Here is a 61767-nt window from a genome sequence, read left to right as displayed (position 1 = left end):
AGTGTTGAGTCACTCATGTGTCAAGTCACTCAAATGACAAGAAGATAGACCATGTTGAGTGACTCAAGTGTCGAGTGAATAGTAGATGCTGAGCAGTTCAGGTGCCACTTGCCAGAAGCATAATTATAGTGTATGTCAAGCATTGGTAACTACATATGCCAAGTAATACATATTGGACATATCTGTTTTTTATGGCACTAAAAACCATGTAAACCATTTTTCAGCCAACATAGGGTAAGATTTTGATTCTTTAGAGATAAGGATGAATCTACATGTAGATTCCATATGTAATTGCATGCAACCAATCAGAAAAAGGGAAGGTTTAAGTGGAAAAATGGATGAATCTCAGGCATAGATTCATACCTAACCCTAAGCCACCTAAGTCTTCTTAAGGAGGATGAAGTCCTAAACTTTTTATAAGAGATAAGAGAGTTGAGAGCATTGTGAAAGTGTGGATGATTGAATTAAAGTTGTGAACAAGATAGTTTACAGATCATTCAAGGTGACTTAGCAGTGAGAGTGAGTTGTAGAATCAATGAAGTGAAGAACATAGGATAGAGGATATAGCATTGTTACATTAGACCATGAAAGGATTCATTAGAGATTGGATAGAGGTGATATGTTATTAGGCAAGCAAGTGCCAACTACAAGATTTATCTTGAGACATTTTGACAGGTGATTTCAGTTAAATCTCTTAAGTGGAGTGGTCCTAACAGGCCTTATCAAATCCTTTAATAGGGTGACATTCCAAGTGAGCAATCAAAAGTCATTTAACCAGGCACACTTCTAACAGGGTGTTAAAATCCTCTAACAAGGTGGGACTTAATAGTCTTTGTAAGCCTTTAACAAGGCCGATCTTTCATAGGGTAGATCATGTTTCATGGTCGAACCACTATAACCTTAATTGGCTACACTTTATTGCTGTAGTAATGAAGATTTGTGGGTGTCATCCCCAGTCCATGTTTTACCTTCTCATTTGGAGGGCTTCTAGGTAATCATATTTGGTGTCAAGTGTGTGTATGTTTAATTGCTTACATGTTTTAAATGCATTTACTTTATATGTCATTTTAGTATGTTAATGCATGTGATGTATGAATGGTGAAAGTTTTATGGGTCTAAGATTAAAATCCTAATTCACCACTGCCCCTCTTCTCAGAAGTTTTCCTTTCCCACTTGTAAATTCCAACAATTGGTATCAGAGCCAAGTTCTCAAAAGGAGAAGCTTTGCAGCTTAGAGGAAAGATCTTAAAATGAAAGTCTACAAATTGGGAAAGACCATTGAGAACTACGAGATCAAGATACATCTTATACTACATCAAATGAATGAACCTAGAGATGCCTTGAAGAGTTCCTTGAATAGAAAGAAAGATTGCTATAGTAGAAAATGACACACAATACAAAGAGATCAACACCAAAAAGCTATTTGTAGATGGTAACTCCATTGACTTTGATGTAGCAATTATAGATCTAATGGAAAAGAATAAAGCACAAGCTGAAGAAATTAGAAATCTGAAGTTTGATAAAGAATCATAAGCTATATTGCTATGTGAGGTGACTGAACAAAAGAAGAAAACCATGGAAGACAAGGCCATGATTGAAGAAGACAAAAGAATGCTAAGAAACAGATTGGAAGAGAAGTCAACAGAGCTATCCAAGATCTCAAACATGCAATTGGATACCTTGAGCCAAATGATGAATGGTCATCATGAGTTGAATGTCAAGGACATTGAGATAACTACATTGATGTTGTAGAATAACCTGAAAAGACAAAAGGAATCTGTTGAAAGTTTCAACAAGCCAAATGAAGCCATCAAGTACTTTGAACAATTATTAAAATCTCCTAGATCCAATAGAGATACATCAGGATTGAGCTACACAAGCATTGAAGAAGGAGAATCATCCAAAGCTACTAAGGAAAGGAACAACAAAGGTAAGAATTCAAAACCTACTTGTCATAATTGTGGAAATAAAGGGAATAATACTAATGTGTGTAGAGGCAAGAATACAAATTAGAATGCTAAGCCTAAGAACATGGTCCACTGTCATAAGTTTAATAAACAAGGTCATCAAGCACATGAATGCAAAACCAGAACCATGCATGCACCAAAATTTGAAGGATATTACTACAACTATCAGAAGTATGGAGATAGAACCTTTCAATGTAGATCGAAGTTCACATGGTCATCAAGCAAGCCAATAAAGGTAAGAAGCTGTGGAAACTCTTATAATTGGGATTACAGTACAAGATATAGCTATCACTATATTGTATGGACATGTTCCTAAGAATTGCATTAGGACTCACTTCAGTGGTAATTACAAAAGGTAGTTGAGTCAAACTACATGTTTTAGCTATTTGAAGATTGGTCATATTAGCAAGCATTGTCCAACTAGGCCCAAGCCAACAAGTTGTGAATTTGATAAAGGAAAAGGCAAGCTAGAAGTTGAACAGATTAGGAATGAAATGAATAAGACATGGAATAAGAAAAAAGGTTTTAGTACATCAAATGGAGAAGGGATCACTTCACCCAATGGGTCAAGCAGTCACACCTCATCAAACTAATCTAATGAGAGGTATGTGGGACTGATACTTAAAGTGTTACATCATACATCAGTTCCAAAAGAAGCTAAAACTAAAAGGCCTACATTAGCATGAATGAAGATGTAAGAAGTTGTAGAAAAATCAAAGTTAAACCTTTAAGTTTTCATGTTGTTTCCAAGCATGAAAAGTTTTCAATGGATGCCAAGTGGAATACTAGTTAGTGTCAAGTTGCCATGCTAGCTAGTTGATGCTGAGTCTGTAATAGCTGCCAAGTGATGTTAATACCTATGGATGTTGAGTGAATCTAAAATTGTGTTGGTGTTGAGCTTACAACTATACAAGTTCTAAGCATTATTACAAGGCTTTTAAAGGGTATATGGTCATTTTTCTCTCACTTCTCATCATTTCAAAATTGAGCAAGAGTTAAAGGTGTAGAAGGTGATTCAAAAGTTTGTTTGAAGCAACTACAAAGATCTCAATGAAAATCTCACTCACATTCTTCAAATCTTAAAGGTATTTATTCACAAATCGAGCTACATTTTTTACATTGATACAAACCCTAGTTTTTCATAATGGCCTCAAGCTCAAGAAATATAGAAGGAAAAGAACTGTTAAATGTGAAATTAGACAATAATGAGGTAAAATAGCCAAATTTTAGAGAAATTCTATATGTTGCATATAAAAAAGACCCATTAGGCATGTTATCCATGATTCCCCTAAAAGTTATTATGGTTTAGGATGTTTGAAAATGTTATATTTGGAAGATAGGTGGAATTGGTGATATGGAGATAAGGGAAGAATATGACAGATTATGTGTAACGAACATCTTAAAGGAAGAATTCATAATTGTAGAAAGGAAGGATTTGACACGTGCCCTAGAATTTCCCACTATTTTCAAAACTGACTGGATAAGAATAGTTTTGAGCTAAATTCATGATGGATCCCTATGGGTAGAAGGAGGGCCAATAAAGATTTAAAAAAGAATAATTCATAGGGTGACTGGTTTTTGAACCCTAGATCAGCCAAAGACTCTGCAACGTGACTCTAAAGAGGCAATAGAAAATAATACAGGTGGAAAGTGGAATAAGGATGGAATGACAATAGATAGCATCATGGATCCACCAATAAACTTTCTAGTTAGGGTCATTTCACACAAATTTTATCAATCAAGCATATTGAATAGCATACCTTGTATTGCAACCAATGTGGGATATAAAATTGTGAAGAAAGATCTTACCTATGATGTAGTTCAACTTAATTTGCAACAAATAATCAAGAACCTAGGAGCAGTCAAGAAAACTAAAAGTGCATAGTGCAAATTTGGATCAATCCTAATTTGCATATTTTTCTATGTACAGAACACATTCCCATCTTTTGGTAAAATAGGATGGAAAAAATATAGGAAAGTTATACTCAGATAAATCAATACATTGAGCAACTGGGTGAGAAATTTGAAACTATCATGACAAACTATTTTGAAGACTTTAAGAAGTCTATGAAGTAGAAGATGAGAATACTTATTTCTTTGGTTGAACAACACTACAATGACATATGTTTTCTTGTTGATATTGATTATACTTATGTACATGTTGCCATACTTAGGCTAAGATGGGTAAGAACCTTAGGATATGAGATTAATGTTGATGAAGCCTTAGCTGCCATCACTGCACTTCTTGCTAAATAAGTTGATAAAACAACCAAAATCTTTGGTAATTATGATGTCATGAAGTCCAAAGTAGAGATGCAGTTGAAGACCACCTCCACACTAAAGAAGAAAGACAAATTGGTGAAGAAATTAAAAGAAAAATTTGGTGAAGGTGCTGAAGAAGAAGAGCAAGAAGGTGATGAAGAGGATGAAGAGGAAGAATGGGAACAAACTAAAGAAACTTTTTCATTAACCCAAGGCATGGGTGAGGATAAAGAAGAAGAAGTGGGTGTTGAGGAAGAGGAAGCCGAGGAAGCACCAATACATGTTGAGCCCAAAAAGAGAAAGGCCAAGGCACAACCTATGGTCAAAGCTAAGAAGGTTGCAAAACCTAGTCCAGCAAAGCCAACAACACCAACCACCCGAGCTACCACAAGAGTTACTTCTCAAAAGGCCAAGGAGAAAACAAAAAAAATAGAACAAGGAGGCTAGGAGCAGAAGAAATAGACAAGAAAATATATTGCTCAACCAAATTTAGATAAAGAAAGAACAGAGTAGGATGATCAAGGCCAATTCAAAGTGGTAAGTCATACACCACTTTCTAATCTCAAAATTATATGTGAAAATATCATAAATAATGTTGATTTGTCTAGATATAGAATGTAAATTTTGATAATTTTGAAAAAGAGGAGAAAAAGATAGTAGAAGAACCCCTATACACAATGATGTCCAAATTTAAGAATATGTCGTTAGAATTTTCCAATTCAATACCCAAGGCATTGTATAATTTAGTTGAGCAAAAATGGCACTATTATTTAAATTTGGAAATGCAAAAAAGGGAGACTACCTTAGCCCAAGTAATGCTCTAACTAACCAAAGTGAAAATTGCTAAGGGAAATAAGAAATATGGTGGAAGATTTACACCAAAATATAGAGCCTTTAGCATTGTTCAAAATGACATTGAAGATGTTGTGAAGAAATCCATTCGAATGTGGAATTTAATTTATGGATTAACAACTATGAAGCAAGGAGAAAATGACCCCTTTGAGGTTAAATATGATGATAAAGAAGAGGATGACAAGGAGCATGGCAAAGAAGGGAAAAATACAAAGGAGGAGACTGAGAACATGGACACTAACATGGCAATAGCTGACCAATAGCAAAAGGAACATAGTATGCAAGACACACAAATGTTGAGTGTCAATCCTCCTCATGATACAAGCACACCTGCAGAAACTATAATTGTTAAGGATGTCTCTAATGCATGAGCTTGGAACATCAATCCATTGATTGTAGAAGATTTGAAAAAGATCTAGGACCACTCTACACTACAAGCTCAAGTTTGTACAAATCCAATTTTGATTAGTGTAGAAGAACTTCAGAAGGCAGTAACAAAAGTTACAAGGGATAAGGTGAAAACACAAGAACCATCTTTTTCCATCCCTACTGTTACTAGTAATCAAACTTTGATTCCAAAAATAGATACATTAGTTAAGGTTGACACTGTTGTGCAAGGACAAACTTCCATAGGAGAAGAAAAGGAGACAACAATAGAGAAAACAAAATAGATAGATACATCTATAGCTATAGCACAAACATAAGGTTCAACTCAAGTCATTGTCATAGATCAAGAAAAGAATGAAGAAGGTGAACAAACGCCAAAGGTAAAGGAGAAGAAGGCCATTCAAAAATTGGTAATCTTACCAACATTAGGCTCCTCAGCTACCAAGCTTCTTTAGAAGCTGAACACAAAAGCAATACCTCTGCAAATCTTAGTGCCAAGATCAAGCTCTTCTAAAGTTGAAAAGGTAATTCACTATGGTGATATCACTTTAGATGAAGAGATAGTGATTCCAAAATTTGATTATGACACAATGGCTATTTGATCAAATAAGCATTTTTCAACAAACATTAGAGAGAAAGAAACACCAAGAAATGCTTAGAAACGAGTATAAAAAAAAGAAAGCTTTACAATAAATTAAAGACATCTTCTTAGATGCATTCAGTTTACCTACTCCTGAAGAAACCAAGCCACTATTGGAACAATTGTCAGATATTATGTAGAAGGTGAATAATGAAGACCTAGATACAAATGCCAAACTTTTATAATGGTTTGAAAGAAAGTTCCAAGGAAAAGTGAATGAGAAGATATCTAGTGATATAGCACTAACACAAGTTGCTTTGGAAAATAAGGTTGAGGATGTGAAGAAGATACTTGAAAATATTATCTCACTATACACCAAACTATGCGATCCCACACTCTTCATCCAAGACCCCAAACATAGAATACTGAGTCTAGAGAGGAATTTAAGCATATCAGGTACATAGCTACCTAAGAACCCAACAGAGAGTGAGAAGAATTTCCATACATTTCTTCAATCACAAAGTCAACTAGTTGTGTTAATACTAGAAGAGGTTAATATAAGAGCCAAATTGACACAAATTCAAGCCTCTCTCGCCCTACACATGGAAATCCTCCACAAAGAATTAGGTTCTACAAAAACTTTGTTGAAGAAAGATCTCAATATTTCTACACTAGATGGCCTAGTACACCTTGCAACCAAGCTTTCCATCCATGCGAGGTCATTAGATGTTGCATGTGACAATTGGGATGCAGCTCAGAAAATAATCATGGAAGTTCATAAGTCATTTTTGGACAAATACACTATAAGTGTATAGACCCTTTGACATAAGTGTCAAAAAGGGGTAGATAAAAAGGGAAAAAGGGGGAGATAAACAAGGTCAAGGGGGAGATAGATTAAAAGGAGGAGTAAATAATGAAAGGGGGAGAGATGAATAAATAAAGTTTGAACAAAGGGGGAGCAATCAAGAGATATCATATTTTGACACCAGTGATGTTTTTTTTTTTTTTTTTTGAGAAATACAATGTAGAGATAGAAATAGAACAAAGCATATATTAGCTAAGGCAGAGCATAAAGAGCGTAAATTCATTCAAGACAAAGAGTATCAGTTAGCAGAGAAAAATCTACTCAGAATGAAGAACAAATTTTGGATACAGAATTTACACATTAACTCAAGGGGAGTTATACATTTTGAGGTATATAGGTTATTGCAAAATTTTGAAGTTCTCTATATAAGCCAAGTCATGGTTATGTTATACTCGAGAAGATCAAATTGTTTGTATATATTCAAGTGTTTTTGACACTCATGTCAAAGGGGGAGATTGTTGATCTCAGATTGCTTTTGATAATTGAGGGTCAACACACTTAAGTCATTTACTTAGTTTATGTCAAAATAGTAATGCAAGCTGAGTATAATATGTAAATACAAGACCATGTCGAGTTGCAATGAGTGTCGAGTCACTCATGTGCCAAGTCACTTAAGTGCCAAGCAGATAGACCATGCTGAGGGACTCAAGTGCTGAGTGAATAGTACATGTCGAGCAGTTTAGGTGTCAAGCTAGAAGTAGAATTGTAGTGTAGGTCAAGCATCAGTAACTACATATGTCGAGTAATATAGATTGGACATATTTGTTTGTTATGGCACAAACAACTATGTAAACCATTTTTCAATTGACATAAGGTCAAATTTCAACTCTTTATAGATAAGGACGAATCTAAATGCAGATTCCCTATGCAATTACATGTAATCCATAAGAAAAAGTGAAGGTTTAAGAAAAAAAATGGATGAATCTCAGTCATAGATTCATACCTAACCCTAAGAAACCTAAGTCTTCTTAAGGAGGATGAAGCCCTAACATTTTTATGAGAGATAATAGAGTTGAGAGCATTGTGAAGGAGTGAATGATCAAATTGAAGGTGCAAAAAAGATAGTTTGTAGAACATTCAAGGTGGCTTAGCAGTGAGTTTGATTTGCAGAATTAGTTAAGTGAAGAATAGAGGATAGAGGATACAAAATTGTTACATCAGATCATGAAAGGATTTATTAGACATTGGATAGAGGTGATCTATTATTAGGCAAGCAAGTGCCAACAACAAGATCTCTGCTAAGACATTTTGATAGATGATTTCAATTAAATCTCCTAGGTAGAGTGGTCCTAATAGGCCTTATCAAATCCTTTAATAGGGTGACATTCCAAGTGAGTGATTAGAATTCCTTTAACTAGGCACACTTCTAACAAGGTGTTGAAATCCTCTAACAAGGTGAGACTTAACAGTTTTTGTAAACCTTTAATAGGGTAGGCCTTTCATAGGGAAGATCATGTTTCATGGTCAAACCATTGTAACCTTAGTTGGCTACACTTTCTTGTTGTAGTAGTCAAGATTTGTGGGCATCATGCTTACCCAAATTTTACCTTCTCATTTGAAGGGTTTTTGGGTAATCATATCTGGTGTCAAGTGTGTGTATGTTTAATTGCTTACATGTTTTAGATGCATTTACTTTACATGTTATTTCAGTATGTTAATGCATGTGATGTATGAATGGTGAATGTTTTATGGGTCCAAGTTTAAGCTCTAGATTCAAAACACCCCCCCCCCCCCCCTCTCTTAAAAGTTTACCTTTCCCACTTGTAAATTCCAACAAGGGCTTCTATTATAAGTAAAATAGATTAGGGCTAATTTTCCTTGTTGAGGAGTTTGTTTCAACATTACACCTATAAAATCACAGGATTGATTTTCATTCAATTGATAATACCAAAATTGTATAACAAGGAAATTAAATAAAGAGAAAAATAGATTTGGCCATTAGTACTAATGTTATGAGATACAACAACATATTTGTTGCAAAAAATATTTGTGTTGTGTAAAATGCAGTTGGCTACAACAATATCCTTAAACAAGTGCTAAATCTTAAATGGTAAGGATCATTGTTGGTGTAAATAAGTATTTACTTATTACACTTTACTTAGGTTTACTTAGGTTAATGTATTATTTTATTATTCATTAGTTTGACACCTAAGAGTATGCATACTGATATGAGTTATCTTGTTGACAAGATAGGAGTTAACAACTCTTTAATGCACATGGTGTCTACAACACATGAGTTAGCATCTAATTTAAGAAAATGGTGTCTACAACATCTCTATACAAGATACACCTTGTCATACTTATTCTCTCATTGATTCCCATACATTCATGCACAATGGAGGATAATTCACTTCTGGTGGATGTATGCTTAGTTGTAATTCTTATCTCCTAGCTCATTCTAGAGACATTCTAGATGCATCTTAGAGGCCTTTATATGCAGGAACTCCAAGTGTGTATGAACATATAATACATCAATTCATTTTGATATTGTTATTTTGATCATACTTTATTGGTCCATTTTGTGCTTGTGCTTGAGTTCCTTGATCTTGTATGATTTTTCCCTAAGACAAATTCTTAAAATCATAATAGCTGGTTTAAAAAAGTAGTGCAAGGAATTGAATTATAGTGCAAAGTAGCTAAAGAGTGAAGCCTGTGGAAATATTTATAAAAAAGATGAAAATGAAAATGAAATTCAATGAATACAAAGGGAATGAAGAGCATTTTCTAGTACACCAACTGGGTTGCATGCAGAACACTACATAAACCTCTCACAAATGACATACTTACTACTTGGCAAAGTGCCATGCTTGGGTCTTTATAACCCTAGTTTTCCTCAAAAATTAAGCATTTCTTACTACCCCTTTCCAATGCTCATTAAGATATTTTTTTTATCAATTTTAAAATTAAAAAATAACTAAAAAGATCGCCAAGAAAAAGAATTGCAAGCAATGAAAGAATAATAATTTTGGAGTAGAAAATTCATTTTAATACACATTAATCAATAGGCCATAGTTTATAGAATTTTTTTGCAATTTGCATAGTTTTCAAGGCTTGAACTAAAGGAAAAAAGGGACATGCAAACTTTAGTCCCCGCATTAGGGGTAGGGACTAAAAAGGTTAAATTGGAAAGATTAATTTTGGAGATAGTTTTAAGATTTTGTTTTGAGCTCAATAATGATAATTATCTTGTGAGCTAATTAGATAGTGATAAAAATTTATACCCTTTCATGATCATAAGATGACATACCTTTCTCATATATTGTAGGGATTATTTAAAAATAATTCAAGAATCAATAGTTTTGGTTGTGAAATTTGAAGACCAAAAATCAAGTATACATATTTACAATATTGAACAACCAACTTGATGGATTCCCTCTTAGTTCATGATTTTCTTCTCTAGGTGAATATTCTCTCAAAAATATGTATTTATATTGTGTAATCAACATTTTGTCATTTACGGCCTAATAGGGGGATCATTGGTAAGGTAAATTCAATGATTTAGGAATAATGTATAAAGGGGATAACTTAATCATAATTATAAATTATTTTGTGTTTGTTGTTATATTTTATTGGTGAATCTCAAGAATGTAGCATCTTCTCCTACTATTTGTATATATGTACTTGCACTAATTGAATAATAACAAAATTATTCTATTATCATTAAAAAAATATTTTTCAAAAGTATTTTTACATCAAATAGACATTTCTTAAATATTTTATTATAGAAAATATTTCTCACTTAATTGATACTGTAATAGACAATATTACATAAGTCAACATGTAAGAATGAAATAAAAATTAGCTAACTTATGTAATATTCAAATATACAATATTACATAATTCAACATGTAAGAAGGAAATGAAAATTATAATATTTCTAATGATTTTTGTTATAGATTTTAGAATTACGTAATACTTACCAAAAAGCTAGTAAGAGAAACAATTAGTAGAATGTTACAAGTTTTTACAAAAGTGACAATATAATCATACTACTTCAATATCTAAAACTTGTATGTAGAATTTTGATCTAAATATTTTCTAAAACTATAGTGATCTCCTAGAACTAGATATTGGATAGTCTGTTTGATAGTGTGCCCCACTAATTTGTAAAAGACATTTTGATCTAATTTTTTAATTTTTAAAAATTTTTAATACATTTTGAACTTATTATACAACTAAATTACTAAGAACTTGAAGATAATGCCAACTAATTCATTGTAATTCATAATATGTATAATAAAATATACATTATCAAATATATTTAAAAAAATTTCTTAAACACTTTTAAACAATTGTCTCTACTTTTTTTAATCACATTAACAATATTTTTAAAAATAGAGCCTTATTAAAAGGTCTCTTTACAAATAAATAGAAATTATAAATATTTAAAATGCCTTTCAAGAGACACCATGGACGAAACAAATCTATTCCACAATGCAAAACACACTTCTCTCATCTTCAATAGTAAAGATACATAATAAATTATTTATCACTTTTAAATAGAGTAAAATAAAAAAGGAGTCTAGCATTGACAGTGACAATTTCAATGTGATATTCCAAATTAAGTGGTATTGAACTATTCAACGACAAATATTTACATTGCGCATTCCATATTTGTCTAATTAGTTAGTCTACCTTGATTTGCAGGCTTATGGTCAAGCCCTGCGTATGATTTGGCATCACCTTAAACATCACAAACCAATGTTTTTTAAATCGGAGTTGGGGAGTTCCACGAAAGGGCTGAAGCTGCTGCACAGGCAATAGCAGCGGCCAGTGTAGAGAGTAGAGTGATGAAAGTAGGCATCCTTCCCTTGTCTTTCCTCACAAACATACCCTCATAAATCGGATAGCTATTTATTACTATGAAGCTCGACATCATCACCTGTACAAACATATCCCCCATTCCTGAACAACCTTGTCTCATCACTCCTGTAATTGCACATACTAACGCCATGAGATTTATCAGTGCTATGCTAGTAGTCGGTAGAAACAACGCAGAACATACCCCAAACTCAAAAATCTCTGCCTCGAATCGTTTCGCAGCTTCGCTATCAAATACTTTGCTTGTCACCTCGAAACCCACTTTGGATATTCGAAGTAATTTACAGACTACTTGAATGAGCGCAAACAGATACGACGACACGCCTTTTATCATCCACATCCTCTGTTCGTTCCACCAAGCTTTTAAAGAGCCTCCTCCAACATATGTAAACTCTAAAGCGCCGTATGTATATGAACATATTGGCAAAAATAGAAAGAGAAGAATCCATGGATCTGAAACCTGCAAGATCATTATGATGATGGATTAGAGATATGATTCAGAAGTTATTTCTAATTTACACATTGATCTATATAGAATTATAGGAAATCATTTGCGGAGACTGTACAAACAAGGTGTTTACAGAAACAGAGAGCTATTTATTATTATATAAAATAAAATAATCAAATCAGGAGAACTTGTATCGATATCATGGATGATAGAATGACCTTGTTTATTCCTATTGATAAGAAAGTTGTCAATCAATATAGAAAACTCAAAATTCTAAATTTGCCGGTGCTACTTTGGGAAATACTGATAGCCCGGTCACTGTGGGTAAGGCGGGTACTAAGCCATAGCAGACTAGAGGTAAGGAAGATGGAGCCCAGAAAAAGTAGAAGCCGTAACACATGCACTGAGCTAGTTTCATATGCCGAATACCATATGTGACCGGACAAAATCTGCTGGCAAAGATCTCCAGTAAACCTGTCGCCCATCTTTTATTTTGAATGAGAGTGTCATTCAGATTAACAGGCACGCAACCCACAAAAGCGTGTCTTTTGGGAGACCAGAAAACAGATCTCCATCCTCTGCAGTGTATAGAATACTCTGTCATTACATCTTCAACTGCACAATCGTACAGCATGCCAACCTGTAAAAGAACATGCAATATCAGAAATTATTTGGGAAAAAAATGGTCCAGATGTCAAACATTGTCAAGATTTTAGCTTGTATTTGCCTTTTTCCTCCATTGGGCGTTTTTCTCATAGCCGCACTTGGAAACATCTTTTGCTTCCTTCACTCTCTTTGATGGAGTTGCTTTCTCCAAGCTTAAAATTGATGAACTGATAAATTCTTTCATTAACTCTGAAGAGCTCTCTTGCGGTTCTCTTCCACATAAGACATCCCTGCGGAGAACGCAACCCGTACCCACATATGGACTGCCTTGAATTCCATCAATACCGTAATAAAGTATCTGCATACAATAGTTTATGGAAATAAAGGTCAGTTGATCGCATATGTTTGAGGTCACAAGTTGGGTTACTAATACCACATCAAATAGCTTCCTGAGGTAATTGGCATACAGATCATTTTTAGTAATGCCATAAAACCTTTGAGGAAACTGGACAAAGGCAAACTGGTGCCCAGTTCGAGGGTCCATGAAAAAGCACATGGCTTCTCGAAGGGCTTCACAGTTGTTGGCATACATATCACAGTCCAATGTGAGAATGAATGGAGCATTGCTCATTAGAGAAGAGACCCTAATCTGCAGACAAGAAATAAACAAATCAAATAAGTCATAAAGTCAGTGTGTAGACAATCTAGGCAGGAAAATGAGACCTTCATAGTTACCAGAACATTGAGTGCACCAACCTTGAAATTATGGGGGTGTCCAGGTCGCTTTTCTCGGGATACATATACAAGGCTGGGCAAATCATGGCCGTCATTGTTGATGCCCCTTTGTAGTAAAACCTCACTACAACATGGAGGGGGTATAAAGACATTTGTTAAGACAATTCCTTAATCAATTGTCTCTATCTGAGACAAAACAAAAGTTATGTATCATCTCCCATCTTGTCTTTAACTAAGTGTCTTAGAAATTGTCGTAAAGTATTGTCTCTATAAGACAAAACAAAAGTAATTTTGTCTCTACAAAGACAATTTACTTCAATCCCAACTATTGTCTCCAGAGGGACAATACATATTTACATCCGACTATTGTCTCTAAGAGACATTATTAAACAAATCTATTAAAAATATTTTTTTCTTACAATCTCTACATCTATTGTTTAATAATACAAATATTAACTATAATTATTTTCAATAGTTCTTACAAGATACTCAACAATGTAGCATAAAAAATTTAATTCACAAGAAAAATTCATATTAATTAATTTATTTCCAATGCTTTTCTTACAAAATGATGTGGGAGTTGCTCCACCACAATCAATAAAGTACATCTTGGATATTAGATATCCACTGCAATGACTTCCCTTAACTCTATAGCCTCATAGTGAAGTGCCTAAACTAACCCAAACACCTTCATATTGCATGACCAACAAGTTTAATGGTGTAGTACAAAAGATCCTTGCTTTAAATACACATTTTTATGAAGAAAATGATAAGGAGATTTCTTCTGTATATTTTTGGAGTGATATGTTACTCTTTTTATAAGCTCATGAGATCTAAAAATTCCTGCACTTTTACTGCAATCTAATTGGAACTGTCCCTAATGACATGAATGTCCATCTCAGTGAAGTCTACAGCCTGCAACTCATAGTGAACACCATCAAGCTCCCTTCTAAGTTTGTCTTTGGAGTTGGTATAAATCATCTTTTCCCAAATATAGGATGCAGCTAGAGACCTGATGATATCATTAAAACATTCATCACATTTAGATGTTGGAAGATAGACATTAATGTGCAATGTGTATAGTTTAATTGATAATAGCATTCATCACATTTAGGTGTTGGAAGATAGACATTAATGTGCAATGTGTATAGTTTAATTGATAACAACAAACAAAGTAGATATACAATAGAGTAAAAAACTATGATTAAAGCCATGGTGCAATCTCAAATGTTTTTGAACTTAATGAAATTTGATTGGAGGGGAAAATATTCCCATCCATTTGAGCAAAATTTTTAACACCATATACTTCAATACTCAACTTAATTTGGATCTTGAAACTTATTGTTTCAAAGACCAATTGGTGCGCCATATTTATGTATGAATCACATAGACATAAGCAAAATGAATGAAATGCAACAAAACTGACCCAGCAATGAAGAATATCTTGCTCTTCTAGAAGTTGTGGTAATGTGCCCCATGGTTATTATTCCATACTATCCTTATGTAGGTAAAACAAAGGGCAAATCATGTAGCTTTAAATTGTTCATCTTCACAACAGATGCTCCAACTTTTATTATAACATACCCATCCAATTTCAAGTATGTAGATGCACACTACCTGCCATTCCAAAATTAAAAAATGCACTAATATTCAGAGCCAATAGTATGTCAATGAGTGGGATGAATATACATTGTTTTTTACTTACCTTGCAAGCAATAGTTTCCTAACTTTGATGCTTGCTTATGCATTCCATTAGACCTGAAACACTATGGAATAGATTTATGGTTTCAAAATAAGAAATTCTTAAGAATATATTATTTTGGTTGAATAAGAAGCTCAATTTGTCTAATTTGATTAACACATAGAAAAGCATAAACAGAATCTATCTAATGGCTATTAAGTCTATAAAATCTATTCATTGAAATGAAGAGTTTATCTATAGGAAAAAACAACTATAAAAGAAACTCATCAGATTGTAATCACTTACAATATTCATCCTTCTAGAACAACAATATACAAACAATTATAGAATGCATTAGTTGATTTAACACCAATGGAGGGAGATTTTTCATCAAAAACAGAGGCTTGTGGAATTCTTGCATTTTCATAATCTTCAAAGGCACTCCTGATCATATCTGGGATTTCAGAAAATAAATCCAAAATGTTTACTTTATTATGCAATTAGCATACTTAAACCATGTGAGTTTAACTCCTGCATGACTTATGAGATGTGAAATGATTAGAAGTTTAATAGGATTGTGCATATCATATGTGGAATCAGGATGTTGTTTGTAAGACAACAGACAGGCATATTTAAAACAGACAACTTTAATATGTGCATGTTTCCATATTTAACCATATATAATGATTAAAAAGACTATGTTGATCTTATTGGTCTCCTTGAACTTAACTGAATATTTTGTGCATCTGGTGTTATTTTGAATAATTTATTGTGCTCCATTCTTAAATTTAACTAACCTTCATATCTGAGCATTATCAACAGTATAGCTCCATATATAGATGATTGTACAAATCATAGCAAAGATGGATTATTATGGTGATTTACACTTAGTTCAAGATGTACAGTTTAGATTAGTGGGTAGTTACCTAATCAGAATCAAAATTAAAAACATAGTGAGGAACCCAAATATGGGCTCTGTACACACCAGCTGTCCACAATGTTGATCTGGATGCTGATAACTCCGAGGTGCCAATGAACATTAAGTAGTAGAGCTCTGATATTACCTAGGGTCTGCACAAACATCTTACCAAGAGGCCCAAGGAAACTAGAGCTTGTGACTAGGGTCACATGTTTGGCTATGCAACTGATGAGATGCCCAAGCTCATGCCTCTCACTGATATCTTGGCTACCAAGTTGGGTGCCAAGCTGACAGAGGTCAGACAATATGGTACTTACCCTTGGTTGACGCATGATGGTAAGACCCAGGTCACCATTGAGTACATAAAGAAAGGAGGTGTCATGGTTCTTGAATGTTGAGCACACCGTTCTTATCTCCACTCAGCATGACAAAACTGTCACCAATGACTAGATTGTGACAGATCTCAAGGAGCATGTCATTAAATCGATGATCCCAGATAAGTACCTGGATGAGAATGATATCTTTCACTTGAATCCATCAGGAAAGTTTCTGATAGAACCCCATTCATTGATAGATATGGAAGTTGGGGAGCTCATGGAGGAGGGGCATTCTCTGGAAATGATCTAACCAAGGTGGATAGTAGTGGAGCATATATAATTAGACAAGCTGCCAAAAGTTTTGTGGCCATTAGGCTTGCAAGATGATGTAGCATTGTGGTGCCAGAGACTCTATATTTGTGGACACATAGAGAATGGGAAGGATCCATAACAAGGGAATCCTCATCATACTTAAGGAGACCATTGATTTTAGGCTTGACGTGATTGCAATCAACTTCGATTTGAAGAGGGGAAGAAATCAGAGGTTCCAAAAGACTTCTGCCTATGGCCAATTTGGAAGAGATGACCAAGATTTCAATTGGGAAATTGTAATGGCCCTCAAGGTGATGGAGCCCAAATTTTTTGCCTCTATTTGAGAGATAATATTGGAGACTTGATGAAGTATTAAGGATGTCAAGGGCATTCATGATATTTTTGATCTTCATCATCGATGTCAATAGTAAGACGACAAAGCATATTGATGAATTTATATGAAAAAAAAATGATTGTGTACTTAATGTATTACATAGATACCAATAACTTCATGATCACATCCTAGTCAGTTGTATCTCAAGATTGAGGGAGTAATATAATCTACATGCATATAAGAGAATGAAAATGGAAACTCATAAATAGGAAAGTTTATATGCTTTACCTCATACTCTGCCCTCATACTCTATTGTGACTGGACATGGAGTTTCGTGACTACTTTGTTCTCTGTAAGTACATGAAAATAAGAGGCTTCAACAGATAATAGGTATATGATTATCAGGCATCATGTGGAACAGTGATCTAAAAGATTTGAATAAAAACTAAGGAACACTGGTTGAAAATATAGACAATATCAGAAAAACATAAATAGAAATTAATGATAAGTAATAGTTTGTTTAAAGATTTAATACAGAGGCCCATCTGTTGTGACTTGTGAGCAATCATCTAAGTAATGATATGCAGTGATGATGAATAGATGCTATAAAGTTTAATTAATGACAGAAAAAAGAATGTAGTAATGACAAATCCTATGATATGGAGGCATCAAAGATAATAATACTCATGAGGAACAATTCTAGCAGAATACATGTGAGTATTTTGTCACTAAACTAAAATAAAATTTTAATTGAACATTGGAAAGATGTGTATCAAAATGCCACAAAGTGGATCTTTCAACATACAAGAATGAAAAGCAATCAATTCTATGGTTTTCGCAGACAATATGTTTACATCTAAGAAGGAGGCATGGTGTAAGTTGGTTACATTTGGGCAGATTTCATTTCATTACAAAGCAATACTAGAGCTCCATTTTTTGGGTCTTCAAGTTGGTTAGGCTCTAGAAGTATTTCCCTTACAGCTATTACCGCCTCCATTACTAACCTATCCAATTTGCTCGATGAGTCATAGAGATAGGGATTTTAGTTATGGATATATGACATGTAAAATACAAAGAAATCTATTCATAATGAATTCTATATCTATATAGGTGCTAGAAGACTCCAAAGGAATAATCAAAGACCATCATTATAGACACACTACATTGGAGCCTGATGTCATTTTTTTTCTCTCCAACATTAAGATCACAATGCATGCTCTACAAATGAATCTAAATTATATATAGAAGTTGGGTGTATTTCTATTGAAGATGGTGAATGGGATATCTCAGAGCATCTGATTCAATGATTTAAGATACTCTAACCATTTGCACCTCTCTGTCATATTCCAAATTCAAACATAAGACATGATCATATAATATGAGATTGCAAGGAAGAAATTTTGATAGAGAAGGTATGATATCAATCAGGAACAAGGATGGGAGATTATGTGTGAAGTGGTTAATTAAAGATATGTGCAAAAGGTTCACAAGCCATGTTATATAAATTGAGTACCAGGATAAATCAAATGTGGCATCTATATGTAGGGAATGGGTGGTCATTGGTTGATAGACTTGAATTTGATACATGAACACTTCATGCATTAATAGTGTCACTACAGGAAAAAAAATTGGGCTTCTTCAAGAAGTTTGAACAAATCTGATTATTGTCTTCCTATACAATATAAGACCACACAGCTGGCACCAATATGATATTTTCATGATTTTTCTGTAAGAAAACAAAATTTTATAGTTGGCAGATAGTACTGTCATCCAGATTAGGTGGCCTCAACTTTATGGGTTCATCAAAATCCTCCCATCACCTAATTGGTTGAACTCAGTCAATTTCAGGTTAGGGTGTTTGAAGATTTCAACTCCTTCCCAGATTGCATCTTCTAGTGGTAGTCCCTTACACTTGATTAAGTATTCAAGAATAGCTTTACTATGCTTTCTCTTTACCCTTACATCCAAAACGGGTTCAAGTATCAATTTTCCTTTAGAAACTAGTAAAGGGAATTCCTTGGATAGGTTGATCTATTGTCAGAGAGCTTTTTTCAAGTGTGATACATGGAAAATATAGTGAATGTTGTTGTTGGGAGGTAATTCTAATTCATAAGCAACTTGTCCCACTTTTTTAATCACTTGGTAAGTTCCATAGAAATATGGTGTAAGCCTCCCTTTTGCACTTCCCTGCATAGATAATTGTCTAAAAGCTGCAACTTTAGAAGCACCAAATTGTCCTCTTAAATGCTTTCTCTATCCGATGTCCATCTGCATAAAACTTCTGCCCACTTTGGGCTTGTTGGAAGTTCTCTTAATTGGCTTCCTAAATATCTTTCATTTGTTGAGTCAAATCTTGAGCACTAAGTACTCTACTATCAATGAGATCTTATCTACAAAAGAAGTTGCATCATAGCCATACAATGCTTAAAGTGGAAGATTCTAATTGATGGATGGTAAGTTGTACTGCAGTAGTACTCCCCAAAAATGGCTTGTCCTCAAGCCATTACACATGTCAACTCTATAGTGACTCCAAATATAGTAGCCAATACCCAGATTCCAAATTAATCTATAATCTCAGAATGTCTTCCCTTGTAAGTCGCTTTTAAAATTTCATTTTTGTACTCTAATTTAAACATCACCATATATAGAATTGTGAAACAATGCATCATGATCCCAATGAAACATCCTACCAAACATATTTATGCCAAGATCTCAAACTATTCCAGCTCCAAGGCCAAAATTGAGAAGATAGATGTATCTCACCATACCACCAATGCCAAATGTTATCTACACTTTTATTCTGGTCTAAATACCAAGTCCCCATTTCAATCTTAGTAATATGTTTCCCCCAATTTGTTGCACCAATCTGGTATAACTATCATCAATCTGCAGCAACTAGAGAAGATCTTCATCCATAATGTGAATCCCAGGGTCCCAAGTCATTGCACAGTCACACTCCCTCAAATGGAAGAGAGTTTTTTCTGATCATTTGATTGATGTCGACTATCCATGTAAGTGAATCCTCAACACTGTAAGAGATGCATCTAATATCATCTGTTGTAGGGCCCTTCTCACCATGCCAATATCCAAAGTTGGTGTAATGATCCCAATCATTCTAATCAATCCCAACTACTGATGTCATCAAATTACAATCTAAAACTTTCATAACCAGCGATGCAGTATGGCCTCCTAATACAATGATTGAATTGGAACCCAACAAGTTTTGGCTGGAATAATTCCACTCTCATGACATCTTCATAAATTGGAAAATAGATCTAAACACACCATTTTCAAGCATATACCAATCCAAAGCAAGTGACTCCATGGCATGCATCTCAAAATCCTAATATTAGGACTGCTTCATACTCTAGAAGGGAATCATCAAAATGATGGGGTTGTGTCTCAACATCATTGATCTCCTTAAGCTCTTCAAGTTCATAAATAGCTAAAGGTCTAAACAAATGTGAGTCGCCCATTTCTTTGTTGCAAAGCTTGGATTTAAGCCCATGTGATAACATAAAACTACTGATTTTATACTGAAGATCATAAATTGTAGCCCAGTCTGAGATTAGAACAACATCATGTCTAGTGTAGTGAAGCAACTTATTAAACAGTTCAAAGAGACTTGGATCTCCCATCAAGACAGATTCATCCTTGACTTCTTCTATCTGTGCTTGCAATCCATTACTACCTAATACAAAATATGTAGGCACAATTTTTCCTTGATCCATCATGGTTTGAGTCTTCATTAAACGAATTTGGAGGATTCTTGATTTGGACAGAGGAGCCTAGCATGAATTTGAGGTGAATTTGATTGAAAATGTCATTTTTATTGACTTTCATTACGATTTTTTGCCAACTCGGGTGTATTCGAGCCTCCAACCCTGAAAGTGACCAATAAAAAGACCAAAAGAGGTGTTTTAAAACCTCTTACCTCTATTTGTATATGAACTTATTTGTTGCTGCATATATATAGAGAGAGAAATAAAATCTTGTACCTGAATGAACCCAAAACGGGTCTGGACCCAACCCAAAAAAAGAAAAAGAAAAAAATGTATAATGTTCTATTATAAATTATAAATATACCATTTTAACAAATAATTTAAAATTTTTATGATTTATCTCTGAATAAAATGAACTATAATATTTAAATAAAGAAATATAAATAGCATAAATTTAAATAAGCTAACCTAAAAAACAAAATGAAAATCATATAAACTATTGAAAGTTTAAAACAAAACCTACATGGAGACCATTAGCCATGAGAGGCAAGAGTAATGGATATTGAGTGAGAGGTAATGGCTGTTGAGAGTGATATCAGAGACCATAGCAAGCTAGCAGGGAGAAACAAGGTATGATAGAGAGCAGAGATGAGTGTACCACCTGAATAGATGGACGATGACTATTTTCAAAAGATAGTTGCAGTCTTTCACCATTGACTTGGACAATGGGAAGCACAAGGTTTGTAGAGAATCATTTTAAATAAAGTTATTATTGATCCCAAACCATGCAAAATTACACAGACCCTTGTATACAGACATGTTGGTTCTTATATGATATTCAAGCCAGTAAAAGGAAATAATTATTTTATGACTATCACGATGTTAATATAAAAGATCTATTCACACTTTGCCTTATTGATCAAATGGCATATAGGTGTGGAGTCTTCATGTAAGACAGAATATCCTAAAAAAGATATAACACATAGTTCATATCAGTAAACATTAAAACAAAATGGTGAATCTAACATATGATTGAATGGGTCTATGTGATATACCACCCAGTCAACTCTCCTATTATAGCATATCTAGAGCTTGTATGGGTGATTTATAATTCTTATATAAAGCTTAGGCTATACGATCTTAAAATTGAAAAGTTGATCATAAACGTTGATATGAACATCACTTTTGCAGGAATCTGATGGCTCAGTTCAAACACGGTCATCGTTGGGACCCTCAGATCAGACCCACTCAAAAGGGGGGTAAAGGGGTTGGAGTAGACTAGAGTAGTTCTAGGAAATGTTATAGTTCGAGAGGGAGAAGTAGGGGTTGGAGCGGGAATGGATTCATTGAGCCGATCAGGAGGGATAGAAATCGTTGGGGTCCAATCTGCAACAAGCAATATCCAAACAGGGTTTTCTCTGCCAAGCACAGACCTTCAAGTGAAGAAAATCAAATTTAGAATCAGCAAAACTATATATCATAGATCTCTAAAATAATATAATGTTAGTAGTAAGAAATATGATTACGAAATTGCCTAACAATAGTGATGTACTCCAACGAGTAATGATGTGGTTTTGAGTTACAACATCTTCTCCATTGATATCTTGCACACCACCAGTCACTGTGGACTTCATATCCAAGTCCAACACACCTGGTCCACCTCATCTCTTCAAATAACTGTATTAAATAAGAATAGTTCAATATTACATTTATAACTCATATATATCATAGTTGAGGAATCTAAAATAACATATAACTACCTAAAATGGTTTGTTGCAGTCTGTATCAATCTGAATGTGTTGCCTAATTCACATAACCCATTTGCATTTTACCCATCATCTCCCAGGGAATCCTCCAGTAAATACAAGTCAGAATTCATCCATTTGAGATCAAACAATGATAAGGGAAAGGGTTATAGACCCACTTGTCATTACAAAAATAGAATATGTTTATCGAATGCCCTAATTAGAATGCATAATGGCTTACCTGTTTGAACTTTTCCAAAAATTCCTTACCTATTTATTGCAACCCAATCACACAACTTATATCTTGGTTAGTCTCTACAGTTCTCAGCCTTGTATGAGTGTCTCCAATATGTTCTCTAAAATTGAGAAGTATGGAAGTGTTTTCACTAGAGAGGTAGATAATGGATAGAATCTAGTGCCTCATATAGTTAGAATTTCATGTTTCTTATGAATGTACAGTCAACACAAACTCATTTGAGAGCTTAACCAAATGATCTATAACAAAAATAAAAATGTGTCAAAGCAAAATAAAATTACAACAACTCTTTTCAAATTACCTCCCATACTAAAAACTGCAAGTGGTACCCAACACTACATTACAAATCGAATTTTAACCTTGGAATCATTGTCTAGGGGTAGAAAACCAAGTTTAAAATGCTGGTTGGCTTGTAACCCACATTTCTCATAGCCATAAAAAAGTACATACAACATGGTCAAAAAAACAATGCCAAAATGATACCAATTACTCACCTTCAGAAACCTTGCCTTGAATAGAACCCAAAAACCTGAAAAGCCAAAAGCTCACAAAGAACTATTCTTTTGCAAGGAGAGATTAAAATAAGCACAAGGGGGGAAAATACATGAAAAATTCATACACATCTAAACCCAAGGGATCAGTGCCTTGAATATGAATTGTTTAATGAAATATAGCTCCCTAATAAAAGAATAACACTGGTCATAATGTACCCATCCAGACAAAAATAGAAAATAGATATAAGTGTCTCTATAAACCACATTAAAAGATATGACAGCATTTCATGCCAGATCTGATCCTTTAAAACCTCAAAAAGTAGAAAGCAAAACACAGGAATGAGTAAAACACTATAAAAGAAAAGTATGTATATGATAAATGCTGACCGGAAACAGCAGGAAAGTTTCTAGTCAGAAATATAGCAGCACAATTATCATAGTAGACCTTGCCTGTACCAGAAAAGTTATCAAAGGTACAAGCCACGGCCAATGAAACTAACAGGTAGATAATTTTTTTTGTGCCCATATTTTCTATTTGCAACCTTACTTGATCCCTCTTTCTCTATTCCTTGAGAAATTTGTGGACATTTACAAACCCAATGAAGAAGAAATGCCAATGGGGTATATTAGCCGTCATATTTATTTGCCTAAGTGGGATGCCCATAGAATTTTAGGCCACGATGCTCATTTCTCCAATTATGAAGTATGGCACCATTTATCACACTCACCATTTACTCAGACAATGGCCTTTTTATGATCTAATTTCAAAAATTCAAAGGCTGATAACTTGAAATCTTTGGCTTGATTAAAAAGATATTCTATTATCAAATTCTTATTTGTGTGAATATCCATATAGATATTCCCTTCAATGGAGTCTTTATTTATCTCACGTCCTCCCCTTCCATGGCCATCTTTGTCCATGCATTCGTATTGCTTCAAATGAATGAATGCGACCTTTCATCATATCTTATATGGTTAAGTAAAATATACTCTATACAAATATATAAAGATAATGAATGCACATATATATAATATGTCAAATGATATTTATTTAATCAAAAGTTATATTCAATATTTTTTATTATTATAATCTTTTAATGGCATATATATATATAATTAAAATTTCTATTTAGTATAACTATTTCATGTATCCAATATAAAGTTATCATTTTATGTTGATATTTGATTAAAATTATATTTTTCTAATCTATATGTTGTATCTAAATTCTAATTATATTATTATTCATTTATTTAACTATACATTTTAATGTTATATTTATTATTGTATATTTATTTGTTGAATTCAACCTCTTATATAGGAGACATCAAAGCTGCTCTTAGTGCAATGGCAATGTTTGTTTATCTACAACATAGCATTTGAATCTTGATGCACATGAACCTCAAAATTTCAAGAGAGAAATGGAGAATAGCTGCAAGCGCACTTTGATACCATGGTAGGGAAACCATAATCTACTTACAAACTCAAAACAATCCACAAATGAGAAATATGCAAATATAATAATTACACTCCTATAAATTGTACAAATTCGCTTTGCTTGTGAAGGCAAGGATGAAGAGGTGAGAAGGTAGAAGTCAAACTCTGTCTACCCCTACTATAAAATGAGTACTCTTTGGACAAGTGCCGGGACACTTGTTGGATCTATATGAGGTGAGATGAAAGTCTAAATATTCTTTAATTGATATTAAAGTTTAGTGTGAATAGGACTCTACTAATTAAGCTAAAAGCTAACTTGTTTGATAATGCCTTTTTAATAGTAACAACAAGGATAGAAACTTCTGGACATGTTGTATAGAGACTGGACAAAAACCCTTGGCCTTCTAGTTGGTGGTTCTAGTTTTGAGAATTATACAGTTAAAATATTTTTGAATAGTCCAGTTTAACAATTTCAGTTTTGTCATAGTTTACAGATCAGCATCAACACTTACCTAGTCCCAGCATAACAAATACATTTAGCTATTAACTTTAACTATACTTTATTTCAGTATAGCAGTTCAGTTACTGTTAGTTTCAGAACCTCAGCATAGTAGTTTGGATACAGTTAGTTTCAGCACCTTCTAGATAACAATAAACCAAAAATGACTTCTTGGATTTGAAGGTGAGGCTGCAATCTATGACACCAAAAAAAATATTTTCAAGCTGCAGAATCCTTGTCAACGAAAGACCTTCATTAGGTTGTAGCAGCAAGACTGTCCTAAAATTCAAGCCAACTTCATATCAGTAGTTCATTCATTTGTAGGACCCTCTGTAAAATTCAAGATTGAAGTTTCATAATTAATTATTTTCTAACCTCATATTGCTTCTAGACTTGAAGCAAAGCTTCCAGTTTGTAAAGAGAAGTAACAATTCCAATATAAAGTGGTGTTTTCTGTTATATTTATTATAACTAAATTATTCAAAAAAATATTTTTCTACATTAAGATGGCATGACATGATGAGTGCACACAAGTACTGTAAGGTTACTAAATAAAACCAATAAATTAAGATTATGGAGAAGCAAACACTATCAACATTGTGATTGAATAAGTGATAAGATGCCAGAGTAGAAAGGATGATTTGATTGTGGTTAGGAATAAATGAGGGCACATAATAAGAATCTAATGTTGGTATGATCATCACGAAGAAATATCTCCAAATTGGATTCTATGTCACTGCAAATACTAACAAAAACCAAGATAGGGGCTTAATCAAGATCAAGGCTTTGAAAAAATTGATTACTTTAATTCCTCCATAGAAGCAATGGATGAAGGTTATGTTGCTAAACTTCTTTCATAGATTGACCATGTAATGAAGATAATTGTCCAACTTACAATTCTCTGCAGACCAGTAATCACACTCAAAGAAAAACCTTACATTACAAGATTTTCACATCCAAAGCCCAAAGCCAAATCAAGCCTAGAAATTGTTTCTGCCAATCCTACTTTGTTATTGGAATTGTGGTCCAAGAAGAAAGAGCTCCTTGAATGAGATTGACATGTGTTACTCTGAGGAACTACCTTGCCTTCAACCTCACTAGGGTTCCTTCTAGCAGTGGAAATGAAATTTTGTTTTAGGAAGTGTTCAAGACGAGGCTTCCAAACGACCTTCTCATTTCTACCAAGTTTATCACTTTTCTATTAATTTCTTTGATCTCTACTGGTTCCTTAAGTTACCCTGTAAATTGCTTTATTCTACATAATGCAGTTAACAATTTACTTCATGAGTCTCTAGATTAAGGATATATTCTGCATAATGCAGTTAATAATTTACTTCATGAGTCCCTAGATTAAGGATTTATCATATATCTGAAGACTGTCCTCTAAACATTGCAGGTGCAACCATTTGAGTGTATTTGTATTCTCAATATTGTAAAAGGAGAAGAAAGTACAGTCAATACAGAGTTTTGAAATAAATGCATACTAGAATGGAATTCTATCCTTAGCTTCTATTATACCATATCTCTTGAAACTAAAGATTACAATGCCCAATTTGATCTCCATCTTTAGCTCTTTTGTCAAATTTTAAGATCAATTTTTATTTGGCATGATTTATATATTCTTTTTTAAATTCCATTTCTTTCATATGCCTTACCTTACCCTTTTGTTTTGTGCGCTAATTTGTGTTATGTCTTCTTGTAGCTTACAAGTTTACAAAAATACTACCCTCTTAGTAAACATGCAAGATAGAGCTTCTTCTCCTAGAGGAGGATTGGCAGCACCAGTATACTGCAAGGATCAAGAACTCAAACTAATTGAGGATGAATTTTGCAGGGGGCAAATAGCTAGCGCCATACAGGAGAATAATATAATATACTATGAATCATTCTCTTTTGGAGGTATAGAATATTCTTGCTACGACTTTATATACCTTTACAAAGAAGGAGAACCAGAACCATATATTGGGAAGATATTAGAAGTCTAGGAGGATCGAGTGGAGAATAGAAACAAAATGAAGGTCCTATGGTTCTTTCGTCCAATTGAAATGCCAAAATGGCTAGAAGATGAAAGAAAGCCTACATATAAGGAAATATTCCTAGCATTTGGGAAAGGAAAAGGTGTCACCAATGTAATAAATACACTAGTAAGCTAAAAATAACTGAATAATTCCATTTTGGTATGAAGTGTATAGAAGTTTGACAAAACAATTCTCTTCTTTTGTGCATTATTCTTGTGGTTTTCTGAGGTTCATTTATTTGTTAATTCTCAAAGATTTAAGCAACTCATCTTGATGTCATGTGTTTTCCGATGTGTTGTAAATTTTATAGCTTCTCTGTCATACACAAAACAATCAATTTTTACAAGACTAGTATATGAACAGTTATTAAACTTCTTATTTTTAACAACAACAATTTAGTTATGAGAAAAACCTAAAATATTATATACTCTATGAGAAAATAGAATCTTCATAAAGGTTGTCTGACCAAAATAAACAAGTATAACAAAACTATTAATAGTATACTTTAAAAAAACTCACTGTAATCAATCATAGATATTGATGACCTCACCCTATAAGTTCCTAAGTACTCAACAATGCTCTACACTTTTAAAGACAGTAGCTCTCAAATATTCAAGAATTAACCATCCTGCAAGTGATTGTTTTGAATTTCACCCCAATATTGCTTTACCATTTCATTAAAGTCACTTGATTTGAGCTAAATTTTCCTCATTCACACATGGAATATTATTTAATGTTTGTAAACATCACATCACAGCATGAGAACATGATAGAGAGGACAAAGTTGTTAATGTTGTTAGGTTTAGGAGCTATCATTCATACCTTTCTAGTTGAATTTACTGATGGTCAACTATGCTTTCAATTCTACATTATTTGAAATGTTTATGCTGCTATGTTTGTCATCTATCAAGCCTCTGCAATTCTATATCCTCGTATATGTTGAGGTCATTGATGATGATCATTTCCTTCTATTATTTATGTTAACAGAAGCTCTATTATTTGTGGCAGTTATTCTCATGCCATGGGATTGCTGCCTTGGGTTGATGTGACTCCTTACTACTGTTGGGGGTGTTCCTTTTCCTCCCAACCCTCTTCCTTCATTTGGTTGATTCAACTCTTCCTTGTAATGTTCACAGCTGCGGTGATATTAATATGGATTATTTAATTGACCCATTCTTCCTAGTCATTGATGATGAGTGTGATGGGGATAGTGTGGCGTTTGTATCTTTTGGAATTCTAAGTTGCATGTTGCATAACTATCGTAGGGTGTTTGGTGTTCCCCGAGTGGTGACCTCTTGTCTTCTAACGGTTTCAAGCTCAGATGGAGCAGACTATGTTTCCATGTTCATTTAAAGAAAAATCAACGAAATCATTATTGTGTAGGGAAGAGAACAGTAATTGGGTCTTTGGAAAGTTTTCATGGTAGTAGCTCTTGGCATCACGGTGTCTAATGTGGACAGTATGATCTTTTCTTATTACTATACTAAATTTAGATTGTGATTGATGATATATATTGTGTGTAGTAGAAAGCATGTGTGACATTATCGTAGCTGAGCAAGCTATTACAGTGTCAACTTCAAGCTTTAGGCTTCATAGTATCTACAATATTGTTTTATCTCTTCAGGCATTCCGTGTACGATCAGTTTATGATCATTTTTGTGTGTCTATTATCTCATCCAAAAATTGGCATTGGTTGATCGATACTGTGGGTTGGTAAAGCATCACATGGTTATGATTCTAGAGTATCATGTGAGACATCAGTGTTTAAGGAAGTTGTAATTTCTGTAACTAGAGGAATGTCTTATATCTGTATAGTGAGCACTGCATACGTGACAAATTTGTTCTCTATATGATCCGAGCTTGATCAACTTTTATCTGTGAGATACTTAAAGTAGTGTATGTTTTGTATATGTTGGAGGTGTGTTTGAACTGTGAATAAGGAACATATCTTGAATGTTAAAGAGTTAACAATTTTTGATTACTGTATCTCCTAGGAAAAAATCTTTAGAAAACATTCAGGTAATTATTATGAGCGGATTCTCAATGAAGGCATTGCTTGTGTGAATGCCCACAAACATAAGCTAGAATACAATCTTTTAAAAAGGTACCCATAAATCTTTCTGTAATTATTATGAAGATTTTAAAAATGAAGGCTTTGTTTGTGTGAATACCCAAATATATAAACTAGACTAAAGTCATTTGTAAAACTGATTTTTAGGTACCCAGTGTAAAATATTGTGTTTGGATAGCAGTTATCATGTATTGGAACTTGTCCACAATGAGGATACAAAACATATTCAAAGAAGTACAGACCTTAACAAATCAGAGTTTTTAAAATACAAAAGGAAGAAAACACTTCGACATCCTATACATGATTTGATCAAAGGAAAGTCTATGTCTAACATCTAGCAAAAGGATACAGAACATGATTTTTAGGTACCCATTGTAAAATATTGTGTTTGGATAGCAATTATCATGTATTGAAACTTGTTCACAATGAGGATACAAAACATATTCAAAGAAGTACAGACCTTAACAAATCAGAGTTTTTGAAATACAAAAGGAAGAAAACATTTTGACATCCAATACATGATTTGATCAAAGGAAAGTCTATGTCTAACATCTACCAAACATCTTCAAAGGGAAAAAAAAATATCAATCATCAGAGAGAGTTTACTGATTATGCTTCTGACCTGTGCTTGATGTTGACGTTTAATCGCTCTTTGCCAATCCAAGGTAACTATTACACGTCTTCTAGTGAAATCAACTTTCCCAGCAATTTCCAAATGCCAGTATCAAGGCAAACCTATAGATTCCCAAACTGGTGATCACTAGCGTGCGACCTATAGATAGATGGTAGTTGGATCCCACAAAGTAGACTTCCCGACACTCTTGAAAAATTTCCTTTCCACGATATCATGCGTGGCCAGTGGTGAATAGCTCCACTGTTGTGACTAACCTACCATAAAATGAATATAAAGGGTTTCACCCAGATAAAGAATTTAATTTATGTACAATACCAACATTACAAATAGAAAAACACACGAGATCTAGTATAGGTCCATAAGCAAATTTATTACCTATATCAAGTGCAGATCTAGGTATCAAAACAATAGGAATAGCCAGCTTCTTCCTGAGAATCTTAACCCTAACAAACAAAGTTTCAAATGGTCCAAGGCTGTGAGGAGTCGACAATTTCCAGCGCAAGCAGTCTTTTTCTAGCGGATTGAAAACCAAAAATCCCCAAGACCAAATTAATCACAAACCACAAATCTCTAAGGAAAATACGGAACAAACTGACTTGAAATAGCCTATCATCTAGAGGGTTTTTACCTGTTTATTGTACAGATCTGAATTGTTCCCATTCAAAACGACAATGGCTAGGGCATGAATACAGATCAAAATAAAAAAAGAAGAGCTTCTTGCATACAACCCGATTAAAATAGAAAATCTTTAACTCAATACTTTCATTCATCCTTCCCGCCCCTATTGATAACTTTTGATCAATACTTCCAATCATCCTTCCTGCCTCAGTTGATAACTTGTGATTATGCTCACAACTTCCAGTCAACCTTCCTGCCTGTGTTGATAACTTGTGATTATGCTCAATACTTCTAGTCATCCTTCATGCCTCTATTGATAACTTGTGATTATGCCCTATTCAGAATGGGAGCAGTAGTCCATGAACTGTGTTGTGCGCTGCAAGTTTGGAAAATATCACGGGAAATATCACAATCAGTCTTATATTATTAAAAGTCATGATTTCCACAATTTTCTTTATTTAAAACAATTATAAAATTATAAAATAATTTAAATATAAAAATATGTTAAAGACAAAATATAAAATTATAAAATAATCAATTTTGTCTTTAACTACTGTCTTTAATACCGCTAGCGTGTAGTAGTGCCTGTACGAAGCTAACAACAATATTAAACATCAATATGTAATTATCCCAAAACAGTATAGAAGTGAATTCATAAGAGCATTCCATCTTTTGTGGAGTATTGTATTATTCTTTCAAACAGTCAAAACAATACAAGTGACTTTTGTAACCTGGACTATACTTCGGTGGTCTCGTGAAGTCATCTCAGGTTTCCATTCACTGAAGCCACTGTGTTCTTTGCATTTCTCTTCTGCAACAGTGCCTCTCTCCATAGTGCTACTGATACGATATTTCATGGCCTATTTGGAAAAGTGGGAAGATAATAATATAACTTATGGTGAAGAGTATTGATATTCTTCTAAGCTTATATTTAAGCTATACACACCTTGACTTTTTCGCACTCTTTACTAAAGGACAAGCCGTGACTTTCATGGTCATAACATTGAGAAAAATACGCTTCTGGGCACCTCTGCTGAATGGAATACTTGTGGCAGAAAGGAACCCAACTCTTTGCAAAACGTGAAGCTTCAACCAGAGCATAAAAGGTGAGTGGGGATCCTCTATCATCCGACACATAGCATATCAATTTATTGGCTGGGTAATTGAAAGCCAGAGTAGACAAAACAGTGTTCGAAACATCCAGTGGAGGCTATTTAAAAGGGTCAGCCGTGCATATAAATATCAATGGGAGATAGTTCCTTCTCAAACCTGCTTAATAACAAACATAGTCAATATATTTCTCATTTCTCTCACGATGGATCATAAAATATGGAAGGAGTTTATCCCGTACAAAGAGAAACTTATCGTGAAACTTTAATATATATCTTCAATTACTTACCTCCTAGAAAGTCTTTCTCGGAAGATAAATCGATTCACTGGCCAACATTTGAAGGCTATTTCTAATACCAGCAAAATACCAGCAACCATGGTGTAAATCCTTCACTCGGCATATACTGAATGCGATAATATATAAGCCTCAGAATTGCGCAAAAATATACGCATCCGTATGCTCTATTTATCTTTGCTACTCGCTTTGGTAATGTTGTGTGAACTGGGGAATCTGTGGATTCCATCTTGTTGTTGGTTGAATTCAAGTAGTGAAGCAATTTGAAACAATTTATAATAGCTGGGCATTTCAATCCAACTTAGAGACAATAATGTTACTTAGTAATGATTTTAGTTACCTTAATTTTAGTTTGAAATGGTTATTGCATCCATCCCAATGGAAACCATGATTTGAGTGGTAGAAATGCTCGTTAGTTTCCACACCAGCTCGTCTCACGGGATTTGACTACTTTTCCCGTTATATGTGGCGTGGAGTTCTCCCGTGTCGGATTACTCCACGAGACTGGATATCCTTGTCGAAGCCTGGCCACACAGAGAGCATTTCAGTAGGATAACAAAAGATACAGCTGCTAGAAACGTCACGACGTATTTTATTCCAACATAAAGACAATTTTGTGTATCGTATAATTTGGAATAAGTTGAAATGTTTTAAGTTTTATTAAAGTGTACTACAAATGAGGCATATAATCTACACTTGAGTGGGATTTGAACAATCATTTGAGGAGACTCGTCTTTAGTCTTGTTTTATGCTTGGATTTTTAGTCTAACATTTCTATTTTATTAGGTTGAAAGGGATTGATGAAATTTTTTAAAAACTATTTATCATATTATGTAATACTAATCTTCTAAATCATGTGATACAAATCAAATTTTGTAAAATAGTTAGATTTATCAAATGTTGTAAAATAGTTAGATTGCTTTTATATTTCTTATTATTATTATATATGTTACTTTTTTGTCTGAGAACTTGTATTTTACTCACAAATATTAGTGTGGAGAAATCAAACTCTCTGTTGAATGTTTAGATAAAGATAGAAAGAGTTGTTATGACAATAAGAAAACTATTCTTTTCTTTTATTCAAATAGAAAGTTAAGAATTATCATTCATATAATTAAAAAATTATCTTATCTCAAATCTATAGAGTAGTTTGAGAGACAATATTGTGTTGAAAATATAGATGAAGTAACTGAAAGGGGAGGGGTGAATCAGTTACTACAAAAACAATTTCAAAAATTCCTTAGATGTCTATAATGCTTACTTACTGTTGATACTCGGTAAATAGTGCAGGAATACTGTAACTCGATAGGTTAACTAGGTACCGATCATCTAGCATTCATAGTTATTAAAATGCATGCAAAGGTTAAATAAATGAACACAAGAGACACCAGATTTAATGTGGAAACCCAATATGGGAAAAACCACCAAGTAACTAGTCACCAATTTTCACTCTACTGAAGTGAGCCCTGTTAGGAGCAAACCCTGTTAAAGGTTACAATACAAACTGTTAGGTGTGACCTTGTTAGAGGATTTAATCAACCTGTTAGGAGTGCCTTGGCTAGAGGTCTTTAGAACAATTCAACTGAATTGTCACCTTGTTAGAGGATTTACAAAATGGCTATTAAACCAACTCTGTAAAGAGATTCTGAATTCACTATTACAATGATTAGAAAGCAACAATGAAATGACCTGAATGATATGCAACTTATCTTTTGCTGATTACAGATCTATGTTCTGCTTTACTGGATCCTTACTGATCGAATACAACTTTGCAGCTCCTTCAAGATATATAATCCTTCATCAAAATTCACTCATTATTCGCTTATTTCTTCCTCATCCATATATTCACACTCACATTTTTATTCCACAACTTGAACATCTATATATATACCTTCCAGATTATCAAGTCGGCTCAAATATAAGTTACAACAACTGAAAAAATCATTACATCAGTCGGCTATATTTATTGCACAAAACAATTGAGCTTAATATTAAAACAATAAAATCCTTCGCTAGCTAACCCAGCTCGGTATCCACTACTCTAGAATGGTTTTCTAATGTTAACCAAGTGAAGCTTGGTAAACACTGGAAACCTGGCAAAAATCCATTGGAGACCGAGTGAACTTGGTTAGCACTGACCTTCCTTTGCTGACCTTGTGAGCTTAGTAGAAGCTAACTTTCTGCCACATTTCCTTTGATGACCAAGTGAGCTCGGTAGACATTAACTTTTCTTCATTAACCTTGGGAGCTTGATTAACAGTAACATTTTGCTACAAAATCCTTTGATGCCGGAGTAATCTCAGTAGACATTAACTTTTCTTCATTAACCTTGGGAGCTCGGTTAACACTAACTTTCTGCTACAAAATCCTTTGATGCTCGAGTGATCTCGGTAGACATTAACTATTCTGTGTAATGTTTAGGAACGTTTGGTAGACACTATAAATTACTTTGCTAATCATCTGAGCTCAGTAGACTCTGTCTGATGACTGATATGATATTTTTGTAACATCAAAGACAATACTCAATTAACAATTGTATCCAACAATCTCCCTCTTTGGCATTGATGGAAACACAACATGTCATAGCAGAATGAAATTTGAAAACAAGTCCAACAAGTCTTTTTTTGTCAAAACAACTTTCTCTTAGCAAAATCTCCCTCTTTCAATAATCTCCCTCTATGAAGGAATTATATAGCAAACTCTTCCTCTCAAACAAATTTTAGAAAGATATGATAGTAAAACTCTCCCTCTTTGACAACACATGCCAAAGACAACACAACTCAAACGAATTTTAATGTACCTTTAGTACTGATTCATATACAATATTTCTTGATTATGCTACATCAACTGATAGATCTTCAACTTGGTATGCATTGATGCATCACTAAAACTTCATTTTAGTGAACTTTAGATAGGGAAGTGACCCCTAACTTACCTCTTAGATACAAGAATGCATCCTTAGGTAATGGCTTTGTGAATATGTCAGCGATTTGTTCCTTTGTATGGACATATTCCAATCTGATCTCCTTATCTTGCACCAATTCTCTCACAAAATGATATTTTATTGCAATGTGCTTGGTTTTAGAATGCATCACTAGATTCTTAGATATGTTGATTGCACTTGTATTATCACGGAACATAACAACTAGTTTTTTGATTTCCACCTTCATGCTTTCCAACAACTGTTTAAACCAAACAATATTAAAACAATTTACTGCTGCAGCAACATACTTTGCCTCTTTTGTAGATTGGGATATACAATTATGCTTTTTGGTTGTCTAAGAAACCAACCTCTTTCCAAGAAAGAATGCTCCTCCACTTGTACTTTTTTTGTCATCAAGGTTTTCTGCCCAATCAGCATCAGTAAACACTTTCAAATCTAGATTACCTCAAAATTTGTACCATAAACTATAATCTTCAATTCTTTTCAAATATCTCATTATTCTTTTGATTGCCATCATGTGATTTTCTATTGGTTTTGCTGAAAATCTTGCTACAATATCAACTGCAAGGGCAATATCTAGCCTAGTATAAACTACATACTGCAACTTTCCAATCATAGATCTATACAAGGTTTGATCTACTTCTTTTCATTCATCTTCCTTGGTAAGTTTTAATCCAATACACATAGGAGTCTCAACTAGTTTACAATCTTCCATACCAAACCTTTTCAATATCACCTTGATGTATTTTGATTGAGTGATGTAGATACCATTTTTATTCTGCTAAATTTGAAGACCAACAAAGAATTTGATCTCACCAAACATAGACATTTCAAATTCATTGTTCATTTGTTGTAAAACTTCTTTACAAAGATCATCATTCCTTGTGAAAATAGTATCATCTACAAAATTTTTTGTCAAGACAATCCTATCATTTGGTCCTTCCTTTATATACAAGCTATTGTTATCATTAGTTTTTTGAAAACCAATTTGAATAAGATAGTTATGCAATCTTTCATACCATGCTCTAGGGGCTTGTTTCAGACCATATAATGCCTTGTGTAATTTGCAGACCATGTTTCTTTTATCTAGGGATTAACAAAACCTTCAGGTTGTTCAATGTAAACCTCTTCATCTAGTATACCATTGAAGAATTCTGACTTGACATCTATCTGATAAAATTTGAATCCTTTGTGAGCAGCATATGCAAGTAAGGTTCTGACTCCTTCCAATCTTGCAACAACAGAAAAAGTTTCTCCATAGTCTATTCCTTCTTCTTGAGCATATCCTTTGCATACTAGTCTAGATTTGTTTCTTGATACCTTACCATCTTCAGTCAACTTATTTTTGAATATCCACTTAGTTCCAATCACATTTTTATCTTTAGGCCTGGGTACAAGAGTCCATGTCTTGTTTTTCTCTATCTTCTCTATCTCTTCATTCATAGCCTCTTCATTCATAGCCTCAATCCAACTATCATTTTCCAATGCATCTTTGATAATTCTAGGTTCAAAATCAACAAGTAAACAAGCACCTTTCAACTTATTTCTTGTCATGGTTCCTTCAGATTTGTCTCCAATGATCTCATCTGCTGAATGATGTCTCTTGACATATTTTGCTAATACAGGTTCTTTTCCTTTTGAATGAATTTCATTGTTATCCTTTTGCACTTCAAGTTTAGGTTTTGGCTATTCTAGCTTAGTAGATATTGGCTTGGGTCCTTTAGACTCGGTAGACACTTGCTCGGTAGCATCTGAATGTAACTCGTGTTGTTGTAGCTTGGTTTGAACTTTCTGTAACTTAGTTACTGATGACTCGGGAGTAGAAGATTCCTGATTGATTGGTACTGTATAAGGTTCACTTAAAATAAACCTTCTATAATCTTCTGGTTCCCTTTTTCTTTCTTCTTCAGTTCTTTTTGCAAACTTATCAACTTTCACATGTGCACTTTCTATCACTTTATTAGTAGACAAGTTCAAACATCTATATGCTTTACTTTTGCAAGAGTATCCCAAAAATATTCCTTCATCACTTTTCAGATCAAATTTTCCTTTTCTAGATTCTTTCAAAATGTAATATTTACTTCCAAATACTTTTAGATAACTTACATTAGGTTTATAGCCATATCATAGCTCATAGGAAGTTTTGAATGAGTTTTTTTTTAGCTGTACTCGGTTCAGGGTATGAATTGCAGTGGTGATAGCTTCCTTCCAGTATTTGATAGCAATGCTCTTTTCAATCATTAAAGTTCTTGCACAATCCATGATAGATCTATTCCTCCTTTTAGCTATTCCATTTTTCTCAAGAGTTCCAGGGGCTGATACCTATCTTTCGATTCCTCTTTCAATGCAAAAGTTATTGAACTCATGTGAAATGAATTCTCCACCTTTGTCTGACCTCAAGCATTTCAATCTTTGCCCTGTTTCCTTTTTTACTCTAGCCAAATACCATTTGAATTTCTCAAATGCTTCTAATTTTTTCCTTAGATACATGACAGTCATCATTCTTGAGTAATCATCAACAAAAAGAATGAAGAACTTTTCTCTAATATAGCTTTCAATTCCAATGGGTCCACATAAATCAGTATGCACAATTTTTAATATATCTTCAGACTGATAGTTTTTACTTTTAAAACTAGTCTTTCCCATTTTACCAATCTGACAATATTTGCATAGACCGACCTTAGGTTTCTTTATGTTAGGGATGCCTCTTACTTTCTTGAATTTACTTATCTTGACCAAATTATCAAAATTGACATGACACAACCTTTTATGCCATAACCAACTTTCTTCAACTTGAGCAATAAAACATGAATGTTCACCAAGTTCAAGATAAAATAAGTTACCTTTTGTTTGAGTGTCTGATCCAATCAATTTTCCTTTACCATCCAGCAGTCTTTCTTTTCCATGCATGAATTCTACTTTGAATCCATTATTGAGTAGTTGTGCCACACTCAACAAATTATGCTTTAGTCCTTCTACCCAATAGGAATTATCACATATAAGTTCTTTGGTTAGAGAGATTCTTCCTCTTCCTTTTATACAACAAGGTTCATTGTTACCAAATCTTACACTGCCACCATCATAGTCTTCAACATATTCAAACTTAGTTTTATCACCAGTCATGTGATGAGAACAACCACTATCTATGATCCATGTATCATTTTTTCTTATATGAGAAATGAGTGCCATTTCCTCATCATTATCAGACTCATCTTTCACAACAATGTAGACAATTTCATCTTCTTCTTCATCATTAGAATCATTAGAATCTTTAGCCATAAAACATGTTTTCTTACCTTTATCCTTGAATGATTTGAAGTCTTTCTTGCTATTGTACTTGTAACCTTTCTTCTCATCTTTGTTCTACTTGTTTGGGCACCTAGTAGCAATATAACCAACTTCTTCACATGAAAAATAGATTAGAGGAACTTTACCTTTATATTTTCCTCTGCCTCTAGAATATTTCCTTTCTAGTAGAGCTTTAATCACCTCAAGATCACTATTTGAACTTTTTTCTGATTCATCTTCACTTTCTGACTGAGATTTCTTTTTCTTTTTTCTTTTTTCCTTGAGTGAAATCTTGGCTTCAAATGCCAATTCAATATTTTTGGAAGCTGGAACATAGTTGTCAAAGTTGTCTAGTTCAAATGTAGTTAATCTTCCAACTATGGCCTCTAGATTTATCTTGTGATTTTCTTCACATCTTTTTTCTTGAATTGCAGAGACTCTAACTGCGTAAATGGGAAGTAGAGTTCTAAGAACTTTACTTATAACTATCTCTTCATTGATATCTCCTCCAGATGCTTTGATTGCACTAACACATGCTTTGACTCTTTCAACATGTTTGAAAATGTTTTCATCCTCTCTCATTTTCATTTGATCAAACTGTCCTCTCAGACTTTCTACTTTGACTCTTCTTACATTATCATCTCCTCCATAGATTTCTTTCAGCTTGTTCCACATTTCAAAGGCAGTTTTGCAATCTTTGATGTCATCAAATTCTTTGTAACTTAGAGCAGATGCTATATCTATCATCATAATGTTATTGGTCTTTTTTTCAGCAATATCATTGATAGATAGTGTACCAGTTGGTTCTGCATATTTTTCACCAAGGTATTTTAGTCATATATCTCCAATAGAAGCTAGATGAAGTCTCATCAACCCTTCCCATGCTGAGAAGTTGTCCCTATTAAGTCTTGGAATTTCCATCTTATAAGACATCCTGATCTTTGGCTTAGATCCTTGAAATCTTATCTTGTAAGCACCAAAAGCTCTGATACCAATTGTTGGAAATATAGATGAAGTAACTGAGAGGGGAGGGGTGAATCAATTACTAAAAAAACAATTCCAAAAATCCCTTAGATGTCTATAATTCTTACTTACTGCTAATACTCGGTAAATAGTGCAGGAATACTGTAACTCGATAGGTTAACTAGGTACTGATCATCTAGCATTCATAGTTATTAAAATGCATGTAAAGGTTAATTAAATGAACACAAGAGACACCAGATTTAACGTGGAAATCCAATATGAAAAAAACTACCAAGTAACTAGTCACCAATTTTCACTCTTATGAAGTGAGCCCTGTTAGGAGCCAACCCTGTTAAAGGTTACAATACACACTGTTAGGTGTGACCTTGTTAGAGGATTTAATCACCCTATTAGGAGTGGTCTGGTTAGAGGTTTTTAGAACAATTCAACTGAACTGTCACCTTGTTAGAGGATTTACAAAATGGCAATTAAACCAACTCTGTAAAGAGATTCTGGATTCATTGTCACAATAATTAGAAAGCAACAATGAAATGACTTGAATGATATGCAACTTATATTTTTCTAATTATAGATCTATGTTCTACTTTACTGGATCCTTACTAATCGAATACAAATTTGTAGCTCTTCCAGGATACCTAATCCTTCATCAGAATTCACTCATTATTCGCTTATTCCTTCCTCATCCATATATTCACACTCACATTTTTATTCCACAACTTGATCATCTATATATATACCTTTCAGATTATCAAGTTAGCTCAAATATAAGTTACAAAAAATGAAAAAATTATTACATTAGTCGGCTATATTTATTGCACAAAACAATTGAGCTTAATATCAAAACAATAAAATCCTTCGCTGGCCGACCCAACTCGGTAACCACTACTCTAGAATGGTTTTCTAGTGTTAACCAAGTGAAGCTTGGTAAACACTGCAAACCCTACAAAAATCCTTTGGAGATTTAGTGAAATCGGTTAGCACTAACCTTCCTTTGCTGACCTTGTGAGCTCGGTAGAAGCTAACTTTCTGTCACATTTCCTTTGATGACCGAGTGAGATCAGTAGACATTAACTTTTCTTCGTTAACCTTGGGAGCTCGGTTAACACTAACTTTCTGCTACAAAATCTTTTGATGCCCAAGTGATCTCAGTAGACATTAACTTTTCTTCATTAACCTTGGGAGCTCGGTTAACACTAACTTTCTACTACAAAATTCTTTGATGCCCGAGTGATCTTGGTAGACATTAACTATTTTGCGTAATGTTCTAGAATGTTTGGTAGACACTGTAAATTGCTTTGCTAATCATTTGAGCTTGGTAGCCTCTGTCTGATGACTGATATGACATTTGTGTAACATCAAAGACAATACTCAATTAACAATTGTATCCAACATATTCTTCTATGCAAGTGATTGTTGTATATCATGATATTGGTTAAATTACACTTGATCACACTACTTTTGTAAGACATCCTAAAGTTCCTATTACTTAATTCATTCCCACTCTTACCTTTTGGGTAGTTGATACTTGTTATAATAGTCTCAATCAATATTGTCTTAAGAAAAATGGTTGGCTCCTCAATAATTTTTGAAGACTACTTAATAATATTGATCCTTATGTCAAATGCTGCTAGAAATGGTAGTACAATAAATTTTATTTTTCAATAGTGTCAAATTTATTTAGTCTTGTTTCTTATTTTATTGGTCATTTCTTATCTAAAATAATTTGGCAGCTTAGATCTAGCATTTCTTGGAACCCCACAATATTAAGCTATCTATATTAGATAACTCTTTAGAAGGATTCCAAGAATTATTTCTATTTTTGTTTTATCATCTAGTATACATTCGAATTTTCATGACTAAAAACATTGTTGGTTTATGAAAAAGAGGTTGCAATTGCCTTCTTACTCAAAGATATGGCTCTAAAAATTTAAGATACGTTTTAAAAAATCCTTATAGGGCTGAGGTTCTTGAGCTCTTTGTACCTATGTGAGTTGTCTTGAACTAATAAATGTAAACTACTTTATTTTTCCTCATAAGCATCACATAAGAAAGTAAACCCTAAAAACAAGTCTATAAATTTTTTAATTGATTACCTCACTAGGTAATACTATTGCATTCACTTCAATATATTAGTGAATTAATTTCTACCAATAGTAATACTTTATTTTTTTAATTTTAAAAATATTTATAACTTTTATAAAGTTCAAAATCATAAATTTCAAAATTTCTCACTAAAATAAATATTTATTTGCATTGTGATAGGTTCAAATAGATTTGTGTTATAGGGACTTTTTTTTAGAGAGTTCATCATATTGCATTGTTTTTGCCATAATTTTCATTAAAATATCTTAATTAAAATACTATTGTATCCATTTGATAATTTCAATCTTTTACATTGATTTTCTACATTTTTGAGTTGTTTTACATCTTTCTAATCTCAAATGAAATGAAATATAAATAGAAGAAAATATTTATAAACTAGTTCCTATCATTGTTATCTTTATCGATCCTTCCTAGATCTAATATAATATTTTTTTTTTCCTTTTTCTCATTAACAATTTATGTAATTTTAAAAATGTTAAACTTGTATCTAATTTTGAACATTGACTTTTTATTTGAATGACATGTACAAATCCTTCATTGTTACTCTATAATTATGAAATTTAGAAGGAAATTATCAAGTGGAATTATATTTGGAAATAGTTGTCTTCTAAAAAGTGAGTATTATGAATCAACTCTATTTTTTAATCTATGATGTTGAAAATTTTGTGACACTAGCTTGAACAATAACATAGTCATATTTTTTTTTAAAGGTGGTTATTATTTTGAAAAATCATTGTAATCAGTACTTCTAAGTTTTAATGAAGATGCTTGGACAAGTTTAGCTTTATTTTTAGAAATTCATTTTATTAACATTAAATGGTAATTTTTTTCCCTTCTATTAGGAACTACTAACCAGCATAGAAATCTAGAGTAGATATGATTAAATTCAAGAATCTATATTTGTATTATTTCTTTTTAAAGATGAGGCTAATATTAAGGTATTAATGAATGTTGATTGTATATATTAGGTTATTTTTTGTCTAGAAAGAAAGAGGCAAGGAACATGTAAAAAGAATGTAAAGATCTTTAGTCATATGAAAATTCTAATCATAGAGGTTTCCTTTGAGTTAATTAAAAATACTAGATATTATATTACCAATGAATACTAGTTATTATATTAATTTGAATTTGTATAATTATAAATTAAATATATTAGTTTTTAAATATTAAGATATTCAAACAATTTTGGTATAAATAATGTTGATTTTTGTAATTATAATTAGTTTAGTATTTTCAATGTTCCTTTTAAATACTTTAATCATTTCTAATCTTTTTTATAAAGAAAAATAAAAACTATGTTATAACTAATTTTAAAACTATAAGGGCAAGTGAGGCAAGAGCCTACAACACAATGGAAAATTGTGAGCCTCTTATTTGGGAGGTCTTGGGTTCAAATCTATTCAACTTCAATAAATAATAATAATATTTATTCTTGACTTAGACCTCTTACCAACCACAAAATGAAAAAAAATAATGCACTTGCTTAATTACTTAAAACAAAAATCTATCTAGATATCATCTACCTTATAGCTTATTTTGGAATTTTGAATTAACTTTCTCAACTTTTAAATCTTTTCCAATAGTATAGATTAGTCATATTATGTCCTCAATTTCAATGATGAAGTTGAGAAACTCACAAACTCTTAACTCCTTTTTTTTGAATTTTTTTCTTTTCAAACTCTTATAGACTCTTGTAACTGAATAAAGAAAAACTATACAATCCACCTTTCAATTAATAACCTTCAACAAAGTGATAATACCTTTTTTTTTTCTCAATTTCATTTGTACTATCTTCACCATTCCTATAATCTAAGGGAAGTTGAATTTTGATAGACTTATCTTCAACCTTTTAGCATTTACTTCATGTGGATAAAAACGTGAAGAAATTATTATTTTGATAGACTTGTCTTCAATTTATTTATTTATTTTTATTTACATAATAATTTGAAGAACTATGTCATTAATTTGAATTTGTCTGTTCTCATTATATTTATTATATTATGTTTAATGATCCAAAATAAATGATGTTGAAGGAAAAGTTTATTTATGAGTTATCATTATTCTTATTAACTTAGGGATGGATTATCCTTACTTTATCTATTGTTATTCGTATGGACACATTTTCTGTTCTACCAATATTATTAATAGTTTTTAATGAAAGGTTAAAATATATTTTTTATAAGGACCCAAAATCCAATTAATTTTAAGAAAAGAATTAACAGTGAAGTTCCAGACACAAATAGTGCTTTGAAGAACCAATGTATCCATATCAACAAAAACCAACTAAAATGACAAACACCTAAACAACTGTTAGCAATAGACCCAAAATGGAAAAAAAACAGAAGAAAGGAAATTAAAAAGTAGAACCTACTAGAAATATAGACCCCATGCTAGATCCAAGACCAACTCCTCTTTTAACTCTTATAAATGATATTATTAAAATTTATGATTTGCATAAAAGGTAAATATAAGAATCTCTAAATGAGAAAATAACATGAAAATAGAATTATCCAATAAAATTTAAAAGCTTAAATGGGGATGCATTAGTGTAACTAAGTGTCCACCTTGGTGGTCATATCAAAATTTGCATCAAATTTATATATCTAAATATAGATTCTTCTAATGTTAGTTCTCATCTACTCAATATTGACATGATTAATGATTCTATTATTGCTCATTATCTATTATCACACATGGACAGATGGTGAAGTTAAAATTAAAGTATGATATAAATTCCTATTAGCAATAGAAAATGACACACCAAGGTTTAATTTTTATGTTGTATATTTTTATTTGATAAATATTTAATTTGACAAATAATTTTTTCCTCTTAAATGATTGTCAGAATGAAATTTCATAGTTTTATATGAAACACATTGGAGAATTGTGTTGACAATCACTTTGAAAAATCAAATAAAAAATAAATCACCTTCAAGACTTTGGGATATTATTTGAAAAACTATATGAATATGAAATATCATTAAAATTCAATATTTATCATTTCTCCTCCAAAGGATTTCACTTCTTTTTATCCTAGCAATAAAAATTTCATCTATGTAGCTTGAGTTATTTCTAGTTAGTTGATCACACCAAACATTAAAAAAACATTTTCTTCTATATTTACCAATCACTAAGTCTTCCATTATATGTCTACTACTTGTAAACAAGAAAAAAAAAGAAACACATAATGTCCTACATTTATTATATCTTATTCGTTTTAAAATATGACTAATTTGAACAAACAAATAATGATTTCTTGTTGTCTACTCTCATAAGCGTATTTTATACATCTGCTCTCATAAGTATATTATATAGCTATTGACAATGAGATACATATCATTACAACAACAACAAAGAAATTACTATTTAAAATATGCATTATTACAAAATAATATAATTAAAAATGTATACTATCAAAATCCAAATATAGCCTATATGCTATTTTAATATATTAGGTTATGTTACTTGTTCAAATAAAATAATTGTAATAACAACTTATTACTATTTGTCATATAAGTTGGCCTATCTCATTCTACCGATACATCTCTCAATGCATTATTTTTGAAAGAAAACTTTCTACATATAAACAATTGTTCTTTGTTGAACACTAGTTTCACTAATTTTAGTGTATAATAATTTTAAAATTAAGAAAGAGTAAGTGTCTTAAGTGAAAATTCTTACAAATTAATTTTAAGATATAAACTTATAATTTTTTTTAATAGTCGACAATTGAAATTCACATTTTAAAAGATTAATTTTATCTTGTTAAAAAATTACATCATATATTCAAAACAAAATGGATAGAAAAAAGTATTCTCAGATACTTGAATATAATTTTGAATAATATCCAAATATACTTATCAAACATTATTTATTAAATGCTAAATTTTGTATATAATTAAAGATAGTCCAAACTAAAAATCATAAAATAGTTTAAACAACAATTATAATAGTGACCATCCTTTGGTTTAGGGCAGTCTCCAACTTTGTACATTTGCAATGTATCTGACTCATGTGGCATTATAGGCTTGCCTTGTTGCATGAGACTGCTACCATGTCCCTATTTTATTTTGTGGTTTTCCATGTTTTCTTTTTGTTTTGTCTTCATTAACTCTTTTTTTTCCTCTACGAGCCCTGGCCTAGAACTCGTGTGTGGTTTTGCATTTTTTTCTTTCGCCAGTTTGAGTTGGTTGTTTATCTTCGTTGTTGGCTTGTGTATGTAATGGAGGTTGATGGAAGGTAATGATGTGGTACGACAAGTGAGTTGCTAGGTGAACTAGTGTGTGATAATGATGAAATTTTGAGGGTTGATAATGTTTCAAACAACGATGAACTAGACATCTCTAGTAATGATGGGAATGATGGTTTTAGTGAAGATATCATAGATAATGGTGGCTTTGAGAATAAGAGTGAAAACCCTTCATATAAAGCAGTTCTTATGGAGACTTCAATGCTAGTTTTCCCCGAGATGGCTTGTTTCGAGAGTAGGTTTTAAAGGATTCCATTTGTTGACTGTTCAAACAAAAGCAGAAGGATTGCAACCCATGGAGATAGATGAGATGTAGGAAATGGTTGAGGAGTCACTCATGAACATGGAGATGGTAGGAGCCCTTCTTATAGTTTGAAACCCTAACCTTGTCTCCCAATGAAGATATGGTTAAAGTTGTTAGAGAAGAGCAGAGTAGGTTAAGAAATAATTCCATATTCTTTGTTTGTTTAGATGCTAATTCTTTGTCTTCACATAAATTTCTTGATGATTATTTAAATATTGTGTGGGCGAAATTTTTTGGTTTACATGTTAATTTTTGTAGAATGATTAAAAAAGGGCTCTTCATTATTTTTTAAAAACCCATAATATGCAAGAAAGAATATTAAAAAAGGGTTTTTGGAATGTTGGTCATTCTTTATTTAGAGCATATCCTTGGTCATCTAATGGTAATTTTGATGAAGTTATAAAAAAACTACACCAAATTGGGTGGAAATTAAAAATCTCTAAGCCAAATTTTGGCCATTTGTTTCACATATTTTGAAACCCCTCAGGTTGGATTTGCAAATAGAAGAGTCTAAGGTTACTCTTCAACATTTAAATGTGAATTTTCTTGTGTCCCTAGACCCAAACATGATTTTTCTTGATATTATCTCCCTAAATTTAGAAAAAGATAAATTCTCTTGGAAAGTTTCTCTATTAGGTAATTTACATGCTTGTTTTCATTGTAAACTTAATGGTCACACTAAGAAAAATTGTCTAACCCACAATTTGAATTTTGAGAAAGCTAACATGAATGTTGATAATACCAAGGAAGAAATCCCATAGAAGGTTAATATTGGTGAGGTGTCAAAAAAGGATAGTTTACCATCTACTCTAAAGGGAAAACTGGATGGTGGTATATCTAATAAGTCCATGCCATCAAAAAGCCCTTTTGAAGCTAATTCCTTAGAATGAGGTGGGTTTGTTTCTTTAGATAATCCTTTATATGATAAATAATTTGAGGTGATTCCAGCTATACTAGTTGGTCAAATTTTTGGAGAAGTTCATCCCTTGGCCCAAGTTGTTTTGACATCAAAGGTGGCTAAGGTTAGTATTAATGAAATCCCTACCAGATTGAATGCTTAGCAACTTGCTATCAGATCCATTAAAGAGAAGGCAAAGGTTATTAATAATAGGGTTGGTGTACCTAAAGAGATCAATCCTCTCTCACTTGTGATTCAAAAAACTCTTGATGCAGAGGCAGGGGGAAATTTAATAATGTTTTTAAAAGAAAAGGAAAACATATGAGAAATGGTCAATTTTAGGTAGTTCTAGTGGTAATAATGCCATCCCAAATTGTTTCAATAGGTTCCATAATGCTCCAAAGACTCCCTCTTTTCAACCCCCTTCATGATGTTAAATATTCATAGCTGGAATGTTAGAGGTCAGGAAATTATTGATAGGAAATATATTGTTAGAAAATGGTGTAATAAGTTAAAAGATAAGGATATTGTATGTTTGCATGAAATTAAAGTTGTCAATTCTCAAGCATCTTGTATTAATATTTTTTATGGGATAAACCTCTAGGGTTTCATTATGAGCATGAGAAAGGAAAAGGTGGAGTTGCCATGCTAATTGGACCCAAATGGGCTAAATCCATCATACAACATGAATGCTCAAGATGTCAAAGTGCACTTTGGGTGATAGTTGAAGTTGAAGAGGATATAATTGGGGTATGTAACATTTATGCCCCAAATGATTATAGGGATAGAATTGTGTTATAGGATTGGTATTCTTCTAACTTGCAAAAAGAATCTTGGATATTTGTGGGAGATTTTAACATGGTGGAAGTCAACTGTGATAAAGAAGGAGACCTAAAGCATCGATGGAAAGGCAATGAGCATTTTTTTAGGTGTAAATTCAGAAGATGTTTTAACTTGGTTGATCCATTGGAGAAAATGTGAGACAAATTTAATGAAATATGGTAATCAAGGGGGATATAATAGAGTATATTTTAGATTGGATAGGATATATTGTGAATCTTCTTTTTTTTCCTCTAGTTTGAAGAGGGTCATTCTCCTATTATTGTGTCTCCTATTGCAATGTGAGATCATTCTCCTATTTTTGCAAGGGTCTTGATTAATAAGGTTGATAATGTTAATAAAGAGACCAACAAAGGAAATTTTGTTTTAGTTAAATACCTCTTTGCTAATAGACCTAGATCATAAAAAGGCTATTAGAATGGTGAATTTTTTATCTATTGAGCTATCATTTTGCACAATTCTTAACGATAAGAATCCTTTCAAGCTCCTCTCCTGAAAAGTCAATCTTGGGGATCAACTCCAAGGTTTTAGGTGATCATGTGACCTACTAGAATCTGCTCAGTTGAAGATAAATGTGAGTGTTCATGAGGAGGCCATTGCTGGTTCAGTTGACTTCAGATAAGATGTAGGATATGTTTGTTGCTTCAAAACAAAACACAAAAAGAACTATGTTTTTGTATTTTTCTATTTTTCAATGAATGCAATCTAACAATGCAATTAATATGAATTCCTAATTAAAAAAAGGGAGTTAATAAAATAAATAACAAAAATGGGGTGACAAGAATTTTAATCAAATAACATGAATATAAAATCCTAACTAACATAATCTATGGAAACAAAACATCTGTGACTTAAGCTTTTGAAGAAATTGGCGAGTAACTAATGAAAGTAGGAGTAGGCTTCCTTAATTCCACTGGTGCAAGAGTCAATGGGAATTCAATAACCATAAGATGTTTTTCTTTTCATCAAATTGAAAGGCCATCGAAAGTGCACTCATGTGAAATGAAAAATTATGTAGGAAAAAATTTAATGATTTCTTCTCGAACTAGATATGTTAGGAGAATTCGTAAAACCATAGCAAACACCAAAATTAAAAGATAACACAACTAGAAATAACACAAAAAAACATCTGGCTCAATAAAATTCCATGATTATACATTCACAAAATATAACACACTTAGGAAAGAATCACTACACTCCAAATCTGAGCACCAAAATCATATATTATTGCAAAATAACGATGAACCCGACTAGATATTACGATCTTGTATTTATAATAAATCATCTCCTCAATTTGTTTTGAGAGTGAGAGATATCTTCAAGTAATCATATGCTTCTAAATCAATAAAATAAACTAATTATATATAGATTGATTATCTAATTGTTGCTTAGTAGGACTCTATCCATTTTTATATCATTAATTGGATGCATGAGCCTTTACATGTCATAAAACAAAGAAATAATGAGATAATAAGAAGAAGAGACCTTTAGTTGATGTAGAAGTGTCTGGAAGTGTTGAAAATAGAAGCTCCATCTTTAGTAGGTGTCTGTCAAAGTTAAACTACTATTAGAATGCATTTCCAATACATGGAAAGCTCTAATTTTGGAACTAGCAGTTAACTATCAGAGTGTAATGCCTCGCCAAGGGATCCAAAGAATTAACCTAGAATTTTCACTAAGTTTAGAAACAATTTTTTTTCTTTTCATAATAGTAAACATCACATATAACTTATGCACAATAACGGAAGCAATAGCATTGTCCATCTGAAAGTAAACATAACATAAATAACAGATTACATTCTTTAAGATTCCTTAACGTTGAATTACATACATGAATCCATCTAGTACAACATCCTCATGAAATGATAAGTTCAATGTTAATACATTACATTTCAAATACTCATTCATCCACTGTACATGTCACAGGGTATGACAAGCTCAAAAACATACATACATAGAATAAGGTACATCATCCTATTCTAATCCATGATACATCAAAGTAGAGATAATCACATGATACAACATCATAGAGAACATTTACATCCATCATAAAGATCAAACATAATAAACTAAGTGCATGGTTCCTCCCAACCGTCAATAGCATCATTAGACCATCGTGGATCCTAGCCATCCCTCCGTGCGTAACATTCCAAATCACCAAAGAGATCATCGGTATTACATAGTAGGAATGTCACTCCTAATAAATTCAACATCATATGTAGAAGTAATCTAACATGCAAATATAAGCATAAGATAACATCATCTAACATATGCTAATCATCAGTAAAAAAGGATACGTATCCACCATCATGAAGGACGCATCAGCCACGATGTCTCAATGAATCTCAAAATGATTAGAGTAGAAAATATACTACCACCCGACCGCATGGTACCTAAGTGGTCCACTCCCACCGTGCTAAGGAGATAATCTCAAGTCCCAAACAGGCTATCAAAATGACATTGCACATATCTCTATAAGTCCAGGAATCCTAAAAGTCTACTAACTCAAAGGTTCCAAACAAAAAATCTGACATCTAATCCCAGAGGCACACAATGACATGTAGGAACCTACTATGCAAGCGGGAAAGTGTCATCGCAATTATCACGTACAAGTTACCCTGGCAGTTAGCTAAACTCCATAAGTCCATACTGATTTCATGCGGCCACTAGTATCCTCTCATACTGACGAGGCATACTACGAAATGCAAGGTCGCAACCATGTGTCTCACTACTCCCAGCCTAGCCTGTACAAGCACTCAAGGCATGGCCGAGAACAAAACACTTATCTTTTTAGGTTCATTCAGTTAGTATTAGGTGTGAATGTTATCACTTATTAAGCCAACTTACAATGAGTTACCCTAGCAGCCTCTTAGTGCCCCGACCCCCATTGCAAGCCACTTCCCGTTAGTACATGCAGATATCCTACCCTAATGCTCATGGACTCATAAATCTCAAAATCACAAAAGATAATCCATAAAATCATCAAATATGCATAAAAGCATCAAATCTCCATGAGCAACATCCATAGAAAATCATGAACACAATAGCTCTCTATTGGCAACTGGAGTATCACTGATAATCAAATATCCAATGGTTCTCAATAACCAAAATATATCTCAAATCATACTGATCGAAGACTCCAAAATGGTTGAGTCAAACATGTCACATCATCACATCATCCAAAATAAATCCACATTATAGTCCCATCATGGCGACTAGAAAAATAACCAAGGATAACTGATCGATGACCAAAATAATGGCTAAGTTAAGTGTCTCATACATAAGAATCTCAACTATAACAATTAGTAATCACATCCAATACATAGAGAATTCCATCACATAACCATGGTTGGGTTTCTAAAGATCGAGATTAAAACATCATCATGACATCACGATCACATAACTCCCAAGCCTCTAGTAGACGTCCTATAACTGGTCAAAACTAGTCAACCCAAAACCCAAAACAATAGCATAAAGAATACACAATGCAAAAACATGTTTTGGTTTTGCTAAGTTTTCAAATTTGAATATAAAAGTCTCAGTTTACTTTTTTCCAAATTATATCAAGTGGAAAAATTTCACGTTTTTCCTAACCCATATAATTGTTTGATAGATAAAAGTTTCTCCCCAAAACTATTAGACTCAATTTTCTAATTGATCTAATAATATTTTGTTTATATAACATTGTTTGAAAATTGACATTCTCAATGAATCAAAACTTCGATTATATATTCTAATAACTAATCTTAATTAAACTGAGTTTAATTAAATTAATTATTAATATCTCTTCATAACTGACAAGCTCAATATCAATATTTCAAATCATTAAAAGAGTGATCCACTAATTTAGAACTTTATAATATTCATTTATAATTAATTATATATACATATAACAATATCTAATAATGAGCAATACTTAATAACATTATATGTTAAAATGAATAAGGAAATCATTATACATAAGTGATATGCTATCGCCCGTACCTCATGGTTGGTTATACTCAGTGCGGGTGTCGGGTCTGTACCACCCACGGCCGCAGTGAATGCTTGCGACTACTGTCGCTGAACCGTATATGGGTCACGACATCAGTCATGTCAACCATGATAGTCCCGCCATAATAATAAACAGTGGAAAGGGAGGGGGGTACAGGGTATAACCCGCCCCTCCATATGAATTTTTATATATATTTTCAATTGTAGTTTTCAATAATGTTTGAAATAAACGTTTTACCACTGTCATTTGGTTTTAATAAAAATTTTATAAACATTTTACAAAAAATGAAATTCGCAGAGCAGTACGACATTCAAACTTTCAATAAATATATTTATATATATACATATATGTATATATGTATATATATATATTTAAATGTGTATATATATATATATATGTATATATATATGTATATATATATATATATATATGTATATACATATATATGTATATATATATCTATACATATATATATATATATGTATGTATATATATATATATATATGTATGTATATATATACATATATATATATATATACATATATATATATATATATACATACATATATATATATATATATGTATAGATATATATATACATATATATGTATATACATATATATGTATATACATATATATATATATATATATACATATATATATACATACATATATATATATATATATATATATGCAGAATTTTTATAAACATATATATTTAAATATGCATTAAAAATGTAGATCTCAAATCATATATATATATATATATATATATATATTGCAAAGAATATATATATATATATATATATATATATATATATATATACGATTCTAAAATATTTACTCTTTAAATTTTCTCAATAACTTTCTAATGGATTTGGCTATAATTTAAACCCTAGCCCCATTTTCCGTTCAGATCTATGCATATAGAATTCTCAAATAAATTTAATTTCCCATATTGAGAATGCATACAATAAAAATATGAAATTCCTTAGAAGACATATGGAAGACACGAAGAAGATAGGGAATCCATGATGCGGAAATAGCATAAGTAAAATCACAAGAATCTACCCAGATTCTGATGCTAACTCGCTCTTCCTCAGAAAACCCACAGAGCAAGCTCCCTTCTTCAGAATTCTCGAATCCTCCAATGCTCCAATTACACTCCAACACTCTCCTGAAGCTTCTAGGGATGCCTGAATAGAAAGAGCTCTCAGGAAACCTCTAGAATGCTTCTAGAAATAGCTAGAAGGTGTCACCAACTAAGCATGGGTCTTTTCCAACCTTTTTGATGAGCCATAGGGTTGTAGACACCATGTGCTTAATTGATGCACAAACCTTCGTGTTGTTGACACATGAGAAATAGAGAAGTGCGTTAACTCCCATGCAAGCTTATAACTGCAATCCACTTTTTATATAATTTCTATCTAAATATTTATAACTTTCATTTTAATTTTTATAACTTTTATTATTATTATTTATTTATTACTTTAATATTATTTTATTATTATTATTAATTTTAATTTTCTAATTTTCTTTTATTTAATTCATTTTCTTCAATAATTCACATTTAATTAATTGCAATGAAAATATCAAATAACATGATATTTAATATTAATTTTCTCAAATAATTAATTTATTAATTAAATCCATTTATTAAGACTTAATTAATAGAAAATTCACTATAGATCTCCAAGATAAAATATGAAAACCCATCATAGAGAAAATCACTCAAAATTAGTATAAAGGGTTAAAAATCACGAATCATGTCATCCGACACATTCAGTGGGTAAAATATCCAGATACTTGTCCTACCTAACTAGGACAATTGGTTTAAAGGTTTGGGATTTGGAATTGAGAATTTATCTCCCTTCTCTTATAATTGAGATAGTATAATAGGGTATGCTCATCCTGACAATTCAGGGAAGTCGATACCCGGTACCTGCAACCTGCAGAAAAACCATGCATGTACATACAATATATAATGCTAAGCTAAACAGACAATGGCAGGAAGTGGTGCATCGTGTAGATCCCAACTAAGCAGGTGACTATGACTCCCTTCCTTAACCACATCAGAAATGCCATGCAATAAGAAAACACGCACGCCGTACACATGCAAGTATGGGGTAAGTATCCATAATAAAACACATAAGATAATAACCATCAACTAATCATCAACCATAGCTGAAAACAATATAATGATCATCATGTATGCATGAAATGTAAAATCTAAATGATCTCATCATATAACCACTGAATCCATAACATAATGTCTGATAGTGTCAAAACAATACCACTAATCCGTCAACATAAAACTAGTCTATCATAGTCTGAAGATAATAACAATATCCAGAAAAGATGTGAACGAGGGTAGGCACTACACAGAGCACGTCTGAAAAAGTGCACCTCAAAACAAGTGTGACTAGTGCACCTGCACACCTCTAACTCCTTCAAAATATTCTAAGATGCTTTTGCAAAAAATGCACCAACATACCTAGCATAGCAATGCACCTGGCACAACAGTGCACTTTGGAGGTGAAAAAAAGAAAAATTTCACTAAGTGTCAAATTGGAAATTCTGTCTTTTTGATTTTGTTCCCCCTTTATAGCAGAGCTATGTCTAGGTATCTGCCCTTAAATTTCTCAATAATCTCAGTGACTTGTGCTACATCTAGTAATTCTAAGAGATTATATTTATCTTTCACTTTCTACCTATAATTATCCACCTCTATATGGGTTTCTACAAAATCCTCGAGTTTTGTATCAAGCTCTAACAAATCTTCCTCTATTTTGAATGTGTTAGATATCTTCATCATTGGAAACTTCATGAATAATCTTCCAAAATCTTTGAACTACTACCTCTACTAGTAATAAATTTTCCTGTGCATCATCTTCAAAAATATGCAAATATGCATTACTATAATGTCTCTTAGTTCTAAAATTTTCTCTCGAGCTTGGTCCTTGAGCATGTGGATCTCGGTGTGTAATAACACCATTATTTTATTTCCATCCATAATCTTCTCAATCCAATCATCTATCTTATCTAATTCCTTGACTATATATACATCAATTAACATTCTATACCTCTAGCATTTAATTGCCTATATTGCATGTCAATCCTTTCCCTAGGTATGCACCTCATCCATTAAACCAAATTCTTGGTTCAAAATTGTCACTAATTTATCTGCATTATCTTGCATAACATGTAATAGATTCATATTCCCTTGGATAATTAGTATGCCTTTCTCCTCAAAACTTTCCCATCATTGCTAACAAGCATTCAAACATGGGTCCAAATGTAGTTCTCCCCTATGTCTCCTTTCAATGATAGCTTTCAAAGTATCCTCAAGGTTAGTAGGATCCAAAGGGCCAATGAATTTTCTCAAATATCCTTTTAGGATTTCAATCTATTGTTGCAATGTTATCAACTCTGCTCCATTCCCTTTCAGGCTCTTGAAAGCTTCCTTCATCCCTGTAGTGACAATTAGCTTCTTCAATTCCAAGGTTGTCTTCCTAAGCATGATCTCCTAGATCTAATAATCTCATTGATTCAGTTCTTCAACATTTGATTGTGGAGGAGGAAGAGCTACATGAGCAAAAGGTCATGATTTTGATCACTCATAATGAAGGCTAATGGTCGCACATCTTAGGTGGTGAATCAAGTTTCCTTAGCACTTATATTAGTTCTATTCTATCCTTGTCATCAATATTGAACTCTTGTTTTTTTTTTTTTGACACTTCTTTTTGAAGCCACCTTGGAACATGCTACATTGGGGACTTTCCTTTAGAGGATAAATGAGTTTGTTGAACTATACCCTTTCCCTTATCTCTCCTCTCTAAAGTCTTCTCCCTTTGTGAAGGATCTTCATTAGTAGTCCTTGTATCTATAGAGCCCACAGTTCTCACCTATGTGTCTTGGGAAGTTTTTAGATGTTGTTCACCTATTTGTCCCTCTTCTAACACTTCATTGGTGGATACTTATTGTGGCTCTTCCTCATGTTCAAACTAGACCTATTCAATTTTTGTACCTAGAAGAATAGGGGTAGCTAATCCCCTCTCAACATAAAATGTGACTTGCAATTGGGACGTAGGAACTATCTTGAGTGTTTGTTATTTAGGGGGCATTTGAGTCCAATCCTCCTATTGAGGTTGATTGGTTAGCATATCTTTGATCTTGTCGCCAACCAACTTTGTACCGATAGGCATAAAGTAAAAATTTAACATCTCAAAGACATTAGTGACCTCAAATACTATTCATCTATCCATTATTACATCTCATCCTCCAATGTAGTGGTTTACAGAGGTTCATCTAGGATAGATGGTGGCATAATCGTAGAGCTTCTTCTTTATTCTTGCTCTATGGATCTAGCTAGTTGAGACCTCTAACTCAAAGATGAATTTTCTTCTTCATCATCTTCACCCTCTTCTTCTTCTTCCTCTTCAGGGATAGGTTTAGGGATAGATGGAAAAGGGATCACTTTCTCGATCACCCTTTGTCTCCTCTTCACTGGAGTCTTAATCTTTCTTCTTTTTGGAATTGAGGGAGAGGCTTGTTCTACTTGTCGAGGTGGGGAAACCTCTTGGACCTTAATTTCTATTTTTATTTGGCCCAGTGCAACTAGTGGTACTTGAGGATCAATTTGAGCTTGTGTGGCTTTAGTATTCTCTAGCCCTTTCATGTTTTCCTCTCCTTACTATGGAGGTGCTAGCATTTCTCCTTCTTCAAGTTCAATTCTTTGAGGAGAACTTCTTTTCTTGTTGCCCCTGCCTTTTCCCTTTTGAGATCTATAATAACCAACTGGCCTATTAGGTTGGTACACCATTTCTAGCCTTACTAGTGACTAAGCTAAAAAGGTAGGGATGGTGAACCTTTTCCCTCTACCTTTCATTGGATAGGCTTTTGCATAAAAGATAACCGTTTCAAGAATTGGATCAAGCATGCATAGTTTCTTGATCCAATCTTGTATTATTTTTATGATGTGCCTCACCCTATGGTTGATGTTAGAATTATCTTCTCTATCAAACACAACATTCATAATGGGCCTTTCGCCAATCCTATCCCTATTGAACAAAAGATCAAGTAACTCCTTTGAGTCTTACTAGAGTATCTTCAATAGAATCTTTATTTTCAAGGCCTTTTCTACCAAATAAAAAGTCATCCTACAATAATCCCTTATTCAAATATCATATTCATTTATTGCATTTATCTAATGATCTTCAATGGCTTCTTCATGTTGAAATGTTTTGCCACTAGATATTACACTCTCCCAATATTATATAAATATGGTTGTGAAGCATTGTACTCTTCCAAGAGATATTGATCCTATTCGCATTCAAAAGAAGAGATATCCTAGTATCGATCCACTTGGAAAGGTCCTATAGTCATAGGCCACCTCCAACAAGTTTTATGCTACTTCCTAACTCTATCATATGCAAACAAGAGTTGGCGAGATATCTCTAGGAGAACAAGTTTGTCAATGGGATACCTCGAGAGATTCTTGGGGTTAGTTGTTGTACCCACTACCCTCAGATATGTAAATGTCTTGAATTGAATATAATAAGACCCAACTAATAATATCTTTTCCACTACATCATCTAATAATCTCTTCACATAATATCCTTCTATGAATTCTATTATAGCTAATATGAAGGCATCATTTATAATTATGTATTCCTTACTTTGTTCTAAAAGCATTTTAATTACCAGCTAAGGGTATACAATACATGGCCACACATTAGCATCTTGCATGCTACCCCTCTTGTCTAGCCTTGAATAATTTGTCACTCTTGCAGCCAACAAGTACACCAAGTATGATGTCACGTAGAATTTCCTTTTATTTGTAATCACCAACTATTCACATAAATTTTCACTGAGAGTGGAAGCTCAATCTAGTGGCATATATGCTTTCTTTATAGTTTCAATAACGTACACCATGAAGATATTCAGATGTCTAACTGCTGGTAGATCCATAACCCTACTCAAGAGTATGATTGAGTATCCAATATCTTCTTTCATATATCCTCTTGTCATGTCAACTTTGCTAGTTTTGTTTCCCATAGGTTTCTTCTTTGTAAGATATAAAGATTGGATAATTTCAGACACCTCTTCAACATGTTCTTGATACCACCTTTCCACTTTCTCATAGGTAAACCTGATGAATTCATTTGCCCATGGGAGATGAAACATTTTCTCAATGCTCTTCAATCAAAGATACAGAATGATCTCTCCCATTATGCTCTTTACAACCCTCTCCTCAAGGACAAAGTGTTTTGCAAGTGTCATAACGAGTTTTGAAGATTGCATCGACATTAGTGTAATGCTTCATTGATGAGTCCTGATTAAATGAGTGTAGAGGTCATATGAGACCTCTGAGTTAGTTTATTGCAAACATTCAACAATTTCCCCAAGTCTGTATGTGCCAAATATGTATCTCAAATGTCTGGGTTTTCATCTTGAAACCTTTATTTTGTAGGAACACCTCAAAACTTGAACACTACTAGTTTTGGTGCCATTTTCTTGCCAAGGGAAGATGAGGAGGATGCCATTGTGTGTACATAAAAAGGATGTCCACTAGTTCAAAATTTAAAACTATGTTCAAATTAAATTCTAATAATGGTTAAAACAAGAATAAAAAACCTAATTGCATGAAAACATTAAAAAAACTTATTTTTAACCTAAAATGTACCAATAAAGTACACCTGGTAAGTGTGCTAGGTGCACTCATTTTGTGAGTGAACGTCTTTATTTTTTTTATTTTTTTGAAAAACAAACATGAAATAAATGCACATTAGCACACCTAGGAAGGTGCCCTAATGCGTACCTATTTTATGTGTTTAGTTAAGTTTTAAGGTTTTCAAAAGAAGTTTGGTTGTGCATCAATGCACTCAGGTAGTTGCACTGATGTGTACTCAAACTTTGGGTTATTTTCAAACTTGTTTATGTTTTTATTTGTATTTTGAAATGTGCTAAAATAGGTGTGCATTAGCGGACCTGGGTAGGTGCACTGGTACACACCTACTTCAGTGTTTATCTTTATTTGTAGGGGATGGAGAACCATGGAGGGTACACCTAGATTACTATGTGGATGTGGCTAAAAGTCTTGGTAGAGTGTGGAGGAAGTAGAATGAATACAAGGTAAGAATGAGGGGTTTTATAGCCCCCTAGGTCTCCTAAGTACCACGGAGGTCCACAGCTATGCAGTTGTGATAAAAACTTCCTCTCTCAATAATTTGGCACATTTGTGCACCTATTTAGGTGCGTTGGTATGCCTTTTATTTTTTCGAAAGGATCTTTGCTCCTCTAAACTCTAATTTAGGATCCAAATCTTTGAACCAGGACCCAAACATGACCCAAAACACCAAAAAAATTCTAAAAAGACTAGAACCTCAAACTAGGGTTTTGATTAACCAAAAAATAAAGTAAAGGGTCCCCATTTCTAATAAAAAATGGGGCATGCATTGTGGAACCACAACAAATAGCCCCAACAAAAAGGAAGATAAGACAAAGGCATTTATTCATTGGCAAATATTCCTCCAATATGTATCAAACACCAATTGAATCCAAATCATTCCAAGTGTATTTCAAGTCTCTTTGCAGTTGGAAACCTCAAAATCTCAAGCTCAAAGTTTAGTGTGTGTTTCATGTATTCATTTCCATCGATATCTTAAAACATAGTCTATCAAAAAATTTCTAATGACTTTGAAAAAATTTCCACCCCATTTGGCTCATTTGTCGGGAATCTTCACAAAAGTTGTTTGTCATTCTTTTGTTTGACCAGATGAGAGAATCAGTTTGAGTGCTCTTGGAAGTTTGTCACTTTTGTTTTGAATTTTTTGGGTCATCTTCTAAATACTTGTTTTTCATAGCTTGTAGTTTCACCATTTTGATTAATCAATGAAACAATGTTTTAAATAGCTTATCTTGAGTACATATCAATTTATTAGATTATCTTTTTAGATCTCTTAGAATCCTCTATTCTTAACACTATTCTTTATTTTATATTTTCCTTCTATATCTTGACCATGCTTAGACTTTATGGCCAAGACATTGGTGTTGTTTCTTGGATTTGATCTTTTGTGAGCATCCCTTGCATTCCTCTTTTAAGAACCTTTCAGAAAATCTCACAGCAAACATCAATCTTAGCAATTCCTTCGAGAAGACCCTTTTGTTTGAACTAATGGGTCTTGGATCATCCCTTGCTATCTTCAACCTTGGTTTGACAACACCTGAGATAGTTGATCTTTTTTAATTTTGCAAAGTGTCAAGCACTTGTTGATCTACAATCCTAAATTGAAGACTAAATTCCCTTACTAGTGCAAGTAACATCCATTCCTCAGTTGTTATAAGATAAAAAATTGTCAAAATGTTTTGACAAAGAAATACCTCTTCCTGAAATTAGAACCAAAATAGTAGTTAGTAAGATATGTCAAGATAAAATCTTGAGTGCACCCACCCCCTGGACTGACACAACTTTGAAAGAAAACATGTGACTGAATGAAAACACTCAAATGAAAAGAAAACACACTTGTAGAAATGAAATCTATCTATTTAAAAAAAAAAAATTGTGTCTTAGGCTTCAAAGTAATGTTTCAAAAATTGCCCATTGACTGGAAACAAAACCAATTCCCCCTATAAGGAACTCATTCTAAAATTATTTTCTCTGAGAATTTCCACAATTTGATAGGGACCAATCCACAAGCGTTGAAACTTAGTAAGGCTACCTAAATTTTCTCTTGCCTTATCCCAAAGTGAAACAAGGTTAGATATTCTAAAAGATTTATCATGGCCCTCTTGTTGAACTAGATTTTCACAATAACTTGGTGTTTAACCATGTGCTCCAATGCAACTATCCATTTCTCATCCATCTCTAAAAGATTCATCAATATAATTTGTACTTTGTCAACATCTTCAGCATACCCACTCATGAATTTTAAAATAGGAATCCTGAGGTTAAGCAAGAATACTAGATCTTTTTTGCAAACAAGAAAATATGGAGACATCCCCAAAGCATTCTTCACCCTTACTCATTCTGTCCGTAGAGCATATTTGAGTTGAGTATGCCAATCTTTAGGAATCTCCTTCAAAAAATGTCTTATTACTGTGATCAAGTTCATGTTTGTAGATTTAGCTACCCCATTTCCTTATGGGTAATAATTTGAGGAGAACTTGATAATAACCTAATTTTCAAATGCCCATTGAGTTAGGAATTTTGATGCAAAAGCTGATCTATTATCACACACTAAGGAGAATGGAATCCCAAATCTAATAAACAATGTGTTCTTCCAAGAAGTCTGCTACCACCTTAGCAGTGCAATTTTTGAATGTCTCTGCTTTTGTCCATCATGTAAAATAATTAGTAGCTATGAGAATAAAAGTGTGCCCAGTTGATGATGGCAGATTGACTAGAGTGATAAAATCTAGCCCCAACTTTGGAAAGAGGCATACCTCAAACCTTGGTTGTAATGGCATCACAGGATGTCTTTCTCTGTTAGCATTGGTTTGACAAATATGACAAGTGTGTACATGCTCAAAAGTGTCTTTGAATATTGTGGGCAAAAAATAACCTAATCTTAAGATCATATGAGTAGTTTCTTCTGTTGAACCATGTCTTGTACCATACTTATTGTGAAATTTTTCCAGAACTTCTTTTACTTCATCACATCTCAAGCATTTCAGCTAGATTCCTTCATAGTTCCTTTTGTATAACTTTTTGTCATGCAACATGTAGGATTTATACTTCATTTTGAGTCCCCTACTCTATGAACTATTCATCCAACTGGGGTACTAATTTTTTAAAAGATACTAAGCAATATCTTGGTACCAGACATCTGTTATCACTCCTTGATCAATATCAACATGAGATACTATCATCCCTTTTTGATTTTCTACATCTGTTTCACTATCAAACTTGAATTTCTTTTCACCCCCCAACCTAGTTATTAGCTATAATTTTGGATAATCCTTGACCTCTAAGTAACCTCATGGGTTAGATCTTTGGATCAAGTTTTTGAAGTATCACCATCCATTTCCCTCGTCTTTCACCAAGTTCATTTTGCATCAATAATGTCTTTGTCGCTAGATCAGGTACAATCGTATACACCTTGCTCCTTAGTATATAATGACAAAACTTCTTCAATGATTTGATAAAAAAAAAAAATGTTTATCGAGGTTTGAATAATTT

General features: G+C 33.0%; 2 pseudogenes; one reads left to right on the top strand and one right to left on the bottom strand.

Annotated features, from left to right (window-relative positions):
* Positions 1-11621: 11621 nt before the first annotated feature.
* LOC149547480 (cellulose synthase-like protein E6) lies at positions 11622-32212 on the bottom strand (annotated as a pseudogene).
* LOC149547481 (S-adenosylmethionine synthase 4-like) lies at positions 16068-17096 on the top strand (annotated as a pseudogene).
* Positions 32213-61767: the final 29555 nt, after the last annotated feature.

Source organism: Cupressus sempervirens, chromosome 7, assembly GCF_028749045.1.
Source record: "Cupressus sempervirens isolate cs-2001-9-10 chromosome 7, ASM2874904v1, whole genome shotgun sequence".
Lineage (NCBI taxonomy): Eukaryota > Viridiplantae > Streptophyta > Pinopsida > Cupressales > Cupressaceae > Cupressus > Cupressus sempervirens.
Note: the sequence above shows the minus strand (reverse complement) of the source record. Positions and strands in the feature narration are given on the sequence as shown.